This window comes from Rana temporaria, chromosome 10 (genome assembly GCF_905171775.1).
Source record: "Rana temporaria chromosome 10, aRanTem1.1, whole genome shotgun sequence".
NCBI lineage: Eukaryota > Metazoa > Chordata > Amphibia > Anura > Ranidae > Rana > Rana temporaria.
The window spans coordinates 132,754,045-132,826,133 of NC_053498.1; the positions used below are offsets into that span (position 1 = coordinate 132,754,045).

The 72,089-nt window shown below is 42.5% G+C and overlaps 5 protein-coding genes across 5 annotated transcripts; all 5 read right to left on the reverse strand.

Annotated features, from left to right (window-relative positions):
• Window positions 1-3,747: 3,747 nt before the first annotated feature.
• On the reverse strand, window positions 3,748-6,185 carry LOC120915871 (olfactory receptor 6N2-like). The gene is made up of 2 exons (XM_040326681.1): window positions 5,983-6,185; window positions 3,748-4,492 (listed from the first exon to the last, which is right to left on the reverse strand). Exons 1-2 carry the CDS (start codon window positions 6,183-6,185, stop codon window positions 3,748-3,750), a joined length of 948 nt encoding a protein of 315 aa, XP_040182615.1.
• Window positions 6,186-14,451: 8,266 nt separating this feature from the next.
• On the reverse strand, window positions 14,452-15,447 carry LOC120916113 (olfactory receptor 6N2-like). Its single transcript, XM_040326930.1, has one exon. It carries the CDS (start codon window positions 15,384-15,386, stop codon window positions 14,475-14,477), a length of 912 nt encoding a protein of 303 aa, XP_040182864.1. The 5' UTR covers window positions 15,387-15,447; the 3' UTR covers window positions 14,452-14,474.
• A 17,030-nt stretch (window positions 15,448-32,477) lies between these two features.
• On the reverse strand, window positions 32,478-33,425 carry LOC120916114 (olfactory receptor 6N2-like). Its single transcript, XM_040326931.1, has one exon. The coding sequence runs from the start codon at window positions 33,414-33,416 to the stop codon at window positions 32,490-32,492; it is 927 nt and encodes a 308-aa protein (XP_040182865.1). The 5' UTR covers window positions 33,417-33,425; the 3' UTR covers window positions 32,478-32,489.
• Window positions 33,426-46,948: 13,523 nt separating this feature from the next.
• On the reverse strand, window positions 46,949-48,050 carry LOC120915872 (olfactory receptor 6N2-like). The gene has a single exon (XM_040326682.1). It carries the CDS (start codon window positions 47,873-47,875, stop codon window positions 46,949-46,951), a length of 927 nt encoding a protein of 308 aa, XP_040182616.1. The 5' UTR covers window positions 47,876-48,050.
• A 14,963-nt stretch (window positions 48,051-63,013) lies between these two features.
• LOC120916115 (olfactory receptor 6N2-like) lies at window positions 63,014-64,231 on the reverse strand. Its single transcript, XM_040326932.1, has one exon. The coding sequence runs from the start codon at window positions 64,229-64,231 to the stop codon at window positions 63,284-63,286; it is 948 nt and encodes a 315-aa protein (XP_040182866.1). The 3' UTR covers window positions 63,014-63,283.
• Window positions 64,232-72,089: the final 7,858 nt, after the last annotated feature.

Here is a 72,089-nt window from a genome sequence, read left to right on the forward strand (position 1 = left end):
TAAGAAAACAAGCACTAGTCCAAACAAAATATTTATTTTCTAATACAATAAAAGCCAACATGTTTCGAGGGAATCATATGCCCCCTTTATAGGGGCTAACAAAAAAAAGTACTAATTACTTTACATTACAACGTACTTTTAAATAATGTGCTATTATGAATAAAACAAAATTAGATTCAATTTGCATTGATTTTGCAGTTCGTTTATTATGAGGATTGAAATATAACTAGAAACATACATACAGTAGCCTAAAAAAAAAGATTATATTTTTCCTGTTTGAATATTTTATTACATTTTTATAAAGCATAACAAAGGTCATAAGAATAATACCATTCATATTAGTACAATACAATGAAAGGAATAAAATGCAAAAAAGCAGTTATAACTATGCTTCTCTCATGAAGTATATAGAACCAAATGTAAGGGGTATTCCTTAGTGTAACATTTCATTTATCATAACAAATTAGTGATGATATTCTAGCTACCATCAATAACAATCATATATAATCAAGATAGGAGAATATAAAAGGTAATACATGTATTTAGTTATAGCGAAAATGGAAGAAGATAGCTTTTGCTCGATATAGAGGGTCATTGAAAGGTAATATTTAGTTATATCGAAAAGATTCTATTTTTATATATAAAGTTGATATGTGATATTCAATCATAATATATCATTCCTGAAATGAAAAGTACTGGTTTGTGTAGAAGTTTGTATCCTACTCTCTTCGCTCATACAATATCCTTTACAAATAGTTAAAACGTTCAGTTATAAGAACCAATCTTAAGACCTGATTTTGCATTTATGCAATTACTCATGAGAGAAATCATTCAATGTAAAGGCTGATGTTTAACTACTTGCCGACCAGCCGCCGCAGTTATACAGCGGCAGGTCGGCTCCCCTGCGCGAGAGCCCGTAGCTATACATCGGGCTCTCGAAGCGGCCACTAGGAGCGAGTGTGCCCCGCCGGAGGCGCGCGCACGTGCCCCCTGCTCGTCCCTGACTCCTGTGCGTGTGCCCAGCGGGCGCGATCGCCGCCAGACACCCGCGATTGCTCGTTACAGAGTGAGGACCGGGAGCTGTGTGTGTAAACACACAGCTCCCGGTCCTGTCAGGGGAGAAATGCCTACAATGTATGAACAGCAATCAGTCATTTCCCCTAGTGAGGCCACCCCCTACAGTTAGAACACACCCAGGGAACATACTTAACCCCTTCCCCACCCCCTAGTGTTAACCCCTTCACTGTCAGTGGCATTTTTATAGTAATCCAATGCATTTTTATAGCACTGATCGCTATAAAAATTCCAATGGTCCCAAAAATGTGTCAAAGGTGTCTGAAGTGTCCGCCATAATGTCGCAGTACCGAAAAAAAATCGCTGATTGCCGCCATTACTAGTAAAAAAAAAAATATTAATAAAATGCCATAAAACTACCCCCTATTTTGTAAACGCTATAACTTTTGCGCAAACCAATCAAAAAACGTTTATTGCGATTTTTATTACGAAAAATATGTAGAAGAATACGTATCGGCCTAAACTGAGGAAAAAAAAGTATTTTTTATATATTTTTGGGGGATATTTATTATAGCAAAAAGTAAAATATTTTTTTTTTCAAAATTGTTGCTCTATTTTTGTTTTTTTAGTGCAAAAACTAAAAACTGCAGAGGTGATCAAATACCACCAAAAGAAAGCTCTATTTGTGGGGAAAAAAGGACGCCAATTTTGTTTGGGAGCCACGTCGCACGACCGCGCAATTGTCAGTTAAAGCGAAGCAAAGCCCAATTGCAAAAAGTGTTCTGGTCTTTGACCAGCAATATGGTTTCTATACTAATCAAATATAATTTTTATAGTAATGATTACTGAGCTGCAATAATTTGTGTCTTTTATATCTCCCTGGATGGAGTTAAACTTGAATTTTGTGTGTGTAACCAGTTTTTTTTCTATAGCGGAGTATCATATACACAGCAACTGTGGAAATAATTATTACATGATACAATTATGTCTCGCTCAGTAGAGTGGTGCTCCATTCTTCTTTTTTGACTTTAGCTTGTGTATTGAGGCAAGAGTCATCTGAAGTCTGACATTTACCACATTGTTAATTGCCTGACTGCAAACTGCATCCCAAATCTTGACAGCATGCAGCAGGATAAAACAGTGGTGCCTTGTTTACTGTCCTTTTAGCTTTGTTATTTGACCCTGTTATATACAGGACTTGATTTAGTAAAAGAGTAGGCACTAGTCACTTAAGTGCCATACACATGGGCCAAATATCGGGCAGCATCGGCCTGTGTGTACAGCAGCTGGTCCGACTGTTGAAGGGGCATGAGCAAAAAAGGTCTGCCAATCGGCACCCGAGCAGTACTCTCAGCCAATGGCTGAGAGTGCTAACCAGTGTGTTCTGGCAGCGGGGCCATCCCCTTGTCAGAACACAATAGCTCGGCAGGGGAGCTCCTCCCGAGCTCTTCCATTTTTTTCGTTCAGCCCACTGAGTTGAACGGAAAAAAAAAAAAACTTATGTGTTACTAGGCTTTAGCAAAGTTGGTTCTCAATGAGCTTAGTAAAAATTATAAGGTTGTGTTCACTTTAGACAACCAATCATATGCTGGCAAAAATCCTGTTTTGCATACATTTGAGTATACAAGATGAACATGGGACACTTTATTTAATATCTTTTTTTTTTGGCAAATTGAATATACACTTTGCATTCAAAATGCTAAGTAAGCAGCCTTTACATCTTTAGTAAATTGACCACACTGTGTGAGACCATGTGAGACTGTGTGAGGTAAGTCAGGTGACCCCCTGACCTCGTACGCTCAAGCTAATGTCAGACTCAAAGGGTCAGATTTACATAGATCGGCGCATTAATCCGCCGGGCGTAGCGTATCTAAGATACACTACGCCGCCGTAACTTTTTTTTTTTCTCTAATCCTCAAAGAATTTGCGCCGTAAGTTACGGCGGCGTAGTGTATCTTTGGCAGCATAAGGGTGCGGAATTCAAATGGATGTGATGGGGGCGTGTTTTATGTAAATACGTCGTGACCCGACGTAAACAATTTTTTTTTGGAAAGGCGCATGCGCCGTCCGTGGGGGTATCCCAGTGCGCATGCTCGAAAATAAACCGGAACAAGCCAATGCTTCGGACGGTGACGTCATTCTACGCAAATCCCTATTCGCAAACGATTTACGCAAACAACGTAAAAAATTCAAAATTCGGCGCAGGAACGACGGCCATACTTAACATTGAGTACGCTCATAATAGCAGGGGTAACTATACGCCGGAAAAAGCCGAACGCAAACGACGTAAAAAAATGCGCCGGCCGGACGTACGTTCGTGGATCGCCGTAACTAGCTAATTTGCATACTCGACGCGGAATTCGACGGACACCTAGCGGCCGGCGGAAAAAATGCATCTACGATCCGACGGCGTACTAAGACGTACGCCTGTCGGATCGAGCCGAGATGCAGTCGTATCTTGTTTTGTAGATACAAAACAAAGATAAGACGCGGGAAATTTAAAATTACGCGGCATATCAATAGATACACTGGCATAATTCTTTTTGTGGATCTGCCCCAAAGTAATCAAAACTGAAAGAAAAAACATATGGAAACCTTTCTTATGGTAAGCTTGCATAAGTATATTAATGAAGGCCTGAATGTTCACATTTTTCAAACCTTAACAAAACAGATTCTCTTAAAAATAAACATATAAGAACTGGTATTATTTCCTATACAGGTTGATAATATATTTTATTGGAACCGGAACTGCACATTCCCTTTTCGACCCATTCTGCTTTTAACAGCAAGTCTGATCTCTTTGTTCCGAAAGCTGTATATTATAGGGTTCAAAATTGGGGTGACCACTGAATAGAGGACTGAAACAGCACGGTCAAAGTACAAAGAATAGCTCTTGGTAAGCCGAATGTACATAAATAAAATACAGGTAAAGAACATCAATACCACAGTCAGATGAGACACACAAGTAGAGAAAGCCTTCATTCGTCCAGCAGATGTCTTTATTTTCATAACAGCCACAATGATCCTCAAATATGAAGTCATTACCAAAGAAAAGGTGACAACTATACTGAAACAATTTGTTATAAAATCAACAAGGATGTTGATGGAGGTGTCACCACAAGCCATGCTGATCAATGGCGGGATGTCACAAAAGATATGTTCCATTTTGCTGTTACAAAACGACAGTTTAGAAATCATAATAATCTCAGTGAGGGGAAACAGAAAGCCAAGAGTGAAACAGGAACCTGCTAACTTAATGGTCATGGTGGAAGTCATGATGGAGGAATAATGAAGTGGGTGACAGATGGCCAAATACCGATCGTAGGCCATGGCAGTAAGAAGGCAGTTCTCGCAAGATCCAAGAGCATGAAAGCAATATGTCTGAAAGACACAGCTTCTTACAGATATAGTTTTGTTTTCAACTAGGAGATTGGCCAACATCTTCGGAATGGTGACTGCTGTATAAAAGATCTCTAGCCACTTCCTTACTGGGCACTTAAACCCCTTCCTGACCAGAGGACTTTTTGCGATTCGGCACTGCGTCGCTTTAACTGACAATTGCGCGGTCGTGCGACGTGGCTCCCAAACAAAATTAACGTCCTTTTTTCCCCACAAATAGAGCTTTCTTTTGGTGGTATTTGATCACCTCTGCGGTTTTTATTTTTTGCGCTATAAACAAAAATAGAGCGACAATTTTGAAAAAAAATAAAATATTTTTACTTTGTTGCTATAATAAATAGCTCAATTTTTTTTTTTACGTTTATTTTTTTATCCTCAGTCTAGGCCGATACGTATTCTACATATTTTTAGTAAAAAAAAAAAAAATCGCAATAAGCGACTGGTTTGCGCAAAAGTTATAGCGCCTACAAAATAAGGGACAGAATTATTATTATTTTTTTTTTTTTTTTTTTACTAGAAATGGCGGCGATCTGCGATTTTTATTGGGACTGCGACGTTATGGCGGACACATCGGACACTTTTGACACATTTTTGGCGCCATTCACATTTATACTGCAATCAGTGCTATAAATATGCACTAATTACTGTATAAATTTTTTTTTTTACTAGAAATGGCGGCGATCTGCGATTTTTATTGGGACTGCGACGTTATGGCGGACACATCGGACACTTTTGACACATTTTTGGCGCCATTCACATTTATACTGCAATCAGTGCTATAAATATGCACTAATTACTGTATAAATGCTTTTTTTTTACTAGAAATGGCGGCGATCTGCGATTTTTATTGGGACTGCGCCGTTATGGCGGACACATCGGACACTTTTGACACATTTTTGGCGCCATTCACATTTATACTGCAATCAGTGCTATAAATATGCACTAATTACTGTATAAATGCTTTTTTTTTACTAGAAATGGCGGCGATCTGCGATTTTTATTGGGACTGCGCCGTTATGGCGGACACATCGGACACTTTTGACACATTTTTGGCGCCATTCACATTTATACTGCAATCAGTGCTATAAATATGCACTAATTACTGTATAAATGTGACTGGCAGGGAAGGGTTAACACTAGGGGGTGAGGAAGGGGTTAAATGTGTACCCTAATTAGTGTTCTAACTGTGGGGGAGGGGGGGTGACTGGGGGAGGGGTGACCGATCTGTGTCTCTATGTACAAGAGACACAGATCCGTCTCCTCTCTCCCCTGACAGCACCGCTGTCTGCGAGAGCCGGGAATGAGAGATGATCTCATATGTAAACATATGAGATCATCTCTCATTGGCCGCACAGATCGCCTAGGAAACGGCCGCTCCGATTGGCCGTTCACGGCGATCTGTGACTGGCTGTGTCCAAGGGACACGGCCAGTACAGAAGTTCCCCGCCGCGCGCTCGGGAGCGCGCGCGGGGAACGTGTAAAGGAGAGGCCGTAAAAACACGGCCTGTTAGAGATTGGGAGCCGCGCTGAGGCCGTACAAAGTCGTACGGCCGTCAGCAAGTGGCTAGAAAGGATAGAGAACTAATAAATATATACATCGGAGAATGAAGGTGTGAGTCCACCTTCACTAGAACGCATATCGTCACATTACCAGCAATGGTAAGAAGGTAAACAATAAAAAGGCACACAAACAGAAGTGTACCATGATGGTACAAAGTTGGGAATCCGACAATGATGAACTCAGACACGGTGTTGTTACTCAAATAAAACATATCTTCACTTGCAGAAGAAAATATGTCTTTGTGGAGGAGGATTCTTTCTAGACTCTTACAATAAAACCTTTTAATATTTTGATGGTATCTTATTATTTTTAATTTATCGACAGGAAAGGAAAGTGTCTGACTTGTCTGCTGTTACCTAACCAAATCAGATTTGAGCATTGACTTTTCTTTTACATTTTAGAAAAGATGAAGAAGAAAAAGAAGATAAAAGAAGACATTTGATTTGACTGTTATAAAAAAAAAAATATGTCTTCCATTTAAAAAAAATAAAGCAATCGCAATATTTTCACCTACTATTTGTGTTTTTAAAAAAAATACAGAGCAGAAGTTTAGCATAAAATAGTATAGTTTGTAAAGTAGCATAGCAATAATGAAAAGAGATAATTATATGGCGCTAGGTAAACTAGGGGAAAGGGGTAGAGGTATGGAGCATACATTAATAAAGAGGGCCGCTGAAACAAAAATCCCATTAAATTAGTCCAAAAGAGTCAATGGTACGTATTCACTGAAGATCACTATAGCATGGCTGTGGCTCTCTTTGGAGGAATGGGTTTCACTCTGAGATCTTAAAGTATAGCAATAATGACCATGCAAGTTTTTTTTTTCATCCTTACACTTTTTTTCTGACCCAAAGCCATAACAGTTGGGTGGAATAATTTAAGGGTGCCAAGTCCAAAAATAAACCCCGACCAACAGGTTGGCTTACTTACTTTTTGCTCCTTTGTACAATACAATAACTGAAATAGTTTGCTTTGAAAGAACAATGATGTTATGCTTCAGGTAGTTTCATCATAATGTATCATAGGGACCACTGATGTATAGTAAGTATGTGTGCAGCTGAACGAATCTTACCATATTATAGATATACAGTATTTATTGGTTGTTGTTTGAATGCCAGAAACATTATTCCATTACTTAGATTTTTGTAGAAATCTGTCAGCCAGTCTTACACAGTAGGTGCAAGATGTTTTTCAGATTTATAGCTTCATAATAATGTTCCTTCTAAAATGAAGTGCTTTGGCTCTTTCTTCGAGGTTTAAATATCTTCAAACACATTGGGATTGTATCCCCAGTCTATTGACATCACTGCTTATTCAATTTAGGTGTTGTTGTAATTATGACACTTATATGGAAATAATACTTTTATGTTAACTAAAAACAATATCTGCTAACGTTCACAGTTAGTACTAATGAATGCAATATTTATGTATTTATTTATTTATTAGAAATGGCTATCATAATTGTACAATACTAACATGTTAAATCTTTTAGTTTGTTAAAATAAAAGCTGCAATTGTGTTGTCACTAGAAAGAGAGAGTCAATTAAATACATACATGATTAATAGGGATGCATATTACGGTAATTTGTATATAGTGGGGTAGATTCAGGTAGCAATTGTGTCTGCGTAACCATAGTTGCGCCGGCGTATCGAGTGCTCCTGATTCAGAGAGCTCGATACGCCGACTGTAGCCTAAGATATGACTGGCATAAGGCTCTTATGCCATCGTATCGTAGGCTGCATTCTTACGCTGGCCGCTAGGTGGCGTTCCCGTAGTGGTCAGTGTATAGTATGCAAATTGCATACTAACGCCGATTCACAACCCTATGCGAGCCCTGCGTACGCAGTTTATGTCGTTTCCGTTCGTCGGGTTCCGCGTAAGGCTGCTCCTGCTATTAGCAGGGGCAGCCAATGCTACGTATACCCGTCGTTCCTGCGTCGCAAATTTAAAATTTAACGTTGTTTGCGTAAGTGAATCGTGAATGGCGCTGGACGCCATTTACGTTCACTTTGAAGCAAATCACGTCCTTGCGACGTCATTTGCTGCAATGCACATCGGGAAAGTTTCCTGACGGAGCATGCGCACTACGTTCGGCGCGGGAACGCGCCTAATTTAAATGATCCACGCCCCCTACGGGATCATTTAAATTACGCGCCCTTACGCCGGGCAGTTTTAAGGAGCGCCCGCGCAAATTACGTAGCTACTGCTTCATGAATGAAGCGTAGCGCAGATAATTTGCGTAGGCGCAGGGTAAAAACGGTACGCTGCGCCTCCGTAAGAAGTGCGCACCGGTACCTGAATCTACCCCATTGTTTTTAATATCATATATTGAACTGAAAAAAAAACATTAAAAATAATTTCCCTCTTTTTTCTCCCAGGCAAATGTGGATTAATTTTTCATAAGTTCACAGTCTCATTTCTAGCCTGCAAGAGTAGTTAACATTTTTACATGTTTTACCAGGCTATTCTTATGTCCTTTGCATGAAATGGAAAAAAATTTGTTTGCAGAGTTCAATAACTCAACTCCAGCTTTCACCCAATTAATGCACCATCCAACCCCTGCTTCTAGCCATCAGACTGCCAGATGAGCCTGCAGGACAGAGGCAGCCACAGGGCTGATAACACTAAAAGTGTGATTTGCCTTACATCCTGTGTTTTTAACCTTATGGAATAATACTTATGCTTTAATATTACATTTAGGTGCACCTCCCCCCTTCCTTTTCTGGTGCTCTGGACTGATAATTCAAAATCTGAAATATTTGGCTGTAGCGCCTGTAGGCAACTGTAAAGCATGGTGGAGGTTTCTTGCAAGTTTGGGGCTGCATTTCTGCAAATGGAGTTGGAGATTTGGTCAGAATCAATGGTGTGCTTAATGCTGAGAAACCTAGGTAGGTACTTATCCATCATGATCGTTTATGAATAAATTTTAACAGGATTGTCCCAGGATGGATTCCCCGAGGGACCCCACTTTCCAGACCTGACCATTCCAAGTACTAGAATTAAGATCATGCATTGTTTAAGAAACTAGGCCTCCCCTATTGATCTGCAAATTAACTTGTTGGACTGGTTCATTAGTTCAGCACAGGAAATTATGTACAGAAAGTGGGGGGGAGGGGAAAGGACTTGAACAAGCCATGTGTTGGAAGACAAAGGAAGAAAGAGTTGTTTGCAGGACTTTGGAGAAGCAAGAGGCAGTCTGGAAGACCCTGAATCCTGGAAGATGACTCCATCTTAAAGACTGACAATAGGAACTTTACCTGGGAATTACACTAAGGGGGTGTAGTTGTGCATAATAACTAATCATCTTCCAGGTTATATTGTTAAAGCTTAATTGAACAAGCTGAAGTTAGAAGCTGATTACTATGCACAGCTGCTCCAGATTCTGTGTGCACCAATTTTAGAAAATCTCCCCCTAAATCTGCAACCCAAGTTAAGTAATTTTTAGTGTATGCCTCTTGCACACATTAACCATGCTAATTTGCTGGGAAAGATAGATATCGTGTGTATATTGTATGCATATTTTGTGATATTTTGCATGTAGTGAATTGTTTTTCCTACAGTTGTATGTGCGGCATTTTTGTTTAGTAAAAGCACATTAATACACTACAGAGTTCTAAGCTTCCTTGCCTCTAACGTATATATAGAAACAAACATATGTTTCTAAGTCCTTGGGGGCCTGTTATCCCATGAATTCTAACTATAAACATCGGCCCGGATTCACATACATCGGCGCATATTTATGCCGCCGTAGGGTATCTAATATACGCTACGCCGACGCAGCGCAGAGAGGCAAGCACAGAATTCACAAAGCACTTGCCTCCCAAACTGCGCTGGGTTTCCTCTGCGTAATCCGGCGTAGGTGGAAGTGGGAGTGAGCCATGCTAATCAGGCGTGACCCCATGCAAATGATGGGCCGAGCGCCAGACAGATACGAATAACGAACAGTGCATGCGCCGTCCCGTGGACGCATCCCAGTGCGCATGCTCAGAATCACGTCGAAACAACTGTCTAAGATACGTCTAATCACTGCCTATGGCGTGAACGTAACCTACGCCCAGCCATATTCACGTACAGCGTAAACTATGTAAAATACAACGGCTTGTGTTCCCTGGTCCATACCTTTGCATGGGTTGCGCCTCATATATGGGGAATAACTTTACGCCGGACGTACGACTTACGCAAACCGCGTATATTATGCGCCGGGCGCAAGTACGTTCGTGAATCGCCGTATTTGCCTCATTTGCATATTTGAATCGAAAATCAATGGGAGCGCCAGCGTAAATATGCGCCCACGATACGCCGGCATAGGGAAGTTACGTCGGTCGGAATGAAGCCTATTTTTAGGCGTATCTCAGATTGTGGGCACGGCGCATAGATACGACGGCGCATAGTTACACTTACGCCGCGTATCTCGAGATACGTCGGCGTAAGTGCTTTGTGAATCCGGGCCATCATTTTTAATTGTCAGTTTATAAAGTGTAAGTCCAGCCCCAATTTTTTTAAAAATATTCGAGAGAGTGGGAAAGGATTAGAACACCTATCTGGCTGTCCTGTCTGTCTATGGCTATCCAAGGCACTTCCTTTCCTCCCGATAATGGTTTTATAAAACAAGAAGGGAGGGAGAATCTGGAAAAGAATAACCTGCGGAAATTAAAATCTGAGGAATTTAAAATTGTAATAGTAAATTTCAAATAAAAGGTTATTCCAAAGACAAATTGTTTGCAAAGCCAATGAATTTCAGGGGCTGTACCTCAGCCCCCCATTACTCCCTTCATTTGTGCTTGGAAAATGTGAAAGGGTTAAACAACGTACTATATGTGGACTCGATGATCAATTTTTAGTTTGGAGCTTAAAACAGCTGCTGACTGACTGCTGTGTGGTTTTGCCAGGGCCAACGTTAGAGATCATAGGGCCCCGTACAACATACCTGATAGCCCCCCCCACTTGACAGGGCTAGGGCCTGACCCCAACCACTCTCCCCTTAACCTGCAGACAGTGTGCATCATGGACAAATTTGGGTGGGGGGAGGGTTAAAACTTGTACAGAGCACAGGAGTCAAAAGTATGTAGGAGAAATAAAGAAAAGAGGGCGCAACGGCTTTGTGTATTATCCTTATGTAGCACTACCCACGGAGGAGCTGTTGGTTTGTTTTGGGTGGCACATTTACCTCGTGGCACTTCCGAATTCCTAGGGGTAAAAGGTGCATAAAGCAATAGTAAAGGAATGTCCGCAACAAGTGTCTTTTCTGTGCTCTTTATTACCCAGCCGAGTAAAAACAATGAACCGGTGATGATAGGATAGAGTTTGGAAGAAGAAGGAGGACAGCAGATTCAGGCGTAGTATTTGGAACTGTCCCATACGTAACACTTTCTGCACCACTCCTACCTAAGTGGGCTTAGCATACCCGGACAGGGCTCTCTCACTGACCTGGCAGCTGGAGTATCACTCAAACCTTTTGAGGAAAAGTCTCTGCCACAGACCCTCCTTGAAATGAACTTGGATTTGAGGAAAAGTCTCTGCCACAGACCCTTCTTGGAATGAACTTCAGAGAGACACCTCTGCCACAGGCCCTCTCTGATTGAAAATGCGGAGGCAATCCTTCTCGGAAGAATTACACCTGGATCGCCTGCTTAACGTCACCCAGGTACCGAATGACAGGTGATCAATCCTTCAGTGTCCGGCTACCTTGATCCCCGGTGGTTTGTCGAAATCCTTTTGGATCGCCAGCCTCTCATTGGCGCTCCTCAGACAGACTCCCCACCGAACAGCTCTACCGCTTAGGATCTTCAAAAGTGGGAACCCAGTCGATCACTGGGTCCCCGCCGTTACTCAAACATTCTGGACCAACATGGTCCCGGAACCAGGAACACCATGTGGCAAGCGCGCCCCAGCCAGGTAGGCCATAACGCCGGGGTGCCGTGATGTGGTCACCCTAAAGGTGGGTGCCACACTGGAAGAAGACCCAGACTCAATGGCGTCTGTCCCATAAATACCCTCTCCCAGCATGCCCAGCGAGGAAACTCCCTCCTGATTGGCTGCTGGAAAAGAACACCCAAGTCTCGACTCTGCTGCTGCCACCTGTCGCCCTGGGGTGGGATAGCACCCCAGTAACAACAGAATGAGCCCACAGCACAGCCAAGCTGAAACAGAGACCCTATTTGAACATTGTAATTTGGATCAGTCATTAGTAACTGATCGCCCTCTAAATTTGAATAGCACCGGTACTTGGAAGTAACCAGGCGCTACACACTCCCCCCACCTGAATAGACACTGTCCTCAGTGACTCAACAAAAAGGTATTCAAGCCTGAATACCAGACCTGAATCTGCATTTCATTACAAAGAATAGTAGGAAAGAAAATAGAAAATTACAAATATTTTAAAACATCAATTTTTGCACTTATGTACAGTGATACATAGTGCATTTTTCACACTCCTAACTATCTATCCTGCCCCATTCTCTGAAGGTTTTTTTTGATAGTTGGTCAACCACCTGCAAAACGAAAATTGGAAAAGAAAAACATATACAATATACATTAATTATGCATATACAGTCACTGAGGTTGGAACTGAAGCTGCACCCTCCCCAGTAAAGGCAAAACCTCTTTTCCTTCCAAAGAGACACATTCAAAGTAAGTGCTGAAATATATACTTTATTTATATACTTTTTTTCTGAACTGCTAAGGAGAAATAACTATATGCAATTGTCTCTCTGTGCTGGTAGAAGCTGCAGAACACTGCCCCTAGTGGTCAGTGCGCTGGTACTACCAGGATAAGGCAGTTCATGCTCAATTAAAGCAAACAAGAGAAGAAAAAAAAAAAACTTTACTTTCTTTTCTTTTTCTTCTTGCTGATGATGAAGCCGGCGGGACCCTATCCCAGTTTTTCCAGTTTTAGTAAACCACTCCCAGTGTGTCAAGTAACTGACCTGCAAACACTGGAAAGGGCAAGTTAAAAAAGAAAGAAGGAAAGAAAATGTTGGTAGGGCCTCTAGGGCACAGATGGGAGAGGGGCCTATAGGACACAATGGGAGAAGAGAGCCTTGACCCTATTGTTTAACTGTTGCCATAACCAAATCCTTACAACCCCTAAAGAGACCCTTCTCTCTTTAGCCTCGTACACACGATAGGTTAACGGTCTGTGTGTGTGGGCCCCATAGGTTATTTAACCATAGGTTAAAAAAAAGACAACTTTAAAATTAACCTATGGATTGGTAACCGATAGGTCAAAACCGATCGTTAGTAGGCACAACCATCGGTTAAAAATCCACGCATGCTCAGAATCAAGTCGACGCATGCTTGGAAGCATTGAACTTCGTTTTTTTCAGCACATCGTTGTGTTTTACGTCACCGCGTTCTGACACAATCGGTTATTTAACTTATGGTGTGTAGGCGTGACGGACCATCAGTCAGCTTCATCGGTTAACCTAGGACAACGGTCCTTCAGACCGTTGTCCTCTGGTTAACCTATAGTGTGTATGAGGCTTTAAAGTGTATGAATAAACAAAACTTTTTTCTGTAATGTTTTTGATAGAGAAGGTAAGAGTTGGAATCTCAGTAAAATTTTCAAGGCTTTCTGTGCCCCCACAAGATAGATTCATCATTGTGATCTACCACAACACCCGTCAAATAATGGCCAGAAATACAGAATGTTGGGGGAAGCATTTTATAGCTGTTTTCAGAACAAAGATGGAGCTTATCCTTCAATGAGGACATTTGTTATGATGAGTAAGACAGGTACACACTACAGTTTCTTTTCGAACAACCCCATGGGTTGCACAGAAAACGGACAGCTTCGGTCGAGAGCTGCTGTACTAACCATGCAAGGTTAGTCCAGCGATCTCCCCCACTGAGTTGTTGTGCAGACAGTGGGACGCCCCCACCAGAACACTCTGATCAGCACTCTACAGCCATTGGCTGAGAGCACGGATCGGGAGAAGGTTGGCTGCTGGTTTACATACATACAGCCTGCAAACCCGTAAGGAAGACCGGGTGAAGATAAGAGCCCTGTCAGAGGGTACAGAGTGGCGCTGGAGGGCTTCATTCTAAGCCCTTTACAAGGGATTTTAATTTTTTTTTGCCAGCCACGATTTTCTACAGCTTTAATGAGGTTTTCTAAAGCGAGCACAGCAGAAGCAGCTGTGCTTTCAGAATCTCTGATCGAAACTTCAGAGGGCCCATCTAAACAAGGAGAACGAGTATGAAAAAAGAGTGCAATCATTCCTATATATTCATTTTATAAATAGATAAACTCAATTAATAGATATTATAAAGTAGAACGTTTTTTGAAAAGCCTACATAATATCCAGAAGCATTTGCATTGGTAGAAGAAGTGCAAATTGAAGAAGAAGAGCATTATTCAACTTTTATTGGCTACAAACTTGTCAAGCTGGCAAAACTGGTGGTTATACTAAAATAGATAGAATTCAATACAAAGAAGATGGATCTTGATATTTTAATGTTGATGTTATTTTACGCACATTAAGGAAAGCATATATATTTTTAAATAGATTTTTTAATTTCTTGATTTCTTAAACCATATATGACAGGGTTGGCTAATGGAGTGAATACAGCATAGGTGAGGCTAACAGTCCTATCGAAGTCTACAAAGGAACTTTCTGAAACTCGTACATAAATGAAAGCAGCACTGCCAAAAAACAGTGTAACTACCATAAGATGGGCTCCGCAGGTGGAAAATGCCTTTCTGCGCCCAATTTTGGATTTCATCTTTAGAATAACATGGATTATGCTGATGTAAGAAAAGAGGATTAAAGGGAGTGATATTATCAACAGTATGAAGAGGGCGATGCAAAATTCAACCATTATATAGAACTTTGTATCTGTGCATGCTAAGGAGAGCAAGGGAAGGAAGTCACAGAAGACATTTTCAATACGGTTTGGACCACAAAATGGAAGAGGAGATATTAAAACAACTTCAATTAATGGGATTAAAAATCCTCCAACAAAACAGTCAACGACCAAAAAAAAAATACAAATCCTGGTAGTCATGATAGATGAGTATTGTAACGGTTTACAGATGGCCAAATAACGATCATAGCCCATAATTGTGAGGATGTAACACTCAGAAGCTCCTAATGAATGTACCACGTAAGCCTGTAGGATGCATCCAGGGAAGGAGATCTTCTTCTCTTCATCCAGAAGATCAGCCAACATTTTTGGAATGGTTACGGACGTATAACAAATATCCAAGCATGATAACACCGCGATGAAAAAGTTCATGGGATTGTGTAGTGAGGGTTGTCGCTGGATTACAAAGAAGATAATAATGTTGGCAGCAATGATGAATAAGTAGATGCAAAGGAGCGACAGAAAGAGAAACATACTGAATTGCTGCAAGTTTGGGAAACCAACTAAAACAATTTCATAAATGTTACTGCTGTTTGAAAAGCCCATATTTCTTGGAGGATGTAGTATTTCACAATCAACCACATCCGTTTAACAATTTCTTATTTATGATTGGTGGAAATGAGAGCATATTTCAGAGAAGTCAAATCCCAATATTATTTTGAGTAAAATAGTCAAAAGTTCTGATCCTGAGCTCCCGTGCCCTAAGGCATAGGCAAAGGCATATGCCTATCAGCAGCATTGCACATTATTAGGGACCCAAGGCAGTGTGTTTTCAGTAAATCTAACCCTGTCTGAGAAAAGTTCAATAATATAAGAATATTAGCACAACCGGGATGTACAGACTGCATACATAATTAGCACATATGGCAGCCACTATGGACATATATAATCCAAAATATTTATATGAACATGCATTCTTCTTAGCATATGGTGGCAAGATTATTTGCATTTAAATCATTGTCAAATGTAAATATAATGCAAAATGTTTGGTAAAGGATAGGTTCACCTTTGGGAATATGTTACATCTTTCACCTGTTTTTAGGGTGGAACATGTAACATGTTTTAAATGCTGCAGCCGCTGCTCATACCTGCACTCCTTGTGACAGTACTACAGGGAGAAGTTCCCAGTACTAGCTGTCACTTTTTGAAAACAGTGCGGCTGTGCAGGGCTCAGCTCTGTGTGTGAAGGAACTACAAGCCCCGACATCCTTTGCGGCTCTCGGCTTGTAGTTCTCAAAGTACTATCACAGCGCTGTGGAGTGCTGTGGTAGTTAATTACATAATTCATAATTACATAGTTACATAGTAGGTGAGGTTGAAAAAAGACACAAGTCCATCAAGTCCAACCTATGTGTGTGATTATATGTCAGTATTACATTGTATATCCCTGTATGTTGTGGACGTTCAGGTGCTTATTTAATCGTTTTTTTAATCTATCGATGCCCTTGCTGACACCACTGTCTGTGGAAGGGAATTCCACATCCTGGCCGCTCTTAGAGTAAAGAACTCTCTACATAGTTTATGGTTAAACCTCTTTTCTTATAATTTTAATGAATGGCCACGTGTCTTGTTAAACTCCCTTCTGCGAAAAAGTTTTATACCTATTGTGGGGTCACCAGTACCGTATTTGTAAATTGAAATCATATCCCCTCTCAAGTGTCTCTTCTCCAGAGAGAATAAGTTCAGTGCTCGCAACCTTTCTTCATAACTAATATCCTCCAGACCCTTGATTAGCTTTGTTGCCCTTCTTTGTACTCGCTCCATTTCCAGTACATCCTTCTTGAGGACTGGTGCCCAGAACTGGACGGCATAATCCTGGCGAGGCCAGATCAAAGTCTTGTAGAGTGGAAGAATTATTGCTTTATCTCTGGAGTTAATCCCTTTTTTTAATGCATGCCAATATTCTGTTTGCTTTGTTGGCAGCAGCTTGGCATTGCATTCCATTGCTAAGCCTGTCATCTACTAGGACCCCCAGGTCCCTCTCCATCCTAGATTCCCCCAGAGGTTCTCCCCCCAGTGTATAGATTGCATTCACATTTTTGCCACCCAAATGCATTATTTTACATTTTTCTACATTAAACCTCATTTGCCATGTAGTTGCCCATCCCATTTATTTGTTCAGATCTTCTTGCAAGGTTTCCACATCCTGCGGATAAGTTATTGCCCTGCTTAGCATAGTATCCGCAAATACGGAGATTGAACTGTTTACCCCATACTCCATGTCGGTTATGAATATATTAAATAATATATCAAATAGGATTGGTCCCAGCACAGAACCCTGTGGGACCCCACTACCCACCCCTGACCATTCAGAGTACTCCCCATTTATCACCACCCTCTGAACTCGCCCTTGTAGCCAAGTTTCAATCCATGTACTCGCCCCATGGTCTATGCCAATGGACCTTATTTTGTACAGTAAACATTTATGGGAACTGTGTCAAATGCTTTTGCAAAATCCAGATACACCACGTCTACGGGCCTTCCTTTATCTAGATGGCAACTCATTTCCTCATAGAAGGTTAATAGTTTGGTTTGACAAGAACGACTCTTAATGAATCCATGCTGATTAATGCTAATGATACAGTTTTCATTACTAAAATTTTGTATAAAGTCCCTTATCCTCCCCTCCAAGAGCTTGCATACTATTGATGTTAGGCCAACTGGTCTGTAAATCCCAGGGATGTATTTTGGGCTCTTTTTAAATAATGGTGCTACATTGGCTTTTTTTCAATCCACTGGTACCATTCCAGTCAGTAGACTGCCAGTAAAAATTAGGAACACTGGTCTGGCAATCACTTGACTGAGTTCCCTAAGTACCCTCAGGTGCAAGCCCTCCGGTCCTGGTGATTTATTAATGTTAAGTTTCTCAAGTCTAATTCTCATTCTGTCCTTTGTTAGCCATGAGGGTGCTTCCTGTGATGTGTCATGAGGATACGCACAGTTTTGGTTACTAAAGCCCCTCGATTCCCTCGTGAAGGAGAAGAACAAATTAAATATCTTCGCCAAGATGTCCTTCCTCATTCTTTATGGGGCTAATATGGTCTGTCCTCTCTTTTTTACTGTTTGCATAGGCACTTAAAGGGTCGCTAAAGGATTTTTTTTTAGCTAAATAGCTTCCTTTACCTTTACTGCAGTCCTGGTTTCATGTCCTCATTGCTCGTTTTTGCTCTGATGTTGCTGTAAAACTGCTCTGTTCTGGACACTTCCTGGTTGTCTGGCTCCTTATGAAAAAAGTCATGGGAGAGTTTAGTTTCGTTTTCCTAGACATGACTCTCTATGGCACTGTCCAGCACAGAGGCATAAAATAACATGCAAAGACTAAACTAGTTTCAGTTTCGTTTTTGCATCTAGGAGGCACATTATATGATTGATTTTTATCTATTTTTAATCGTTTTTAAAAGGAATCAGTTAACTATTATGTCTCTATACCCTGTAAACAGTAATTTCAGCAAAAATTGTTTTTCCTTTAGTGATCCTTTAAAGAATTTATTGGGATATATTTTGCTGTCCTCCGCTATGTGTCTTTCGTGATCTATCTTAGCTGCCCTAATTGCACCCTTACCTATCTTACTGCATTCTTTATAAAGTCTAAATGCTAGTGATGATCTTCCCTGTCAAATTGTATCTGCTTGCCCATACAAGTGAACTTGTCTTTTAAGTAATTCAAGTTGCAAGGTTTTGGGAAACATCCAGTCTCCTTTTTAAGCTTTATACAATTCAGAAAAATTCTAAAACCTGTTTATGTAAGTTACATGAAGGAGCATTTTCTCTTGACACATTTAAATAGTAATGGCTGGTGTGAGAAGTTAGGTTATATAGGTAGGAAGCATAAATTAGGAGTCAATATATAAGAGTGCAGCGCTGAATCATGAAATATGAACAAATATAAAAATAATCAATGAATCAAACAACATATAAAGTTCGCAATTAAATGTCCATAAAATAAAGTGCAAAAAAGTTCATATTAAAACAGTGTAAATTCCACAAATGGATGTTGATTGATAACCAACTAAATGTAATTGTGAAATACTATATAAAGCTTCCAGACTACCAACGAATCACCTCACTCGTGCTCCCCCCCAATGAGTGTAACCCCCCAACTAAGCAGGGTCAGAAATGCCTGTGAGCCCCCCCAGGACTCAGTGAGATATCCAACACAGCGGGCTCATGAAGTTCTCTTAAGATCTCCTCCTCAGTATGTCAGCAGCAGAGCATATGCAGAGAAAAAGACTTGATTAAAACACTTTAAAATGCATTTATTAAAATATACTTACAATATGTGGTTGCTTCCAGCGCACCAAACTAATATGGACATATTAGAGCCGCACATAGAGCCGCACATTCAAAATCTCAATCAGCCCCTCAAATTGCTATAGAGCCTGAGTGCCTTTACCATCCTAGCCCCTCCCCTACGGTGAAGGCACTCAGGCTCTATAGCTCTATATATATCAATTGTTTATACACAAAGAATCCCTGAAATGTGATCTGTAAACTCCATAAATAAGCTGAAAAAGAGACAACAATGGCCAAAAATGTGCATAAAACTATTCATTGACTTTGATGGGGCACAACAAAGCCTTCTTCCCCTGCTGGATCAACGGCTCAAAAAGGTGATCTTCTAACGCTTCAACCTCAACATCTCCAAAATATACCCCTTCCCAACCAATGACACCACAAAGCTTCTAATTCACTCCCTTGTCATCTCTCGCCTCGACTATTGCAACTCCTTCTTCATTGGATTACCTTTACATAGGCTACCCCCTTCTCAGTCCATCATGAATGCTGCTGCCAGACTCAACCGCTTAATGTCTACTACTCCTCTCTTCTATTCCTTTCTCTGGCTTCCTCTCACCCAATGAATAAAATTCAACAGCTTACAAAGCCATCCACAACTTGCCCCCCCCCCCAGCTACATTGCTAACCTGGTCTCAAAATACCAACCAAATTGTTCTCTTCATTTCTCGCAAGACCTCCTGCTCTCTAGCTCCCTTGTCACCTCGTCCCATGCTCACCTACAGGAGTTCTCCTGAGCCTCTTACGTCCTATGGAACTCCCTAGCCTGACCTGCCGACTGTATCATCCTCTATCTACTTATAGACGATCCCTGAAAACCCTTCTATTCAGAGAAGCCTATTCTGCTCTAATAACTGTACTTTTATTTTCTCCATCAGCTCATCCCCCACAGTTATTACCTTTTGTATCACTAGACCCTCCCTTTTAGATTTTAAGATCTAAGGCTCCATGCACACTAGAAGCAAAAAAAACGTCAACGTTTTTAGCTTGAAAAACGTGGCATAAAAGACGCAAAATGAAAGCATATTGTACAAAGTTTGGGCGAGTCTATGAGAGTTTAGTTTATAGGCGTTTTTTGCACCACACCCCCCTCTGCACAAGTTTTTACTCCCACAACACACCTAAAAAAACGTTGGCACTTGACGTTCAGAAGAGATAAGAGGAGTTTAGGAGAGACTGACGTTTTTACAGCTCCTAAACTCCTCCAGGAAACGCGATAGAGAAGGTTTTTTTTTCCTGCCTCTGAACGTCCCTGACAGAAAACGCCTGTAGCCTAACAAGCAGGGTCTTCTGAATCCTCCTGTATCGAATTGTGTTGTAACTGTACTGTGTGCTCTCATGTTGTAAAGTGCTGCACAACGATTGGTACTTTATACATCCTGTATAATAACAATAACGCTGAGGGTATCTAATCTGTATCTAATCTGTCTAATTGTATGTGCGTACAACAGGGCTGGACTGGGACAAAAATTTGGCTCTGGACTTCATCCAGACTGGCCCACTTTGACAGGTCTCTCCCATGGCGGCCGGAAAACTCCCGCACCCCCCCCCCCGGCCACCCAAGCCCCCTCTCCCCCTTTCCTAGCCACTAGCCGTTCTACTTTATTAGAGTAGAGTGGCTGGTACTGGTACTTTTTTAGGCAGTACCAGTGGGGAAGCTAGACATTATTTCACCTGGGGAAAAGAATCAGTTTGGTGCCCCCCCCCTTATGGGACAAGATTAGGCAGAATTGAGAAACTCCCATCCCATAGCTGTTGAGTCAGCTGTCTGTCCCCTCCCCCATGCTCCTCTGTCGTCGTCCCTGCTCCTCTAGTCCTCCCCTTGCTCCTCTGTTCCCCCCAGGTGAGCGCTGTGGGGAGGGAGAGGAGGTGAGCGCTGCGGGAAGGGAGAGACAGAGGAGCGGAGGAGAGCGGTCCGCTGTCACTGAAGCCGGCCCACTGAGCCATCGGCCCACCAGGAAACACCCTGTAGTCCCAATGGCCAGTCCATCCCTGGCGTACAACACAACCCTCCCTCTGCAACATAATTGTAACCTAACATGCTTCATCGAGCAACCAAACCTGCCTGAGATCTAGCTTGTATTCTTTTTTGAACAAGACAAAGGGTCTCTATGGGTTAGCATACAAGATCTTGCAGCAGTAGCTGCCTGCCTTTCATCTGACTTTTTCTGACTGCATCCTCAAAGGTTAGGAATGGGTCACTGTGGTGAACCATTCATATGTGTGTAAACTGCAGCTTGAGCTATAGAGCTCTTTGAACAACATACTTTTTCATCAGACTAGGGCAGTCTGCAAATGTAAAAAATATGAGGAACCTGAAATTGTCTCATAATTACTGATTTCATATTTGCTGAAATATCAGAAAAATGTCCCTTTAAAGTGTATGTCTTGCCAATATCAATAAAAATAGGCAGTACAACTCATCAATACATGCACATTTCCCCATGTTCTTCTCTTAAAATGCTTCAAGTACAAAAAAATACTTGTGGATTAGCCAAAAAATCAAGTGAGCTCATAACTTCCTGTTTGAACTGACAACAATGCCTCTGCTGCTGAAACCCAAAGCAGTGTTGTCAGCCCCGGCCAGCTCTCCACTGCTGGATTACAGAACACCTCTCCCTAATGCTATGGAGATGAAGAAAGGGGAAGCTGTGTTCTGGGTCTGTGACTAAAAAGTTCAGAAGACACAGCCAGGCAGCCATTGTTTTTATAAGATCAGCAATGGTAGCAACCATATTTCTTTAATGATCGGTTTCCTTTAAAATATGACAGAAAGGGAGACAATGATGCAGTAAAAACCTAAGAGAACTTGTAGCCCTACCCCAATCTATCTAAAGCCTCATACACACGATCGGACTTCCAACTGACTTTTCCGTGGATTTTTCTCCGAAAGGGCGTTGTCCGTGAACTTGGTATGCATACACACAGCAGGACTTTTTCAGCCAACAAACACAAACGTAGTGACGTAATATACGTACTACGTGTTTTTTTTCTGCTCTTTACCGACACCCTTTGGGCAACTGCTATTGTTGTCTGATCTTTAGCATTTTTTCTGAGCATGCGTGTTTGTACTTTGGACTTAAAGTGGAGGTTCCCCTAAAAATAAACTTTTAACATTGTATTTCCCACATTAATAACAATTAGAATCGGCTGGTTTTATTAAAAAAAAAACGTCCGTACGTACCGTTTGCTATATGCGTTCTCACCGCCGCTTCCGGGTATGATGGTGGGGCTGGGCGTTCCTAATTGATGGACAGGCATCCATACCGACGCATACATCGCGTCACGAGATGCCGAAAGAAGCCGAACGTCGGTGCGCATGCACCGTATAGAGCCGCACCGACGTTCAGTTTTTTTCGGCAACCTGTGACGCGCAGTATGCGCCGTTCGGAAGCCTGTCAATCGCAGGCAGTGCTTGGGAACGCCCACTCCCGCTGGATTGCCGTGAGGTCAAAATCGTGATTAAGAGGTATGTGCTGAGAAAAAAAAAAAACCACCGGCATTCTGTCGGTAGGATGGTGCGGCTCCGTGTGATGTCAGAAATTGTTTTGAGGGTGAACCTCCACTTTAAGTCCGATGAAATTGTGTCGGAATAGCCAACGTAGGACATTTGTTGCCGGAAAGTTTGTCTGTTCTCACAGCGAACATTTGTCCGAAAAAGCAAAAAAGTTTGTCAGATGGAGCGTACACACGGTCGGATTGTCTGCAAAAACAGGTCCGTCGGAGGTTTGTTGTCAAAAAGTCCGATCGTGTGTACGGCCTTAAGAGAAAAGCTTTGGCCGCAGATGGACTTTAATCACCGATGTAGCCCCAGCTTAATACATCAGAGCTAAAAGAGAGATCAGTAAAAAGTTAAGGAAAGGGGAGCGCAATATATAGATGGTTCAATCAAAACATGGGAGAGATGGGGGTAATGAACCTAATGTCATATGAAACAATACCTCACTCTGCTGTGCTTCCAGTTCTTGTAAGGCCATCTCTTTTCTTTTTAAATAATTGTGGCTATTCATGGGATTTATCCTCTGAAGTATAAATAACAAACCCAAGATAAAGCACAGAAATAATTGCTTTTATACTAGTAATTTGGCAGATGGGAATAAATAGAATCATCATTATCAATTTATAGCTGCATGCACTATTTAATTCATATCCCTATGGTATCGCAACACACAAGGCTAACCTCCACTTCAAGAACCTTGAATTGTTTTAAAATCAATTGTGAATCTCTGTAGGGAACAGTGGCGGTTCGTCAATAGAGGGCGCTGGAGCGCCGCCCCCTCTGACTCTCACCGCCACTGAGTCTAATAACATAGATTCATGCATTGCACGAATCTATGTTATTGTCACCGCTGCGCTGTTCTATTTAGATGGCCGGGCATGAGGCGCCGACCAACTGAATAACGGCAGCTGGTTGGCTGTACGGAAGTGCCTATCAGAGCCAGCGGCTCTGATAGGCTTTCCGAGTACAGCCCTCGGGTCCCCGGAAGCTTATCCTCGGAACGCACGGGGTGTGCGTTCCTTGGATAAGACTGACAGGCGTCTCAGCCAATCAGGTTGGCCGGTTATGGCTACCGGTAACCTGATTGGCTGGGGGGGGAAAGGGGCACAGCGGCGACAAAGGGCACAGTGGGGACAATGGGGACAATTGGTACAGCGGCATGAATGAGCACCGTGGCAACAATTAAAGGGCAGAGTGGTAACAATTAAAGGGCACAGTGGCAACAATTAAATGGCACGGTGGCAACAATTAAAGGGCAAAGTGGCAACAATTAAAGGGCACAGTGGTGACAATTGATGTTCGCACAGTGGTAACAATTGATGTGGGCACAGTGGTAACAATTGATGGCATGGCACAGTGGCTGCGTTTGATGGCACAGTGGTGACAATTGATGGGCACAGTGGCTGCGCTTGATGGCGCAGTGGCTGCGTTTGGCATGGCACAGTGGCGACAATTGATGGCACAGTGGCTGCGTTTGATGGCATGGCACAGTGGTGACAATTGATGGGCACAGTGGTGATAAATGATGGCGCAGTGGCTGCGTTGCATGGAACAGTGGCTGCATTTGAAGGCATGGCACAGTGGCGACAATTGATAGCACAGTGGCGACAATTGATGGCATGGCACAGTGGCGACAATTGATGGCATGGCACAGTGGCTGCATTTGATGGGCACAGTGGCTGCATTTGATGGGCACAGTGTGGCTGCAATAGTTTTTTTGTTTTATTTTTTGTTTGTTTGCGCCCCCCCCAAAAATTTTGAGCACCAGCCGCCACTGGTAGGGAAGCTAATTGCTGGATCAGGAGAGTTAAGCCAGTCATAGGCGGTTTGAATCTCGGCCGGTTCAGCAGGAACTGCCCGAGATTCGAACCATGTATGGCCAGGTTGAATGTACCCAAGTTGATTGATAGATCAACTTGGGTACATTCAGCTTGTCGGATGTTGCCGCATGCAATAATCACTGTGTTCTCCCAGCAGGGGCAAGAGTGTTATTTACTGACCAGATTTACCATCACACTCACACTTACCCATAGATACTGCTCTTCGGCTGGATTAGTGGTCCTTGTGTGTGTGGGTGTGCAGCGGGTGCCATCTTTTTCCCTTCCCCTCCTTTTCTTTTTGGCTGTTGAGGGACGGTGGGGTGCATGGAGGCTGGATCTGACAATTTGTCTTTTTGTGCCTCGCAAGTACTGTACAGACATTTTGCAGTTGAAGCTCTGAGAGCATAGCCCACCCTGTTCCATTGTGCCCCTGACACCTCCACTACACCCTAGAAGTGAAAAAATGTATTGCTTCACTTAAAGTACATTCCCGTTTAACCACTTCAGCCCCAGAAGAATTTACCCCCTTCCTGACCAGAGCACTTTTTGCAATTCGGCACTGCGTCGCTTTAACTGATAATTGCGCGGCCGTACGACCTTGCACCCAAACAAAATTGATGTCCTTTTTTCTCCACAAATAAAACTTTCTTTTGAAAAAAAAAAAGCAATATTTTTTACTTTTTGCTATAATAAATATCCCCCCAAAATACATAAAAAAACTATTTTTTTCTGCAGTTTAGGCCGATATGTATTCTTCTACCTCATTTTGGTAAGAAAATCCGCAATAAATGTATATTGATTGGTTTGCGCAAAAGTTTTAGCGTCTACAAAATAAGGGATAGTTCTATAGCATTTTTATTATTATTATTTTTTTATTAGTAGTGGCGTCGATCTGTGATTTTTATCGTGACTGCGACATTATGGCAGACACATCGGACACTTTTGGCGCTGTTTTGGGACCATTCACATTTATACAGCGATCAGTGCTATAAAAATGCAAATGACACTGGCAGTGAAGGGGTTAACCACTAGGGTGTCCTAGGGAGTGATTCTAACTGTAGGGGGCTGGGCTACCAGTGACAAGACACTGATCACTGCTCCCGATGACAGGGAGCAGACGATCAGTGTCCTGTCACTAGGCAGAACAGGGAGATGCCTTGTTTACAAAGGCACCCCCCTCCCCCGTTCTGCCTCTCCGTGACCCGATCGCAGGACATCGACAGACATCAAGTCACAGAGACCACGGTGGGCGTGCGCGCACGCCCACAATGCTGCAATTTAAAGGGGACTTACCTCTACGCCCATTTGCTCAGCCGAGCCATTGTGCTGACGTATATAGTCGTGCGCTGGTTGCCATGCTCTGGTCCCATTGTGCACTTAAAAGTGGGGTATGCCTGTATCTATACTTGTAAGAATTTTGAAGACATTAGACTCTAGACCCTCTGTAAAAACAAATGTTGTTCTTTTGTGTGTTGCATTTGTATTCCTAAGCATATATACCTTGTACATGACTCAGGGACTTGCAGAGTACCGAGGCTCAATTACCTAGAGGTAATTGAGCCTCGTTACTCTGCAAAGCCCAGGAATCCAAATGCAACACCTCCCCCATTCCAAATGACCAGACAACAAAGATATATTTTTGGGGTTCAATGACCACAGTGTCATTTTATTTTAGCACAACAAAACAAAATTAAATACAACATTGGAGATCAATGCAAACAATGCATAAAAAAACAATCAAAGCATTAACAGAACAGCAATTGCTACCACGTTTAAGAACTTTGAAGGCACTTTTAATCCCAGACATACTAATGGCCTGCAGAGTACAAAGGCAGTACACACACCTCGTAGCTTTAGGTGCAAACTGCAGAGCACACGTGCAGTACACACCAAGTAGCTTTAGGTGCAAACTACAGAGCACACGTGCAGTACACACCAAGTAGCTTTAGGTGCAAACTACAGAGCACACATGCAGTACACACCAAGTAGCTTTAGGTGCAAACTACAGAGGACACGGACAGTACACACCAAGTAAGTAGCTTTAGGTGCAAACTACAGAGTACACGTGCAGTACACACCAAGTAGCTTTAGGTGCAAACTACAGAGTACACGTGCAGTACACACCAAGTAGCTTTAGGTGCAAACTACAGAGCACACGTGCAGTACACACCAAGTAGCTTTAGGTGCAAACTACAGAGGACACGGACAGTACACACCAAGTAGCTTTAGGTGCAAACTACAGAGCACATGTGCAGTACACACCAAGTAGCTTTAGGTGCAAACTACAGAGGACACGTGCAGTACACATCAAATAGCTTTAGGTGCAAACTACAGAGCACACGTGCAGTACACACCAAGTAGCTTTAGGTGCAAACTACAGAGTACACGTGCAGTACACACCAAGTAGCTTTAGGTGCAAACTACAGAGTACACGTGCAGTACACACCAAGTAGCTTTAGGTGCAAACTACAGAGGACACGGACAGTACACACCAAGTAGCTTTAGGTGCAAACTACAGAGTACACGTGCAGTACACACCAAGTAGCTTTAGGTGCAAACTACAGAGCACACGTGCAGTACACACCAAGTAGCTTTAGGTGCAAACTACAGAGTACACGTGCAGTACACACCAAGTAGCTTTAGGTGCAAACTACAGAGCACACGTGCAGTACACACCAAGTAGCTTTAGGTGCAAACTACAGAGGACACGGACAGTACACACCAAGTAGCTTTAGGTGCAAACTACAGAGTACACGTGCAGTACACACCAAGTAGCTTTAGGTGCAAACTACAGAGCACACATGCAGTACACACCAAGTAGCTTTAGGTGCAAACTACAGAGCACACGTGCAGTACACACCAAGTAGCTTTAGGTGCAAACTACAGAGGACACGGACAGTACACACCAAGTAGCTTTAGGTGCAAACTACAGAGCACATGTGCAGTACACACCAAGTAGCTTTAGGTGCAAACTACAGAGGACACGTGCAGTACACATCAAATAGCTTTAGGTGCAAACTACAGAGCACACGTGCAGTACACACCAAGTAGCTTTAGGTGCAAACTACAGAGCACGTACACGTGCAGTACACACCAAGTATCTTTAGGTGCAAACTACAAAGTACCCTGAGCCTGGGTGAGAGAGGATGAGGAGGATAAGGACAGCTTGGTCATCCACTCTACCAAGTCTTCGGCATGTTGCGGCTCAACACGGCCAGCTGCCGAAAACAAGGACGAGCGTGTCCAACGGCCACGTGCTGATGAGGATGCACCGTGTCCACGACCAGCACTATTGCCTCTAGACGCATAGCCTGCTTGCCCTCGTGACTCTCTGCCTCTCCTTGTTGTCCTTCCAGACATACTAATGGCCTGCAGAGTACAAAGGCAGTACACATACCTCGTAGCTTTAGGTGCAAACTGCAGAGGACACGGGCAGTACACACCAAGTAGCTTTAGGTGCAAACTACAGAGCACACGTGCAGTACACACCAAGTAGCTTTAGGTGCAAACTACAGAGCACACATGCAGTACACACCAAGTAGCTTTAGGTGCAAACTACAGAGGACACGGACAGTACACACCAAGTAGCTTTAGGTGCAAACTACAGAGTACACGTGCAGTACACACCAAGTAGCTTTAGGTGCAAACTACAGAGCACACGTGCAGTACACACCAAGTAGCTTTAGGTGCAAACTACAGAGGACACGGACAGTACACACCAAGTAGCTTTAGGTGCAAACTACAGAGCACATGTGCAGTACACACCAAGTAGCTTTAGGTGCAAACTACAGAGGACACGTGCAGTACACATCAAATAGCTTTAGGTGCAAACTACAGAGCACACGTGCAGTACACACCAAGTAGCTTTAGGTGCAAACTACAGAGGACACGGACAGTACACACCAAGTAGCTTTAGGTGCAAACTACAGAGCACACGTGCAGTACACACCAAGTAGCTTTAGGTGCAAACTACAGAGCACACATGCAGTACACACCAAGTAGCTTTAGGTGCAAACTACAGAGCACACGTGCAGTACACACCAAGTAGCTTTAGGTGCAAACTACAGAGGACACGGACAGTACACACCAAGTAGCTTTAGGTGCAAACTACAGAGTACACGTGCAGTACACACCAAGTAGCTTTAGGTGCAAACTACAGAGCACACGTGCAGTACACACCAAGTAGCTTTAGGTGCAAACTACAGAGGACACGGACAGTACACACCAAGTAGCTTTAGGTGCAAACTACAGAGCACATGTGCAGTACACACCAAGTAGCTTTAGGTGCAAACTACAGAGGACACGTGCAGTACACATCAAATAGCTTTAGGTGCAAACTACAGAGCACACGTGCAGTACACACCAAGTAGCTTTAGGTGCAAACTACAGAGCACGTACACGTGCAGTACACACCAAGTATCTTTAGGTGCAAACTACAAAGTACCCTGAGCCTGGGTGAGAGAGGATGAGGAGGATAAGGACAGCTTGGTCATCCACTCTACCAAGTCTTCGGCATGTTGCGGCTCAACACGGCCAGCTGCCGAAAACAAGGACGAGCGTGTCCAACGGCCACGTGCTGATGAGGATGCAACGTGTCCACGACCAGCACTATTGCCTCTAGACGCATAGCCTGCTTGCCCTCGTGACTCTCTGCCTCTCCTTGTTGTCCTTCCAGACATACTAATGGCCTGCAGAGTACAAAGGCAGTACACACACCTCGTAGCTTTAGGTGCAAACTGCAGAGGACACGGGCAGTACACACCAAGTAGCTTTAGGTGCAAACTACAAAGGACACATGCAGTACACACCAAGTAGCTTTAGGTGCAAACTACAAAGGACACGTGCAGTACACACCAAGTAGCTTTAGGTGCAAACTACAGAGGACACGGACAGTACACACCAAGTAGATTTAGGTGCAAACTACAGAGCACATGTGCAGTACACACCAAGTAGCTTTAGGTGCAAATTACAGAGCACACGTGCAGTACACACCAAGTAGCTTTAGGTGCAAACTACAGAGCACACATGCAGTACACACCAAGTAGCTTTAGGTGCAAACTACAGAGGACACGGACAGTACACACCAAGTAGCTTTAGGTGCAAACTACAGAGCACACGTGCAGTACACACCAAGTAGCTTTAGGTGCAAACTACAGAGCACACGTGCAGTACACACCAAGTAGCTTTAGGTGCAAATTACAGAGCACACGTGCAGTACACACCAAGTAGCTTTAGGTGCAAACTACAGAGGACACGTGCAGTACACACCAAGTAGCTTTAGGTGCAAACTACAGAGCACACGTGCAGTACACACCGAGTAGCTTTAGGTCCAAATTACAGAGCACACGTGCAGTACACACCAAGTAGATTTAGGTGCAAACTACAGAGGACACGTGCAGTACACACCAAGTAGCTTTAGGTGCAAACTACAGAGCACACGTGCAGTACACACCAAGTAGCTTTAGGTGCAAACTACAGAGCACACAGGCAGTACACACCAAGTAGCTTTAGGTGCAAACTACAGAGGACACAGGCAATACACCACGTGAGAATACTGCAGCTAGCACAATCAACTGCCTGCCAGTAAATTAGGAAGAACTGATCTAGCTAAACTATACAGTGTATAAATATATGTACAACAACTGGGATGTACATATATCCTCTACACACTGTAACTTTAACTGACTAGACTGCCTGCTCTATCTACCTAGAAAAAAAAGACACTCTCTCTCTCTCTCTTTCTTAGACAGATCTCTAACCACCGCAGCAACACACTACACAAGGCCGACCTGCAGGCGGCCTTTTATAGTGTGGGGCGTGTACTAAACCCCCTGAGCCATAATTGGCCAAAGCCACCCTGGCTTTGGCCAATTATGGCTCTCCTTTTTTTGCACGCTGTGATTGGTCAAGCATGCGGGTCATAGTGCATGCTTGACCAATCATCAGCCAGAAACGCCGCAGTGAATTATGGGCCATAACCCGCCACTTGAATTTGGCGCGAACGGCCCGTAATGTTCGTATTTCGACGAACGATCGAACACGAAGCTCATCCCTAGTGATGAGTAGGGAAAAAAAATGTCAGACACCTCCATCTGAAAAAAACATTTCAGTTTTGGAGGTTGTCTCATTGTTGCCCATCTAGTGCACCTGTTGTTAATTTCAATTTACAGCAAAGCAGCTGAAACTGATTAACAACCCCCTCTGTATCCACCCCTCCCCCTCTGCTACTTAGCTGACCAGATCAATATCCCAGGAGTTCTGATTCAAAAGTGTTCCTTTAATTTTTTTGAGCAGTGTATATGCTATATATATATAGTGGGGATCGAAAGTTTGGGCACCCCAGGTAGAAATTTGTATTAATGTGCATAACGAAGCCAAGGAAAGATGGAAAAATCTCCAAAAGGCATCAAATTACAGATTAGACATTTTCTTATAATATGTCAAAAAAAGTTAAATTTTATTTCCATCATTTACACTTTCAAAATTACAGAAAACAAAAAAATGGCATCTGCAAAAGTTTGGGCACCCTGCAGAATTTATAGCATGCACTGCCCCCTTTGCAAAGCTGAGACCTGCCAGTGTCATGGATTGTTCTCAATCATCGTCTGGGAAGATCAGGTGATGTCAATCTCAAAGGTTTTAAATGCCCGGACTCATCTGACCTTGCCCCAACAATCAGCACATGGGTTCTTCTAAGCAGTTGTCTAGAAAACTGAAATTGAAAATAGTTGACGCTCACAAAGCTGGAGAAGGCTATAAGAAGATAGCAAAGCGTTTTCAGATGTCAATATCCTCTGTTCGGAATGTAATTAAGAAATGGCAGTCATCAGGAACAGTGGAAGTTAAAGCAAGATCTGGAAGACCAAGAAAAATATCAGACAGAACAGCTCGCAGGATTGTGAGAAAAGCAATTCAAAACCCACGTGTGACTGCACGATCCCTCCAGAAAGATCTGGCAGACACTGGAGTTGTGGTACAATATTCCACTATAAAGAGATACTTGTACAAATATGGTCTTCATGGAAGAGTCATGAGAAGAAAACCTCTTCTACGTCCTCACCACAAAAATCAGCGTTTGAACTTTGCAAATGAACATATTAACAAGCCTGATGCATTTTGGAAACAAGTTCTGTGGGCCGATGAGGTTAAAATATAACTTTTTGTCCGGAATGAGCAAAGGTACGTTTGGAGAAGAAAGGGCACAGAATTGAATGAAAAAAACCTCTGTCCAACTGTCAAGCATCGGGGTGGATCAATCATGCTTTGGGGTTGTATTGCAGCCAGTGGCACAGGGAACATTTCACGAGTAGAAGGAAAAATGGATTCAATAAAATTTCAGCAAATTTTGGATGGTAACTTGATGCCATCTGTGAAAAAGCTGAAGTTAAAGAGAGGATGGCTTCTACAAATGGATAATGATCCTAAACACACCTCAAAATCCACTGGGGATTACATCAAGAGGCGTAAACTGAAGGTTTTGCCATGGCCTTCACAATCTCCTGACCTCAACATAATTGAAAATCTATGGATAGACCTTAAAAGAGCAGTGCGTGACAGACAGCCCAGAAATCTCAAAGAACTGGAAGACTTTTGTAAAGAAGAATGGGCAAAGATACCTCAAACAAGAATTGAAAGACTCTTGGCTGGCTACAAAAAGCGTTTATAAGCTGTGATGTGAAGGGGGCAGTACAGGGTGCCCAAACTTTGCAGACACCATTTTTTTGTTTTCTGTAATTTTGAAAGTGTAAATGATGGAAATAAAATCTAACTTTTTTGACATATTATAAGAATGTCTAATCTGTAATTTGATGCCTTTTGGAGATTTTTCCATCTTTTCTTGGCTTCGTTATGCACATTAATACACATTTTTACCTGGGGTGCCCAAACTTTCAATCCCCACTGTATATATATATATATATATATATACTGTATATATATATATATATATATATATATATATATATATATATATATATATATATATATATATAGAGAGAGAGAGAGAGAGAGAGAGAGAGAGAGAGAGAGAATTTACAACTAGCAAAGGCATAAATATTTGTGTATTGACTTTTTTATTTTATGATTTTTCAAACCATATATGATAGGGTTAACTAGGGGGGTAAAGATAGCAAAGGTGAGACCAACAGCCCTGTCATACTCTACAGAAGAACTTTTTGAAACTCGTATGTACATAAACGAAGCACTACTAAAAAAGAGAATGACAACAATGAGATGGGCTCCACAAGTGGAGAATGCCTTGCGACGCCCTTCTTTGGATTTCATTTTCAAAATAACATAAACTATCCTGATATAAGAAAGTACAACCAAAGGGAAAGTTGAAAAAATTATAAAAAAGCTGACGAAAAACTCAACTAAAACATAGAATGTGGGATCGGTACATGCTATAGCGATCAAGGGAGGGAAGTCACACAAGACATTTTCAATATGGTTTGGACCACAAAAGGGGAGATGAGAAATTAACACAACTTCAATAATGGGCCATAAAAAGCCAAGAATAAAGGATCCAGTAATCAAACTAACATACAATTTGGTATTCATAATAGACAAGTAGTGTAATGGTTTACAGATGGCCAGATATCGATCAAAGGCCATTACAGCGAGGATGTAGGCTTCAGATGCTCCTAGTACATGTGCAAAATAGGCTTGTAGGAGGCACCCGGTGAGGGAAATCTTCTTCTCGTCATCAAGGAGGTCAGTCAACATCTTTGGAATCAAGATAGCAGTATAACAAATCTCTGTAACCGATAACGCCCCAACAAAAAAGTACATGGGAAAGTGAAGACATGGCTCTCTTCGGATTACAAAGATGATGAGAACATTTCCAGCAATGATAAATATGTAGATGCAAAGAAGAGCTATGAATAATAAAACGCTATATCGCTGTAGGCCTGGGAATCCAACTAACATAATCTCTTTAACCGTACTGTGATTGGGAAACTGCATAGCTTTTTTTTCTTTATATGTCACAATTTTTTTTTTAGAATGAGCAAAGAAACAAGGGAAAGGAGTAAAGAATTAGAATGGTCAATGAAAGACAATGAACAATATGAAATAAATGTATAATAATTTAATTTTTTTGTTACTGCACTGTAGAAAAACATGTGCATTAGCAAATAACACAGTCAGACATATAGCAAAATATACAACTTAGAATTACATTTTGTTAAAAATAAATTGATATAATATTGCTACAGATCTTTTTTTTGTAGCTTAGTTTTAATATAAGTTACTTGTCCAATTCAGCTCTAAGCCCCCTTTCACACTTGTACGACTTTAAAGTCGCGCGATTTTACCGCGATTTCGTGGCCGCGATTTTACCACGATTTTGACGCGATTCGCGGCCGCGATTTCAATGAATGCCTGTGTAAGTGGCATCAACATCAGACCAAAGTAGTGCAAGGACTACTTTGAAGTAGGCACAACTTAAAGTCGTGCCAGTATGAATGGTAGTCATTGAAAATAATAGAGAATGACTTGTCATACGATTTTGCAGTCCAAAATCGTGAGACAAGTCGTATAAGTGTGAAAGGGGACTAAGGCCTCGTACACACGAGAGGTTAAACAGAGGACAACGATCTGATGGACCGTTTTCATCGGTCAAAACCGATCGTTTTGGCCCCATAGGTTATTTTACCATCTGTTAAAGAAAAGCCAACTTGCTTTAAATTTAACCGATGGATTCCTAACCGATGGGAAAAAAACGATCGTTAGTAGGCACAACCATCGGTTAAAAATCCACACATGCTCAGAATCAAGTCGACGCATGCTTGGAAGCATTGAACTTCGTTTTATTCAGACACAATCGTTTTTTTAACCGATGGTGTGTAGGCGCGACGGACCATCAGTCAGCCTCATCGGTTAACCGATGAAAACGGTCCATCGGCCCGTTCTCATCGGATGGACTGATTGTGTGTACGCGGCTTAAAGATTTTATATAACTGTCCAAAAAAAATCAAACTTAGCTTTTTCATATGGTGATGCTTTGTACACTGGAGATCATTTTCAAAAGAAGAGGATGTTCCATTTTCAAAGTAAAATTTCAATTAGCTTTTCGGAATGAGAAGGCTTTATCCAATCACGTGAAAGCAAAAATCTAGTATTTTTATTTTCTCTTCTGCATGATTGGGTATTCTCTATAATCATTTAGTAAATCAATCCTGCTGTGTCTCACCTTCTCCTGTAAAAATAATTTCCTGTTAGGCCCCATTTACACTTAAAGCTCTAAAACACTCGGTAAGGGAAATCCCATTAATTTCCATGTCCCCGTTCAAATCTAAGCATTCTGTCACCTGTAGCAAAATGCCTGTCACTCAAAAAAGTACATGAGCTTCTTTCTGGCAGATTGGAGGCAGATTTGGCCCCATAGACTTCAATTGGGAACCCCTGAAAACATGCAATTGTGTTTTACAAGCTTTTTTTAGCACTTTTTCTGCTGAAACAGCAGCTCTCCTCTCCTAACCTCCTCCACCTCTCTTCCCCATAGTGTTTTCTATTGGCTAAGTAAAAACACCAGAAGCTGAAAACGCTTGTAATTCACTTCTAAATACGCTCAAAACTCTCAAATAAAAATGCCTGAAAATTGCCCCACTCAGGTGTGAATGCAGCCTTATGTGATTGGCTCGCTGCTGTTTCAAAAAATTTTCTCCTACAGTGCCTTGAAAAAGTATTCATACCCCTTGACATTTTCCACATTTTGTTATGTTACAACCAAAAATGTAAATGTATTTTATTGGGATTTTATGTGAAAGACCAAAACAAAGTGGCACATAATTGTGAAGCGGAAGGAATTTTTTTTTTTTTTTTTACAAATAAATATGTGAAAAGTGTGGGGGGTACATTTGTATTCAGCCCCCTGAGTCAATACTTTGAAGAAACCCCTTTCATTGCAATAACAGCTGCAAGTCTTTTTAGGGATGTCTCTACCAGCTTTACACATCTAGAGATTTTTGCCCATTCTTCTTTGCAAAATAGCTCAAGCTTTGTCAGATTGGATGGAGAGTGTGATTGAACGGCAATTTTCAAGTCTTGCCACATATTCTCAATTGGATTTAGGTCTAGACTGTGACTGGGCCATTCTAACTCATAACTAGGCTTTGATCTAAACCATTCCATTGTAGCTCTGGTTGTATGTTTAGGATTGTTGTTCTGCTGGAAGGTGAACCTTCTCCCCATTCTCAAGTCTATTGCAGACTCTTCTTTTTCTTCTAACATTGCCCTGTATTTGGCTCCATCTATCTTCCCATCAACTCTGACCAGCTTCCCTGTCCCTGCTGAAGAAAAGCATCTCCACAACATGATGCTGCCACCACCATGTTTCACGGTGGGGATGGTGTGTTTAGGGTGATAGTTTTCCGCCAAACATAGTATTTTGCTTTTAGGCCAAAAAGTTCAATTTTGGTCTCATCTGACCAGAGCACCTTCTTCCACATGTTTGCTGTGTCCCCCACATGGCTTCTCGCAAACTGCAAACAGGACTTCTTTGGGCTTTCTTTCAACAATGGCTTTCTTATTGCCACTCTTCCATAAAGGCCAGATTTGTGGAGTGCTAGAATAGTTGTCCTGGGGACAGATTCTCCCACCTGCACTGTGGATCTCTGCAGCTCCTCCAGAGTTACCATGGCTGCTTCTCTTACTAATGCTCTCCTTGCCCGGCCTGTCAGTTTAGGTGGACGGCCATGTCTGGTAGGTTTGCAGTTGTGCCATAACCTTTCCATTTTCGGATGATGGATTGAACAAAAGCTCCGTGAGATGTTCAAAGCTTGGGATTTTTTTTAATAACCTAACCCTGCTTTATACTTCTCTACAACTTTATCCCTGACCTGTATGATGTGTTCCTTGACCTTTATGATGCTGTTTTTTTCACAAAGGTTCTCTAACAAACCTCTGAGGGCTTCACAGAACGTTCGGGCATAGGCATCAATGGAAATTCTTTGTAAAAAAAAAAAAAAAAAGGAAACAAATTGCGGCAAAATACGCCGCTTACGCAGCGTTACAATGTGAATGCAGCCTTAATCACAGGATGCTGCTGTAAAGGGAAGGACAGGGGTTTCAGATAATACAGTACCTTGATTTTCTTTTCCATTCACGGAGCCGCAGGTCAGGGGCACTTCTGACTTCCTACTGACACAGATTAACCAGGAAGTTACCCCTGGGGAAAGCACCGCCCATGTGTGGATAGAAAACCCCACAGCAAGGGGAATGCCTGAAAACGGAAGCCTATCGTTGCACTGCTTTGCGCCGCAACACTCAAAAAAACCCTCAAATGGGTCGTCTCATAATGCAATCACATGATTGCATAGGCATCATGCTCCCATATAGTGCACTTGTCCGGCGCCCATACACAGTGCACTTGTGCACTTAAAGAACTTTTTTCTCAAAGAACCATTTTAAAACATTTTTTTTTTAAAGGACCTTTAAAAAAAAAAAAAAAAAAAAAAAAAATTGTGACTAGCACTGGGGGGGGGGGGGACACATATTGATGTGCCATCCTGGAGGAGTTGGACTGCCTGTGCACCCCTTATAGGGTCCAAGTATCGCCTCGTGCTACCCATAGTGACACTGACCCTAGCCAAATGCAAAACCAGTGAAAAACAGTCAGCAAAGATGAGTAGGGAAAAGAAATGTCAGACACCTCCACCTGAAAAAACATTCCGGTTTTGGAGGTCGTCTCATTGTTGCCCATCTAGTGCACCTGTTGTTAATTTCAATTAACAGCAAAGCAGCTGACACTGATTAACAACCCCCTCTGTATACACCCCTCCCCCTCTGCAACTTAACTGACCAGATCAATATCCCAGGAGTTCTGGATCAAAGGTGTTCCTTTATTTTTTTTGAGCAGTGAATATATATATATATATATATATATATATATAAAGGTGTTTTACCTGTCTGGTTCACTCTGTTTTTGTCCTCTTTTTATGTTCTGTCCTATGGTCTATGGTCTTTGGTTATACTAAAACACAGGTGTCAAACACAAGGCCCCGCTGGCCGAATCCGGCCCTCCAGGCTATTTCATGTGGCCCTCGCACCTCTCCTGCAGGTGCAGGAGAGCTCCAGCCCTCCTCTGATCCTCCTCCAGACCTCTACTTTCTGCTTTCAAGCAATGCATCCAGCTTCTTTCCAGCAGCAGCATAAGGAAAGGGGGTGCTCTGTGATGTAAGGTAAAGTAGGGGACTCAACTTCTGATGGTGGGTTGGCTCTTGACATCTAATGTAAGGGGAGGGGATGCGCTGGACATCTAACCTTACAGATACAAGCGGTCCTTTTGAGGACAATCATAATGCTGATGCGGCCCATGATGAAATTAAGTTTGACACCCCTGTACTAAATAAAAAAGGGGGTGAGATAAGCGCTATACACTGTGATGAGACAGATACCACCACAACTACCTAACAATCCAGAAACCGCTAGTAGGTAGGCAATATCTCATAAAAAATCACATAACTTAAATGAATGACTAATAAACACACCATTCAATGAAAAGTGCAACAATAAAAAGTGCAAAACAATGAGCTAACACTGATGATCCAATAGTAACACAGGAGTAACAAAGTCCTAAATGGGAGAAATGTCCTTCAATCGGTGAAACCGACACTGGGCATCAATGGGTACTGACAGGCGATGGCTGTAAAGGGTCACAGTGAATATATCGAGATATCCAATACTAGTCTCCCAAAACTCTCACCTTAATGAGATGAAATACAGGCATGTAGCATGTAACTAGCGGTTTCTGGATTGTTAGGTAGTTGTGGTGGTATCTGTCTCATCACAGTGTATAGCGCTTATCTCACCCCCTTTTTTATTTCCTATTTGTGTTCAGTGACCACTATTAGATATAGCTGCTTTCACATCAAATGTTCATATTTACTTCATTCACTTTATCATTGACCCACTCAAAGTAGCGCATTCGTTTTCACCTTTTACCTTTTACCCCTGTACTAAAACCTTGCAAAGATAAGCAGTTCCACATAGGTACCAGTAAAGTGCAGTGCATTTGAACATTGTACACATTTTTTATTTGTTTAACTCAATTAACATTTTTTTTTTATATGTGTGACTTGTGTCTAAGACTACATGTTAGTACTGATACTATTAACCACTTCCATACCAGGTACTTACGCAGCTTCCCGCCCAAGCCAATTTTCAGCTTTCAGCACTGTCGCACTTTGAATGGCAATTGCGCGGTCATGCTACACTGTACCCAAACAAAATTGGCGTCCTTTTTTCCCCACAAATAGAGCTTTCTTTTGGTGGTATTTGATCACCTCTGCGATTTTTTTTTTTTGCGCAACAACTAAAAAAAGGCTAAAAATTTGGAAAAAAAATTACGTTTTTATTTTTTTCTGTTAATTTTTTTGTAAATAAGTTTTCTCTTTCAATTACGGGCACTGATATGGCGGCACTAATGGGCACCGATGAGATGGCACTGATGGACATCGATGAGGTAGTACTGACGGGCACAGATGAGGTGGCACTGATTGGCGGCGCTGGTATGCGACACTGATGGGCACACATAGGCGGCACTGATGGGCACACATAGGCGGCACTGATGGGCACACATAGGCGGCACTGATGGGCACACATAGGCGGCACTGATGGGCACACATAGGCGGCACTGATGGGCACTCATAGGCAGCACAGATAGGCACTCATGGGCGGCACTGATGTATACTTATGGGTGGCACAGATGGGCACTGCTAGGTGGGCACTGGGCATGGATGGGCACTGTGGGGTGGCACTGATGGACACTGGGGTGGCGCTGATGGACACTGGGGTGGCGCTGATGGACACTGGGGTGGCAGCACTGATTGTTGCCAGTCAGTGCCCATTTGTGGGCACTGACTGGCATCTTTTTTCTTTATGTTTTTTTTTTTATTTATTTTTTAGACTTTTTTTTTTTTTCTGGCTTTTTTTTTTTTTTGCCCACCCTGGTGCTCCAGGGTGGGCATCCCTGGTGGTCAAGTGTGGCGATCCGAGGGGGGGCTGCGCTGATAAACAATCAGCGCAAACCCCCCCTGTCAGGAGAGCCGCCGATCGGCTATCCTCTACTCGCGTCTGTCAGACGCGAGTGAGGAAGAGCCATCGGCGGCTCTTCCTGTTTACATCGTGATCAGCCGTGGTTGGACACGGCTGATCACGTGGTAAAGAGTCTCCGCCGGAGGCTCTTTACCGAGATCGGAGATGCAGGGTGTCAGACTGACACCCCGCATCACCGATCGCCGCGATGCGCGCCCCCACGGGCGCGCGCGGCATGAAATCCTGCAGGACGTTCTAGAACGTCCTGTCAGGATTTCATAACCACTTCCCGGACGTAAATCGGCCATAGGCCGGGCGGGAAGTGGTTAAATAAGCAATAGAACTGATGTTATAATTAAAAAAAAATACATTATTATTATTATAAATAATATTATTTAGAAAATCTAAAAAGCGTGAAATTCAAACAAAATAATTAGAAAGAAATGCTTCAAAATGTCTTCATGTATCATGTAAATAAATTTCAAAATGAACTTAGTTTTGAGTAATATTTATTTGTAACAATACGCATAAATAATTTTTCTGCCCTATTCCAACTTGGAAAAAAAACTCACCTTTTGTTATCATAAGTGCAATAAGTCAAATAAGATTTGGATGTGTCTTAAAGGCTTTTTGGCAGATAGAATGCCTTTCTTTACCTGGACACCAGCTCATTAGATTACACCTGGATTTTATATAGACTGCAGAAATCTTTTAGGAATTATTTCCACAGTATTCCAGTGGGAAAAGCTGAAATCCCCAGCTGATTATAATGTTATTATTGTATACAAGCTCAACAATTATTAAAATCTGTTTCCTCTGACACCATATTTGGCTTCTCAATTGGAGAAATCCTCACTGTATAGAATTTTATTAAATAAATTATTGTTTGTGACTTTGCTGCAAAGATTTGTAGCGGGAGATCCGGCCAGCAATAGCTCTTCCATTTATAAGTTGACAACACCAAGGCCGTGTACACACCATCAGTTCAAAAACCGATCGGGTCAGAACGCAGTGACGTAAAACACACGACGTGCTGAAAAAAACGAAGTTCAATGCTTCCAAGCATGCGTCGACTTGATTCTGAGCATGCGCGGGTTTTGAACTGATGCTTTTGTGTACTAACCATCGGTTCGATTCTAAAGCAAGTTCTCAAATTTTTGTCCAAAGGACAACAGACCGATGGGCCGTACACACGGTCGTTTTGGACCGATGAAACTGGACTTCAGGCCGTTTTCATCGGTTTGGACCGACCGTGTGTAAGCAGCCTAAGCTTCTGCCACATGCCTCGTACACAGCCTTGGGGTTGTATTGCAGCCAGTGGCACAGGGAACATTTCACGAGTAGAAGGAAAAATGCATTCAATAAAATTTCAGCAAATTTTGGATGGTAACTTGATGCCATCTGTGAAAAAGCTGAAGTTAAAGAGAGGATGGCTTCTACAAATGGGTAATGATCCTAAACACACCTCAAAATCCACGGGAGATTACATCAAGAGGCGTAAACTGAAGGTTTTGCCATGGCCTTCACAATCTCCTGACCTCAACATAATTGAAAATCTATGGATAGACCTTAAAATAGCAGTGCGTGACAGACAGCCCAGAAATCTCAAAGAACTGGAAGATTTTTGTAAGGAAGAATGGGCAAAGATACCTCAAACAAGAATTGAAAGACTCTTGGCTGGCTACAAAAAGTGTTTACAAGCTGTGATACTTGCCAAAGGGGGCAGTACAAGATATTAACTCTGCAGGGTGCCCAAACTTTTGCAGATGCCATTTTTTTGTTTTCTGTAATTTTGAAAGTGTAAATGATGGAAATAAAATCGAACTTTTTTTGACATATTATAAGAATGTCTAATCTGTAATTTGATGCCTTTTAGAGATTTTTTCCATCTTTCCTTGGCTTCGTTATGCATATTAATACAAATTTTTACCTGGGGTGCCCAAACTTTCGATCCCCACTGTATATATTGTAAGAAAGTCACTGATCTTTAGACAGAAATGGCGAATAAATGCAGCTTTATTGCGACCAATGAAAAAAAGTAACACAAATAAACAGTCCTACTCCACCTTAGGAGGCTAACTAAACAAGAGCGTCCCTCACTACGCTTTAGCGGCTATTCCGGCTCTAGTATAAACAAACAAAAAAAAGATAGTCCAATATAAGTAATTGTTCTGACAGACCTTGATTCCACGCATACACAGACACTCTCCAGTCTGTGTCCATCCAGCCCAGCCTGGATCTCGCTCTGAGCTCTCACTCTCCCTACACTATCAGGTGCAGGCTAATTAATAGAGGGAGAGAGGAGGTTTACCTGTTGGGCCAGGCTTAACCCTTTCCAAGATAGGGAAAGCTGCCCTTTCCAACCTCTCACTGACATACACAGAGTCGTGTACCCTGTCACACATCCTCCTCCCCAGCTTAACACCTGCGTGGGAAGCGGCCACCTCTGCAAACCCATGTACCCAGGACAGAGCATCTGCATTACTGTGGAGGAGACCTGCCCTATGCCTTACCACAAAAGTAAAGGGCTGTAGGGACAAAAACCATCTTGTGATCCGAGCGTTCTTGTCCCTGTTGGTGTGCATCCACTTTAACGGAGCATGGTCGGTGACCAGGGTAAACCGTCTGCCCAACAAATAGTAGCGGAGTGTTTCTACTGCCCACTTAACCTGCCAAAAACACTCTTTTTCCACTGTGGCATAGCGCTGTTCTCGAGGTAACAACTTCCGACTCGAATATAGAACAGGGTGTTCCTTACCACTCACATATTGGGACAAAACTGCACCCAAACCCACCTCTGAGGCATCGGTCTGGAGAAAGAACTCCTTCCTAAAGTCGGGAGTCACAAGCACAGGTTGGGCACAAAGTGCTGCCCGCAGACCCGCTAAGGCTTCCTCAGCCTCGCTGTTCCACTTTACTGCGTCTGGACTTCTGGCTTTAATAAGGTCAGTGAGTGGAGCAGCCTTTGTAGCAAAGTGAGGAATAAACCTCCGGTAGTAGCCTACGATTCCCAAAAAGGCTCTGATTTGTTTTTTCCTCAGCGGTTTGGGCCAGCTCTGTATAGCTCCTATCTTGTTCATTTGCGGTTTAACAAGCCCTCTGCCAACTAGATAACCCAAGTATCTAGCCTCAGGTAGGCCAACGCCACATTAAGAGGGGTTAGCTGTCAGTCCTGCTCTTCTAAAAGTGTCCAACACTGCCTGCACTTTGTCCAGATGGCCTTCCCAGTCCGGGCTATGAATGATCACATCATTCAAGTATGCGGCTGCATACTTGGTGTGGGGCCTGAGCAGCTTATCCATTAACCTTTGGAAAGTGGCTGGGGCCCCATGGAGGCCAAAAGGCATGATCCTGTACTGGAACAGGCCATCAGGAGTAGCAAAAGCTGTCTTCTCCCAGGCACGCTTTGTCAATGGGATCTGCCAATAACCCTTTGTCAGGTCCAAAGTGGTGAAGAACCTGTCTTTGGCTAGTCGCTCTACTAGTTCATCCACCCTAGGCATGGGGTAAGCATCCAACTTAGACACCTCGTTTAACTTCCTGAAGTCATTACAAAACCTGATGGACCCATCAGGTTTAGGCACTAGAACAAGGGGGCTAGACCACTGGCTGTGAGACTCCTCTATCACTCCAAGTTCAAGCATTTTCTTGACTTCCGCCCTTACGGCTTCCCTCTTGGCCTCCGGAATGCGGTAAGACTTCACCCTTACGATAACCCCTGGTTCTGTAACAATGTCATGGGTAATCTCTCGGGTTTGTCCAGGGTTGGGGGAGAAGACATCGCTATTCCTCTCAACCAAGCCTCTAGCCTCCTCTATTTGCTTAGGTGTCAGCTCTGGAGAGATTGTCACTGAAGGTCTAGGGGCCTGTGCATCAGGTTTGGTGTCACCCACTGTGACCATGCAGTCCTCTCTAGTCCTCCACGGCTTAAGAAGGTTTATGTGGAACACGGCCTCCTTCTTCCGGCGTCCTGGCTGACTAACTTTATAATTTACTGGGCTCACTTTTTCCAAGACCTCATAGGGTCCCTGCCACTGTGCTAGAAGTTTGCTTTCTGCGGTGGGTACTAAAACCATTACTCTGTCCCCCCCCTCAAACTGTCTCACTAGGGCCTTCTGGTCATAGTAGGACTTCTGCCTACTCTGTGCCTGCTCCATATGTTTGCGAACAAGCGGAGCAATCCGAGTCATACGCACCCGCATATCTTCAACATATTGGAGCACATTGGTCCCAGCTACTCTCTGTTCTTCCCAGGTTTCCTTTAGGACATCCAGAATACCCCTGGGATGCCTACCATATAAAAGCCCAAATGGGGAGAAGCCTGTAGAACTTTGGGGAATCTCTCAAACTGCAAACAACAGGTAAGGAAGCAACAAGTCCCAATCCTTCCCATCCCTGCTAACAACTTTTCTCAACATCCCCTTTAGGGTCTGGTTAAACCTTTCTACCAGCCCATCTGTCTGTGGGTGGTACACTGACGTTCTCAGGGACCGTACCTTAAATAGCTGACATAGCTCTTTCATAATACGGGAAACAAACGGTGTCCCCTGATCCGTAAGCAACGTCTTTGGTATTCCCACACGTGTAAAAATCTAAACCAACTCTTTCGCAATATTTTTAGCATTAGCCTTGCATAGTGGGATGGCTTCAGGGTATCTAGTGGCATAGTCGAGGATGACAAGGATGTACTGGTGCCCACGAGCTGTTTTCTCTAAGGGACCACTAGGTCCATGCCAATCCTCTCAAAAGGAACGTCGACTATGGGGAGGGGTATGAGTGGGGCTCTCAACTTTGGTCTTGGAGACGCCAGTTGGCATTCTGGGCAAGAAGTACAATACCTTTTAACCCCCTCATATACGCCAGGCCAAAAGAACCTCCTGAGCACCCGTTCTTGGGTTTTCTCCACCCCCAAGTGTCCCCCCAGAAGATGAGAGTGAGCATAATTCAGCACTTTTCGGGTGTATGATGAAGGCACAACCAGTTGTTCGAGTTCTTGTCCCTCATCGGAGGTTACTCTATGAAGGAGATTGTTTTTTAGGATAAAGTAGGGACAGGCCTTTTCTGTTGCCCCTTCCACTGGTACGCCATTAACCTCTATAACTTTACTCCTGGCTTCCTGCAACAGGGGATCACCTGCCTGGTCTCAGCCAAAGCCACTACCCAATAAATCTAGGATATCTATATCCTCCTCATCACCTTCACTGGTTGCCTCTGGGTCGGGTTCTGGTTGATCAACCTCTGCCTCATCGCCTGTCTGTCGTGTGGCCCCGCCTCTCCTAGACTGCTCCTCACGCTGATTTAACAGGACTTCATTGACAGCCCTATTAAATCTCAGCTTGCTCTCCCTGCGTTCCCGTCTTGTTTTACCTCTTTTTGGACTAGAGATATACAAGTCGGGATGAACAAAGGGAAATATTTCATGAACACCGGTATTTCTCTGCTCCGCTTCAGGTTCCCCTTGTTCTCCCATCACAGGGGGTTGTAAAAGAGTGTGGAAGTTAGGGAAATTCCTTCCTATAATCAAAGGATATGATAGATGAGGAACTACTACTGCTAAGATCCTTACCAGACTGCCCTGTACTAACACCTCTATGTTGGCAGTAGGATACCGCACAGTAGACCCATAATTACACAATACCCCCATGGTTCTATGCTTCTGAACCCGACCAGGTCTTACTAATTTACTGGTCACCAGAGTCAGGCCACTGCCAGAGTCCACCAGAGCCACTGTCTCTTGTTTGTCCAGCAGGACAGGTACTCAGAAGGTATGTCCCCCCTCCACCAGGCCTGCTAGACAGACGAGTCCGCAAAAGTCTGAAGAATCTTCCCCTAGCCCACACTGCATTGGCTCAGGAAGGTTGGGGCATCTCGCCCTGATATGTTCTTTTGCGCCACACTCAAAACAAGTTATGGAGTTTCTCATAGGGTGGTCCTCTTTCCCAGGGTTTTGACTTTTAGCGTCTGTTTTGGAAAAACAGGCTCCTGATCCGAAGTCTGCTTCTAATCCACTCTTCCGGTCTCCCGATCTCTGTATTTTCCCACTTGACCTAGTGAGAGATCGGTCCAAATCTTTGGCAGACAGATACCGCTCCACTTGTGCGACCATGCTATCACAGTCCAGGGGGTTTCCCTGAGTGACCCACTCCCGGAGGCCATCTGGAAGCTCCCTCACGTGACGGTCAAGCACGAGCATTTCTATGATCTGTGCAGGGGTTTGAGTCTCTGGTTTGAGCCACTTCCGAGCCAGATGAATTAAGTCAAACATCTGGGATCTGGGAGCTTTTCCTTCCTTGAACCTCCAGTTATAGAAACGCTGGGCTCTCACTGTGGCGGTCACCCCTAACCGAGCCAGGATCTCTGCTTTCAGTTTGGGATAGTCTGCAGCCGCCTCCTCGTCCAGGTCAAAATAGGCTTTCTGTGCTTCTCCCAGGAGAAAGGGTGCAATGATTCCAGCCCACTGTTCTGAAGGCCAGCCTTCTCGGGTGGCGGTTTGTTCAAACGCCAGCAGATAGGTCTCCACATCATCATCTGAGTTTATTTTCTGCACGTATTTGGCTTACCTCCCCTGCTGGTGGGTTAGGAGATCTTTGGGCAGTCATCTGTTCCAGGGTTACTTTGAGAACCGCATGATCTGCCTTGTGTGCTTCAGTTAAAACCTCAAGATGCAAAGCCAGGAGCCTGTTGGTCTCTTGTTGCGCTGCAGCTGAGACAGCTACCTGTCTATTAGTCTCTTTTTGCGCTGCAGCTACCTGTCTATTAGTCTCTTGTTGCGCTGCAGCTGAGGCAGCTGCCTGTCTATTAATCTCTTGCTGCACAGAGGCAGCTTGTATCAGGGCTTTCACAATATCTTCCATTCTCTGGGTCCTGTACCTTTAAGGCCACTGTGAGAAATTGGCCGATACAACAACGATATCCCACTTCTGACACCACTTGTGAGAAAGTCACTGATCTTTATACAGAAATGGCAAATAAATGCAGCTTTATTGCGAGCAATGAAAAAAAGTAACACAAATAAACAGGCCTACTTCACCTTAGGAGGCTAACTAAACAAGAGTGTCCCTCACCACGCTTTACTAGAGCGGCTATTCCGGCTCTAGTATAAACAAAACAAAAAAAGATAGTCCAATATAAGTAATTGTTCCGACAGACCTTGATTCCACGCATACACAGACACTCTCCAGTCTGTGTTCATCCAGCCCAGCCTGGATCTCGCTCTGAGCTCTCACTCTCCCTACACTATCAGGTGCAGGCTAATTAATAGAGGGAGAGAGGAGGTTTACCTGTTGGGCCAGGCTTAACCCTTTCCAAGATAGGGAAAGCTGCCCTTTCCAACCTCTCACTGACATACACAGAGTCGTGTACCCTGTCACAATATATATATATATATATATATATATATATATATATATATATATATATATACAGAGAGAGAGAGAGGGAGAGAGAGAGAAAATTTACAACTAGCAAAGGCATACATATTTGTGTATTGACTTTTTTATTTTATGATTTTTTAAACCATATATGATAGGGTTAACTAGGGGGGTAAAGATAGCATAGGTGAGATCAACAGTCCTGTCATAGTCTACAGAAGAACTTTTTGAAACTCGTATGTACATAAACGAAGCACTACTAAAAAAGAGAACGACAACAATGAGATGGGCTCCACAAGTGGAGAATGCCTTGCGACGCCCTTCTTTGGTTTTAATTTTCAAAATAACATAAACTATCCTGATATAAGAAAGTACAACCAAAGGGAAAGTTGTAGAAATTATAAAAAGGCTGACGAAAAACTCAACCAAAACATAGAATGTGGGATCGGTACATGCTATAGCGATCAAGGGAGGGAAGTCACACAAGACATTTTCAATATGGTTTGGACCACAAAAGGGGAGATGAGAAATTAACACAACTTCAATAATGGGCCATAAAAAGCCAAGAATAAAGGATCCAGTAATCAAACTAACATACAATTTGGTATTCATAATAGAAAAGTAGTGTAATGGTTTACAGATGGCCAGATATCGATCAAAGGCCATTACAGCGAGGATGTAGGCTTCAGATGCTCCCAGTACATGTGCAAAATAGGCTTGTAGGAGGCACCCGGTGAGGGAAATCTTCTTCTCGTCATCAAGGAGGTCAGTCAACATCTTTGGAATCAAGATAGCAGTATAACAAATCTCTGCAACCGATAACGTCCCAATAAAAAAGTACATGGGAAAGTGAAGACATGGCTCTCTTCGGATTACAAAGATGATGAGAAAATTTCCAGCAATGATAAATATGTAGATGCAAAGAAGAGCTATGAATAATAAAACGCTATATCGCTGTAGGCCTGGGAATCCAACTAACATAATCTCATTAACTGTACTGTGATTGGGGAACTGCATAGCTTTTTGATCTTTATATGTCACAAAGTTTCTTTTAGAATGAGCAAAGAAACAAGGGAAAGGAGTAAAGAATTACAATGGCCAAGGAAAGAAAATGAACAATATGAAATAAATGTATAATAATTTAATTTTTTTGTTACTGCACTGTAGAAAAACATGTGCATTAGCAAATAACACAGTCAGACATATAGCAAAATATACAACTTAGAATTACATTTTGTTAAAAATAAATTGATATAATATTGCTACAGATCTTTTTTTTTTGTAGCTTAGTTTTAATATAAGTTACTTGTCCAATTCAGCTCTAAAGATTTTATAAAACTGTCCAAAAAAAATCAAACTTAGCTTTTTCATATGGTGATGCTTTGTACACTGGAGATAGCTTTTCGGAATGAGAAGGCTTTATCCAATCACGTGAAAGCAAAAATCTAGTATTTTTATTTTCTCTTCTGCATGATTGGGTGTTCTTTACAAATTGAACAGGCTATACTCATTTAGTAAATCAATCCTGCTGTGTCTCACCTTCTCCTGTAAAAATAATTTCCTGTTAGGCCCCATTTACACTTGAAGCTCTAAAACACTTGTCAAGGGAAATCCCATTCATTTCCATGTCCCTGTTCACATCTAAGCATTCTGTCACCTGTAGCAAAATGCCTGTCACTCAAAAAAGTACATAAGCTTCTTTTTGGCAGATTGGAGGCAGCTTTGGCCCCATAGACTTCAATTGGGAACACCTGAAAACATGCAATTGTTTTTTACAAGCTTTTTTTTTAGCACTTTTTCTGCTCAAACAGCAGCTCTCTACCCCTGAATAATGGGGGGAACTAATGCGCAAAACCACACTAACTAGAGCAATATGACTAAAATTAGTTAATATAATAACTAAAAACTAGGCAGCAGCCACAACAAAATAGTGCTCACACACTGGTAAGATATTGATAAAGGGGAGGGTAATGGCGCTTGCTTATAAAAATTATAAAAATTAATATTAAAAAATGAACCGTAAGTATAGATCAAAATCCAAACTAAATCCGACAATCCCTATGGGCCAAAAAAGATGTATCACTCCTAAACAAAAAATTGCCCACCACCATCAATGGAAGGATGAGGGAGGTGGGGGGCTGAGCTGAGTGATTTTTAATGAAAACGTGAATGATAGTAGTAAAATGATACCACCAATCTAATAATACAAAATAATAATGAAATAAATATGTCACATGAGAGTATTATTTTAGTGATAAACAATACACTTAATAAGAATATGATGTGAAAACGCAAATATCAACCATAAGCCACTGACAAAATAAATAATAAAAGGTGAATAAATAAATGCAAGTGTCAAAACCATACATATTAATAGGTGAAGAAAAATAAATAAATAAAGCGCGAGTCTCTGTGCACACTTATCACTCCACAGCTAAGTGTAAAAGATTTTTAGATCAAGTGTTCAAAATAAATCTTGTTGCAGTGTTTCAATCAGCACTAAATTCCAAGGCGCAGAGGTGCTCCAAACAGAAAAAAACAAAGAATCCTTAAATCCACACAGGATCCCACAGTGCAGACGTGCAGAAAAAAGCTCTGTTTCCCCAAGCCTCTCACCTCAAAAGAGGCTATAATAAGCCTATAAAGATTTCCACTCCTACTGGCTTGCTAACACAGCAGATTCCGCTGATCAATTTCTCCAGGCCAGCCTGTTAATCCACGTCACTTTAGTCTCCCAGGTATAAGTTTCCCAGGTCCCAGCGGTAAAGCTCTCAGGGTGGATGGCTCTCAATAGAAGGACAATAAAAGCTTCATAGTGTAAAAACGAATATCAATTTTAATGAAAATAATGTACTTACAGTAAAATTGTAGACCGACAGCGTGCATCATATATACAGGGTTATCCCCGCTCTCGGCCGCGAGCGGAGATGACGTCACCACCGGCTCTCTTCCTCACGCGTTACGTGGCTGTACACGCCACTTAATCATAGAATCTTTATAGGCTTTTTATAGCCTCTTTTGAGGTGAGAGGCTTGGGGAAACTGAGCTTTTTTCTGCACGTCTGCACTGTGGGATCCTGTGTGGATTTAAGGATTCTTTGTTTTGTTCTGTTTGGAGCACCTCTGCACCTTGGAATTTAGTGCTGATTGAAACACTGCAACAAGATTTCTTTTGAACGCTTGATCTAAAAATCGTTTAGGCCTCGTACACACGACCGAACATGTCTGCTGAAACTGGTCCGCGGACCAGTTTCCGCGGACATGTTCGGTCGTCTGTACGGCCGACCAGACAGGTTTCCAGCGGACAAATGTTTCTTAGCATGCTAAGAAACATGTCCGCTAGAAGCCTGTCCGTCGGACATGTTCGGTCATCTGTACGACTCACCGGACATGTCCGCTCGGCCAAAAGCCCTCGCATGCGTCAAAGTGATTCGACGCATGCGTGGAAGCATTGACCTTCCAGGGTCGCGCACGTCACCGCGTCATCGTCGCGGCGACGGCGTGGCCACGTCACCGCGTTCGCTGTCCGCGGGAAATTTGGTCTGATGGTGTGTACAGCCATCAGACCAAAATCCGCCAGCGGACATGTCCGATAAAAACGGTCCGCGGACCGTTTTCATCGGACATGTCCCGTCGTGTGTACGAGGCCTAACACTTAGCTGTGGAGTGATAAGTGTGCACAGAGACTCACACTTTATTTATTTATTTTTCTTCACCTATTAATATGCATGGTTTTGACACTTGCATTTATTTATTCACCTTTTATTATTTATTTTGTCAGTGGATTATGGTTGATATTTGCGTTTTCACATCATATTTTTATTAAGTGTATTGTTTATCACTAAAATTATTACTCTCATGTGACATATTTATTTAATTATTATTTTGTATTATTAGATTGGTGGTATCATTTTACTACTATCATTCATGTTTTTATTAAAAATCACTCAGCTCACCCCCCCCCCCCCCCACCTCCCTCATCCTTCCGTTGATGGTTGGTGGGCAATTTTTTGATTAGGAGTGATACATCTTTTTTGGCCCATAGGGATTGTCGGATTTAGTTTGGATTTTGATCTATACTTACGGTTCATTTTTTAATATTAATTTTAATATTTTTTATAAGCAAGCGCCATTACCCTCCCCTTTATCAAGCTCTCCACCTCTAACCTCCTCCACCTCTCTTCCCCATAGTGTTTTCTATTGGCTAAGTAAAAACACCAGAAGCTGAAAACGCTTGTAATTCACTTCTAAATACGCTCAAAACTCTCAAATAAAAATGCCTGAAAATTGCTCCACTCAGGTGTGAATGCAGCCTTATGTGATTGGCTCGCTGCTGTTTCAAAACATTTTCTCCTACAGTTCCTTGAAAAAGTATTCATACCCCTTGAAATTTTCCACATTTTGTTATGTTACAACCAAAAATGTATTTTATTGGGATTTTATGTGAAAGACCAAAACAAAGTGGCACATAATTGTGAAGCGGAAGGAATTTTTATTTTTTTTTACAAATAAATATGTGAAAAGTGTGGGGTACATTTGTATTCAGCCCCCTGAGTCAATACTTTGAAGAAACCCCTTTCATTGCAATAACAGCTGCAAGTCTTTTTAGGGATGTCTCTACCAGCTTTGCACATCTAGAGATTTTTGCCCATTCTTCTTTGCAAAATAGCTCAAGCTTTGTCAGATTGGATGGAGAGCGTCTTTGAACGGCAATTTTCAAGTCCTGCCACAGATTCTCAATTGGATTTAGGTCTGGACTTTGACTGGGCCATTCTAACTCATAACTAAGCTTTGATCTAAACCATTCCATTGTAGCTCTGGCTGTATGTTTAGGATTGCTGTCCTGCTGGAAGGTGAACTTCCCCCCAAGTCTCAAGTCTTTTGCAGACTCTTCATTTTCTTCTAACATTGCCCTGTATTTGGCTCCATCCATCTTCCCATCAACTCTGACCAGCTTCCCTGTCCCTGCTGAAGAAAAACATCTCCACAACATGATGCTGCCACCACCATGTTTCACGGTGGGGATGGTGTGTTTAGGGTGATAGTTTTCCACCAAACATAGTATTTTGCTTTTAGGCCAAAAAGTTAAATTTTGGTCTCATCTGAACAGAGCACCTTCTTCCACATGTTTTCGGTGTCCCCCACATGGCTTCTCGCAAACTGCAAACGGGACTTCTTATGGCTTTCTTTCAACAATGGCTTTCTTATTGCCACTCTTCCATAAAGGTCTGATTTGTGGAGTGCTAGAATAATTGTCCTGTGGACAGATTCTCCCACCTGCGCTGTGGATCTCTGCAGCTCCTCCAGAGTTACCATGGGCCTCTTGGCTGCTTCTCTCACTAATGCTGTCATTGCCTGGCCTGTCATTTTAGGTGGACGGCCATGTCTTGGTAGGTTTGCAGTTGTGCCATACTCTTTCCATTTTGGGATGATGGATTGAACAGAGCTCTGTGAGATGTTCAAAGCTTGTTTTTTTTTTTAATAACCAAACCCTGCTTTATACTTCTCTACAACTTTATCCCTGACCTGTATGGTGTGTTCCTTGACCTTCATGATGCTGTTTTTCACAAAGGTTCTCTAACAAACCTCTGAGGGCTTCACAGAACAGCTGTATTTATACTAAGATTAATTTACACACAGGTGGACTCTATTTACTAATTAGGTGACTTCTGAAGGAAATTGGTTCTACTAGATTTTAGTTAGGGGTATCAGAGAGGGGGCTGAATACAAATTCCCCCCCTCATCAACTTGCTAAATAAATAAATATTTTCCATTTTCATTACATACCTTATATGGTCTTCATTGGGTCTCTGTGCTTTTCAATGCAATGCTGGCAAAGAAGGCTTGTAGGAGGGGGCCAGCCGGATGCTGTACACAGTAAAAAAAAAACATCACAACACCCTGCCTTACCTTATAGTGTGCAGTAAAATCAGGGTAACCAATTTCCGTAGAGGAGAGAAGCCTGTACAACTGTGTAAAACTAAACTTAAGTCTGGTTCACATTAGCCCCCTACAGTAAAACAAAGCATTTTACGTGCGGGCACTTTCAGTGTGAGCTTCTGCAGGAAGCAGTGCACCAATTTTTTTTTACTTTTTTCTTGCTTGATTTTTATTTGATATTTTTTTATTTGAAGTGTGGTGCAATAGTGCAGCGACAAGCAATGCCATCCAGTGCACTGTATAAAAATGCAGATATGCTGCATTTTTCCACTCTGCATAGCACCACACATCACATCTGCATTGTGGTGTGAATGGGGCAGTGTGGGGAAAAAGCAGGTCACCACATGTAGTGTCAATGAGTCCTATGGGTGGAGTTCAGCTTTAAATTGCAGGGCTTTGTAAACTATTTGCATGCCTACACTATACTCCTCATAGACTCCACTTGATGGGCCTGAGATCGGATTCTACTTGCACGCCCAGAGGCGATTCAGTTCGCATGTGTTGCGCTATATAAGTTTCTCACTCACGAGGTGTAAGTAACAGGGACCATGGTGACCTAATACACCTTTTGTGGCTGAGTCCAAAACTAAATACCTACTGGGCAGGGGTGGTACACAGGATCAGTTCTGTGTTTTAGGTGGACCTTCCCATAGATCCAAAAACCTCCTTACTGGGTGTATTGGAAGAGTATAATTGGGATGTGAGCACTAGGTAGGCCATCCTCAGTGTTTTGTTCCAGGCACGCAAACAGATTATGTTTCACTGGAAGTCGGAGGCTGCCCCTACTGTGAGGGAGTGGGTTAAAAATATTGGTGAACTGTTAAGAATGAAAAAGCTTATATACTAACATAGGGGAAGAAAGCATACATTTGAGAGGCAATGGGCACCGTGGTTGGATGTTCCAGGGCTAGCTCTGGTGGATTTGATCATGAATAGGCTACTTTGGCTCAATGTTGGCTAATTAGGAGTGTTTCTGCATGGTATATTGTTAGAATGCTCGAAAGGGGATATCTTGTCTTTTAGTAGGATATACAACTTATTGCACTTTGGATACTCTGGTTAGGCATCTTGCACTGTTTATTGTATTACCAGGTTTAATTATTTGTCAGCATGGACCTCGGAGAGGGCTGTGTCTTCTATGGGCTTTATACTTATTTGTATCAATGGCAATATATGACGATGTATCTTCAATAAAACCTTTTGTTGGATAAAAAAAAAAAAAAAAAGGCGCCTACACTATTTTGGTGCGACATTTGATGCACATTTGATCCATAGAATATGAAGTTGGATCAAAATCGCACCAAAAGTCGCAAACCCCCTGCGCAATGGGGTTTTCACTGTCAGAGCAGTAAAGATGAGGAACTCAGTTCCACAATCAGTGGTGTCCGCAGAAAGTATGGATGGGTTCAACCTCCCTGGCGGTATGATTCTGCACAATTCTGCAAGTGATTATAATTTATTATCACTGTTTTCTAGCTGCTCTAAAACCATTTTTGACATAAAAATACACTTTTGGTTGCTATGGACAATCTACAGTTTGAAGGGAGAAAGAACAGTTTTTATTATACAAAAGTGCATGTAGGACACTGGGCAGACCACTAGGGACAAGGGGGGTGTGTAATTTTTACATACAGTACTGTAATCTATAAGATTACAGTATACTGTATGTAATGTGTTTGTTTACGTTTTTGAATTTGGCGCCGTTCTCCGCTCCCGTGCGTCGTAACGTCGCAGGGAACGGAGATCGGCGGCACAGGAGGACACTGTGTGAATCGAGCGAGGTCCCACTCGCTTACACAGCGCGGTGGCATCGCTGGATCCAGGCATAAGGTAAGAAAACACTGCCTGTGGATCCAGCGAGGCGAGCCCGAGTCTGACTCGGGGTTACCGATCCTAGCACAAAAATCTAACCCCGAGTCAGACTCGGGAATACCGCCAGGGGGGTTAAAAGACTCTTGGATGTGCATCTTAGCGAAAACAATATACAGGGATATGGGAAATGATTTTCTACACATACACACCTACACAGGTTAAACTGGATGGACTGTTGTCCTTATTCAGCCTTACCAAATATGTAACTACTGTATATTTAAAGACACGCTAATGTGAATGTAGACTTACTCACAGTATTAGTCATACCTGTCCAAGGTGAATATTGTTGAGGACCACCTTAATCATGCAGTAGGCTTTTTTTGAATGCACTCAAAACAATAGAGAGGTGTGAATGCAGCCTAAAGCTATCCATACACTAGTAGATGTTCTTAAACACCTAAAATCGCTATCAGTGTGGTCAATTGCCACCAACTAAAGAATTTCTAACAGTGTGTGTGGTTTTTGTTTGGTAAAGTCCCTTTATTCCAAAATCAAATGTTAAGAGCAAATTAAATTTCAAAGTACTTCCGAACAACATTTGTCAAAGCTTCAAATGTACTGAGAATGTATGTTTTTCTAAGCTACTGTGTAAGTGATTTTTTTGTTTTATTTTCTATGTATAAAACCAAATAAAGATTACATAAAAGAAAAAAATGTACTGAGAATGTATGTTTTTATAAGCTACCATATAAGTACAGCAGACGATCCCTCGAATTTGTGATGACTGGCAGAACTTAGCGTCTATGCTTGCTATACAGATTTTTTTTGTTTTGTTTTCTATGTATAAGACCAAATAAAGATTACATAAAAAAAAAAAAAAATGTACTGAGAATTTTGGTATGAATTTTCATACAAATATTCAAGTTCAAAAATCTGCTATTGTAAGGCCAGTTTTGTAAACCAGCACTGTTGTGTTGTGTTAAGAACAAATCTGTACATTTGCTTTGCCATGTAGTTTGCTAGAATAAAAAATCCATAAAAAAAAGGAAAAAATGTAAAAAAAATCATAAAAAGAAAATGTATATAATGTGACTGTATGCTAAAGTGGCAATCTCAGATGTCATGTGGTATCGTGTTGCTCCGTTTAGTTAGGCTGTGTCAATGTATTTTCATTCCTTTAAATAGACTGAACGGTGTTGGGAATTGACTTCCTCTGGTACAAATTTAATGAAAATACATGTGCAATGTTATTCCCATGATATGATTTATGCCAAAGAGAAAAATTAAAATGGGAATAACAATTATTGTATGATTCACCTCACGATGCAATCATTTGTATAAATATACAGTGCCTTGAAAAAGTATTCACACCCCTTGAAATTTTACACATTTTGTCATGTTACAACCAAAAATGTAAATGTGTTTTATTGGGATTTTATGTGATAGACCAACACAAAGTGAGTGAGTGAGTGAGTGAGTGAGTGAGTAACTTGTATAGCGCTGACAAATGCGAACCGAATCGCCTCAAGGCGCTTGTATCCAGAGTCGTGCTGATCCTTCAGAAGAGATGGGTCTTAATTTTTTTCCTAAAAGCCCGATGGTTTTCTTCCATGCGAATGGTTGTGGGCAGAGCATTCCAAAGCCGAGGTCCTTGGACTGAAAATCTACGTTCTCCCTTAGATTTGTAGCGGGCTGTGGGGATTTCGAGAAGGTTTTGGTTAGTTGATCGTAGCACCCAACTGGTGATATAGGGTTTAATTTTCTCGTTTAAGTATTGCGGAGCGGTTCCTTGTGCGCATTTGTGGGTGAGGCAGAGTGTCTTGAATGTGATCCGATCCTTTACGGCTAGCCAGTGGAGGGACCTCAAGACCGGGGTGATAGAAGTTTTTTTACCTGTTACCAGTCTGGCTGCCGTGTTCTGGATGACTTGTAGACGCAAAATCTGGTATTTGGGTAGTCCTAAGTAGAGGGAGTTTGCGTAGTGGAGTCGGGAATTGATGATTGTGCCAACCACTACTTCTTTATCCTCTTCCGGGATGAAGGGAATGAGTCTACGTAGCAGACGTAGCAAAGTGGCACATAATTGAGAAGTGGAAGGAAAATGATAAATGGTTTTCATTTTTTTTTACAAATAAATAAATAAAATAAATAAATAAAAGTGTGGGGTACATTTGTATTCAGCTCCCTTTACTCTAATAACTAAAATCTGGTGGAACCAATTGCCTTCAGAAGTCAACTAATTAGTAAATAGAGTCCACCTGTGTGTAATTTAATCTCTGTATAAATACAGCTGTTCTGTAAAGTCCTCAGAGGTTTGTTAGAGAACTTTAGTGAACTTACAGCATCATGAAGGCCAAGGAACAACCCAGACAGGTCAGTGATAAAGTTGTGGAGAAGTATAAAGCAGGGTTTGGTTATAAAGAAATATCCCAAGCTTTGAACATCTCACAGAGCTCTGTTCAATCCCTCATCCTAAAATGGAAAGAGTATGGCACAACTGCAAACCTACCAAGACATGGCCGTCCACCTAAACGGACAGGCCGGGCAAGGAGAGCATTCATCAGAAAAGCAGTCAAGAGGCCCATGGTAACTCTGGAGGAGCTGCAGAGATCCACAGCTCAGGGGGGAGAATCTGTCCACAGGACAACTATTAGTTGTGCACTCCACAAATCTGCCCTTTATGGAAGAGTGGCAAGAAGAAAGCTATTGTTGAAAGAAAGACATACGAAGTCCTGTTTGCAGTTTGTGAGAAGTCATGTGGGGGACACAGCAAACATGTGGAAGAAGGTGCTCTGGTCAGATGAGACCAAAATGTAACATTTTGGCCTAAAAGCAAAACGCTATGTGTGATGGAAAACTAACACTGCACATCACCCTTAACACACCATCTGTGAAACATGGTGGTGGGTAGGATCATGTTGTGGGGATGCTTTTTTTCAGCAGAGACAGTGAAGCTGGTCAGAGTTGATGGGAAGATGGATGGAGCCAAATACAGGAAACTCTTCAAAGAAAATATGTTATGCCATGTACACACGATCGGAAATTTCGTCAAGAAAACCATGTATTTTTTCTGACGGAATGTGGGCTCAAATTTGTGTTGCATACACACGGTCACACAAATCTTGTCTGAAATCCCGACAGTCGAGAACGCGGTGAAGTACAAGACGTACTACTAGCCGAGATCAATGTTCAATAGGCAGTTCAGCTCTGACAGAAAATGTTGGATGGAGCATTTCCGACCAAAAGCTCACATGCAACTTTTTTTGGATGGAAAATCTGATCGTGTGTACAGGGCATTAAAGTCTGCAAAAGACTTGAGACTGGGGCGGAATTCACCTTCCAGCAGGAAAACAACCCTAAACATACAGCCAGAGTTACGATGGAATGGTTTAGATCAAAGCATATTCATGTGTTAGAATGGCCCAGTCAAAGTCCAGACCTAAATTCCAATTAAGAATATGTGACAAGACTTGAAAATTGCTGTTCACAGACGCTCTTCATCTTAGCTTGAGCTATTTTGCATAGAAGAATGGGCAAAAAGCCGGTAGAGACATCCCCAAAAAGACCTGCAGCTGTAATTGCAGTGAAAGGAGGCTCTACAAAGTATTGACTCCGGGGGGCGCTATACAAATGTACACCACACTTTTCACATATTTATTTTTGAAACATTTTGAAAACCATTTATCATTTTCCTTTCACTTCACAATTATGTGCCACTTTGTGTTGGTCTATCACATAAAATCTCAATAAAATACATTTACTTTTTTTGGTTGTAATATGACAAATTGCGGCAAATTTCAAGGGGTATGAATTATTTTTCCTTAAACAAAAAAAATTCTGAAAATTTCAAACAAGTACTGCTTTGTAAAGTATACAAAACACACAAAATATCAACTAAACAAACATAAGCACATTTTGAAATCTCATAACTTTTGACTAGAGATGAGCTCAGCTCAGGCATCCTCTGAACTCATCTCTATTGCCGCGTACACACGACCGTTTTTCGTGTTCTAAAAAATTAATTTTTTAATGGTCTAGAAAAAACAAATTTTTTTTCAACCCGATCGTTAAAACGGCCTAGCCTACACACGATCATGACAAAAAAATGCTCTAGCAAAGCGCAGTGACGTACAACACGTACGACGGCACTATAAAGGGGACGTTCCATTCGGATGACGCCACCCTTGGGGCTGCTTTTGCTGATTTTGTGTTAGTAAAAGACGATTTGCGCTTTTCAGTCTGTTACAGCGTGATGAATGTGCTTACTCCATTACGAACGCTAGTTTTACCAGAACGAGCGCTTCTGTCTCATAACCTGCTTCTGAGCATGCACGTTTTTTTTTCACGTCGTTAAAGCCCACACACGACCATTTTTTACGACGTTAAAAACGACAACGTTAAAAACGTTGTGAAAAATTAGAGCATGTTCGAATTTTTTAATGGCCATTTTTTACAACCCGAAAAAAGGTCGTGTGTACGCGGCATTTCACTTTTTTCGAGTCCAATCAGCTGCAGACCAGGTCACTCACCACATGTAAATAAAGGGGCACAAAACCGATGATGTTCGTTCCCTTATATAAATAGATTGTCATTATCTAAAAAAAGGCATGTGTCCATATAAGAGCACTAACATCGCCAGCTTCCTGCCCCTTTGTCTACATGTGCTGAAAAAGTATATATATATTTATTTAATTTTTTCTTAATTTGACCATGTAAACGTTAACATTGGTTGAACCTTTTTATTTTTATGTATAGGGAGTCTTATCTCTATATTTATTACATATAATTATCTACTTGCCGACCAGCCGCCACAGTTAGCAGCACAGTGGTGCAGTGAGTAGCACTTTCGCCTAGCAGCAAAAGGGTCGCTGTTTCGAATCCCGACCACGACACCATCTGCCTGGAGTTTGCATGTTCTCCCTGTGCATGCGTGGGTTTCCTCTGGGTACTCCGGTTACCTTCCACACTCCAAAGACATGCTGGTAGGTAAATTAGATCTTGTCCAAATTGGCCCAGTATATTATATGTATATCTGTGTGTATGACTGTGTGTCCCAAGCGTGTCACGATCCTACAGGGTATAATGACCGCACCAGCCAAGCAGACTCTGGCTGGAAAAAGCGCCCAGAGGCGATTCAGTTCGCATGAGTTGCGCTATACAAGTCATTCATTCATTCAGTTATACGGCGGCAGGTCGGCTCGACTGCGCAAGATCGCGTAGCTATATGTCATCTCGCGATTCAGCCAATAGGGGCGCGTGCGCCCTCCGCTGGTGTTGACGCGCGTGCCTGGCGGGCACGATCATCGTAGGGGACCCGCGATCGCTCGTTACAGAGCGAGGACCAGGAGCTGTGTGTGTAAACACACAGCTCCCGGTCCTGTCAGGGGGAGAAATGTATGAACAGCGATCAGTCATTTCCCCTAGTCAGTCCTACCCCCCTACAGTTAGAACACACCCAGAGAACATAATTAACCCCTTCCTCGCCCCCTAGTGTTGACCCCTTTCCTGCCAGTGGCATTTTTATAATAATCAATGCATTTTTATAGCACTGATCGCTAAAAAAATGCCAATGGTCCCAAAAATGTGTCAAAAGTGTCCGAAGTGTCCACCATAAGGTCGCAGTACCGATAAAAATCACTAATCACCGCCATTACTAGTAAAAAAAAAATATTAATAAAAATGCCATAAAACTATGCCCTATTTTGTAGACGCTATAACATTTGCGCAAACCAATCAATAAACCCTTATTGCATTTTCTTTTTATGAAAAATATGTAGAAGAATACGTATCGACCTAAACTGAGGAAAAAAATATTTTTTTTATATATTTTTGGGGATATTTATTACAGCAAAAAGTAAAAAATATTATTTTTTTTTCAAAATTGTCGCTCTATTTTTGTTTATAGCGCAAAAAATAAAAACCGCAGAGGTGATCAAATACCACCCAAAAGAAAGCTCTATTTGTGGGGAAAAAAAGAACGCCAATTTTGTTTGGGAGCCACGTCGCACGACCGCACAATTGTCAGTTAAAGCGACGCAGTGCCGAATCGCAAAAAGTGGCCCGGTCATTGACCAGCAATATGGTCTGGGGCTGAAGTGGTTAAATATACAATTATAGAAGTGTATTTATAGAAATAAAAATGTATTATTTTCATTTGTGTGAAGTTTATTTTTCTTTGCTCAACATACCTAAATATCCCTGAAACTAAAAATTGTGGGTGTACTAGTATTAAAATCTCTTATTTTTTTAATAAGAAAAGTGAGACCAAGGTTGGGGTCACTCATACTCCAGCCATGATGTTATTCAGTCACTTCGCTTCCCCAGGGCCGTCTTAATAGCATCATGGGCCCCTGGGCAAAGTAATACTCTGGGGCCCCTACAATGATGACAGTGCAGGTAAACAGACATTAAGTTGGTAGGAGGCAGACTGCCTCCTCTTTGCATCTATCACTCTCAGTGCCATCATGGGGCCCCCAATTTTAGGGCAGTGTGGGCTCAAGGACGTCCTCCCATTTTTGCCAGGCATGTGTGCCCCCCGGGGAGCACTGTGTGGCGATCGGTGGTGAGCTGTCTCCCTAGGACACAGGTCATTACCGATTAGGATAAAAAGCCAATGACAGCGACTCTTTACCACACGATCAGCTGTGTCCAATCACAGCTGATCACAATGTAAACACACTTGCCGATTATCAGCATTCCTTTTCTCACGCTGTCACAGCATGAAGAGAGGAGAGAGATGGTAACTGGCCAGTGTGAAAGGGGACATCTGCACTGATAATCAGGGCATTAAACATCAGTGTCCTGATTATGCCAGTGCCAACCAGTGCTCATCATTTCTCCCAATCTGTGCCCATCGGTGTTATCAATCAGTGTTGCCAATCAGTGCCTCCTCATCAGTGCTGTCAATCAGTGCCCTTCAGTGCTGCCTCTCAGTGTCGCCTACCAGTGCCCATCAGTGCCCATTATTTCCACATATCAGTGCAGCCTCATATGTGCCTCTTCATCGGTGCCACCTCATCAGTGCCCATCAATGCTGCCTCAATAGTGCCCATCAGTGTAACCTATCAGTGCTGGCTATTAGTGCCCATTAGTGCAGCATCATCAGTGCATACCAGTAAAGGAGACAAATTACCTTTTTGCAAAATTTTATAACAGAAACTAAGAAAAACTGGGTTTTTTTTGGTCTTTATTCATTTGTTTAGTAAAAAAAAAAACAATGGTGATCAAATACCACCAAAAGAAAGCTCTATTTGTGTGGGAAAAAAATGAAAAAATTTCATACGGGTACAGTGTTGCATGATGGCTGGCAATGTAAGGAGCCCTTCCCCCTCAAGACGACATTGTGACGTCACTGCACGCCCTACCAGGCGCGTTTTGTTCTCATTGGGGAATATGCCCAGTATGCAAGTGGTTAATGTCCATTTTAGAAAAGTGCAATCATCAAACTGTCTATATTGTCTAACAGAGGTATCTGGGTCAGAAAAAAAAATGAAAATCTTTTGATGAGTATCACAGTTCCTATGAGAAAAAAGATAAACTGCGCCAATAATAAAGAGAGAGTCCTCAACAGTCCTCTGATGACATAAGGAATGTATGCGAGCAAATGAATAACATCCAGGACATGCACCAGTGATTATGCAGCTATAAATTAACCAGCTCAAAAAAAGTCCATAAACACAATGAATGCTCATTCGGCTATAACCCAGCCGCGGCCTTTAACTTGCAGGAGAGTGATGGTACCAGAAAGCAGACTCTCAACCGGAATGTACCTCAGCATTACTTAGGGTCCTTCAACATAACATGCGGTCCGTGGAATCATTCACATAGCATGCAAGGAAGAAGAGGGACTATAGCATAATACCGAAGAAACTGATTTCTTCATTAAAAAAGAAGTGTACTTACAAACAACAAGAATAAAATCGCATGTAAAACTTGCAGGCCGGCAATGTAAGGACCCCTTCCTCTTCAAGACGACGTGGTGACGTCACTGCATGCCCTATCAGATGCGTTTCGTCATACACTGACGTTCTCATTGGGGATGGGCTGAAAATTGGCCTGGGCAGGAAGGGGGGAGGTGTCCAGTATGCAAGTGGTTAACTTGCAGGAGAGTGATGGTACCAGGAAGCAGACTCTCACCCGGAATGTACCTCATCGTTACTTATGGTCCTTCAACATAACATGCGGTCCGTGGAATCATTCACATAGCATGCAAGGAAGAAGAGGGACCATAGCATAATACCGTAGAAACTGATTTCTTTATTAAAAAATAAATGTACTTACAAACAACAAGAATAAAATGTAAAACTTGCGGGCCGGCAATGTAAGGAGCCCTTCCCCCTCAAGACGACGTGGTGACGTCACTGCGCGCCCTACCAGACACGTTTTGTCATACACTGACGCTCTCATTGGGTATTGGCTTGGGCAGGAAGGGGGTAAAGGTGCCCAGTATGCAAGTGGTTAATGTCCATTTGAGAAAAGTGCAATCATCAAACTGTCTATATTGTCTAACAGAGGTATCTGGATCAGAAAAAAAAAATGAGTATCACGGTTCCTATATATGAATTTCAAAATGGAATTTAGCTATTAGCCTGCAATTTAACAGTCCCCAGAGTGAGCTTTTTTTGTTTTTTGTTTTTTTGTCAGAACTGGCTAAAATTAGCCGCCAATCTGTTCTTTATTTGGAGCTATCATGTCTTCTGGAGCACAGTTTACGTTTGAAAGACACTCTGATCTCTTTGTTCCGTAGGCTGTATATAATAGGGTTCAGGATAGGGGTTAGCACAGAATAAATGACTGCCAATACACGATCATAGTACAAAGAGTAACTTGTGGTAAGCCGCACATACATAAACACAATACAGGTAAAAAATAACAATACTACAGTCAGGTGAGATATGCAGGTAGAGAAAGCCTTCACTCGTCCAACCGATGTCTTTATTTGGAAGACCGCAAAAATGATCCTAATATATGAAATCATTATGAAGAGGAACGTCACCAGGATAATAAAACTATTGATGATGAAATCAGCCAGGACGTTGATGGAGGTGTCTGTGCAAGCCAAGCTGAGCAGTGGTGGAAAGTCACAGAAGATATGTTGGATTTCATTGCTCCCACAAAAAGGAAGCTTAGATATTAGGATTACTTCAGTGATCGGACATAAAAACCCGATAGTAAAACAGAGGGCTACTAACTTTACAGTCAACTCAGAGGTCATGATAGAAGTGTAATGCAGTGGTTGGCAAATAGCTAAGTATCTATCATAGGCCATAGTCGTCAGAAGATAGCACTCGCTGGCTCCAAGAGAATGGAAAAAATAAGTCTGTAAGAGGCAGCCCTTAAAAGATATGCTTTTTCTCGGCACTAGAAGGTTGATCAACATCTTTGGAATTGTAACTGCAGTGTACCAAATCTCCAGGAAAGACAAGACGCTAATGAAGAAGAACATTGGGCTATGGAGCTGTGAGTCCAGCTGTACAGTAGAGAAAATAATCACGTTTCCAGAAATAGTAAGAAGGTAAATGAGAAGAAGACATACAAAAAGGTATGGACCATATTTATGCAGAGTTGGAAACCCAACGAGGATGAACTCAGAGACACTAGTTTTATTCCAGGGTTCCATCATTTAATCTGCAAAGGTAAAAACTTCATAGAAGGTTGATATTTTTTTAGAGCCTCTAAAATGCAATTAGTTACATGGAAATGTATGTAAAGCCAAAACCTTTTTTTCAGGTTTGGATAGAGTGGACTCATAAGTTTTCATTGATGTATTGACCACGTCCCCTTTGAGACGAAACGTTGGGCAAGCAACGTTCTGACGTCACCGCGTTACCAGCCGAACCCAGGAAGACACGGGCAGGCAGATCGAGGAGCCGGCCGGCTCGATTTATTTATGCTTCTAACATTGGAAATCATTGTAAGTGCGCATTTTTAAGTTCTACAATAAATGTATTTTGGATTTTATACTATGCAAGTTCTTTTCTCTTATATGGCACTTCTCAATATACACTGAATGAGATTACCTGCAATAAGGCTTTTTCCTGGTGAAGATGCTTTTGGAAGCTATCAGCTTACATGTGATTTTGATCTCCTTAAAGGCGAGGTTCACCCTAAAAACGACTTTCCCTTATTACACTGCCCCCCCACATTACAATGCGATTATGCCTATTACTTTTTTTTGAGGCTGTACATACCTTCGTACAGCTATTCACCCGTGGCTTCCGGGTTGCGAGTCCCGCGGGAGTGGGCGTTCCTAACATGGTGGTGATTGACGTTTTGACAAAAAACGAGCTCCCCCGTCACGTAAGCCGCGTCACGATTGGCGAAAGGAGCCGAATGGCGATGCGCAGGCGCAGTATAGCGCCGACTCGCCGTTCGGCTCCTTTCGCCAATCGTGACGCGGCTTACGCGAAGGGGGGAGCTAGTTTTTTGTCAAAACGTCAATCACCACCATGTTAGGAACGCCCACTCCCGCGGGACTCGCAACCCGGAAGACACGGGTGAATAGCTGTACGAAGGTATGTACAGCATCAAAAAAAAGTAATAGGCATAATCGTATTGTAATGTGGGGGGGCAGTGTAATAAGGGAAAGTCGTTTTTAGGGTGAACCTCCCCTTTAACAAGAGATCTTTCTAGCTGGTAAGAGGCAGTAATTACTTAAGGTGGAGGTGCTTTTCTATCTTCACGTTTCCGGATGCTGTGGATTTTTTTACTTGGAGATTGCAGTTTGAACATATTCATTTGGACTATACATACATGGATTGTTCATTATTTGGACTTTGAATGACTTCACTTGTCACTGGGTTATCTTATATTTCACATATGTTTATATAGTCACTCTCTCTTTATATGGAGAGTGTCTTATTATATGTTCAGCACTTATTATTCAATGTATCTTTTATTTATATATAGGTTATCTTTATATGAATTTTCACGTTACTGAAAAGACACCTAGGGCTAGATTCACAGACATCTCGTCGCTAGTCGGCTTTTCCCGTCGTAAAGTTACGAGTCCTATTTCATGGCTTATATTTAGACCAGCCATGTTTTTTTTTTGCGTAAGACGTCCGGGAATACGAAAGGACGTAATGCACGTCGCCGTTCAAAAAACACGTCGGGGCGCCGTAATTTCGCGCAAAGCACAGCGGGAAATTTCCTAACGGAGCATGCGCAGAACGTTCGGTGCGGGAGCGCGCCTAATTTAAATGATACACGCCCCATTTGAATTAGGCGGGCTTGCGCCGGATGGCTTTACGTTACACTGCCGCAAGTTTACACGCAAGTGCTTTGTGAATCAGGCACTTGCGCTGAAAACTTGCGGCGGTGTAACGTAAAGGAGATACGTTACGCCGCTGCAGATGTCTGTGAATCTAGCCCCCTGTGTCTATTTATTCCATTGTAGCTCTGGCTGTATGTTTAGGGTGGTTGTCCTGTATGGAAGGTTAACCTCCGCCCCGGTCTCAAGTCTTTTGCAGACTCTAACAGGTTTTCTTCTAAGATTGTCCTGTATTTGGCTCCATCCATCTTCCCATCAACTCCGACCAGCTTCCCTGCCCCCCTTTGCTTAACAAATTCAAAAGCAATGTGCCTCCCGTGAAAACAGGAAGGGCGTGTTTTTGGAGAATGCGGGCAATGATCCCGCTACCTCTTGCATGCTAAGCGAGCGCTCTACCACTTGAGCTAACCCCACTTTGTCCCTGCTGAAGAAAGGTATCCTCACAACATGATGCTGCCACCACCATGTTTCACGGTGGGGATGATGTGTTCAGGGTGATTTGCAGTGTTAGTTTTCCGGCACATTTAGTGTTTTGCTTTTAGGGCAAAAAGTTCAATTTTGGAATCTGACCAGAGCATCTTCTATCACATTTCCTCCACATGGCTTCTCACAAACTGCAAACGGGACTTCTTATGGATTTCTTTTAACGATGGCTTTCTTCTTGCTACTCTTCCAAAAAAAGCAAGATTTGTGGTGTCCCCTGGACAGATTCTCCCACCTGAGTTGTGGATCTCTGCTTTAAAGTTCTCCACATCTTTATCCCTGACCTGTCTGGTGTGTTCCTTGGCCTTCATGATGCTGTTTGTTCACTAAAGTTCTCTAACAAACCTCCGAGGGCTTCACAGAACAGCTTTTATTTATACTGAGATTAAATTACACACAGGTGGACTCTATTTACAAATTAGGTGATTTCTGAAGACAATTGGTTCCCTTAAATTTTAGTTACATACAAAAACACGCCACACTTTTCACATATTTATTTGTAAAAAAAATGAAAAACCATTCATCATTTTCCTTCCACTTCACAATTATGTGCCACTTTGTGTTGATCTAACACATAAAATTCCAATAAAATAGATTTACGTTTTTTGCGTTTATTTTAAACTGGCATTAAACTCAAAAGCAAACATTTATTGCATTGCAGCTTACCAATGCTTAGATGTGATGGCTGCATTCGTTTTCTTCTTTAGGCTTTCTTTCTTCTATTTTCATCTGGTGAGTCAGCCAGCAAAGTTCAAGCTCTCCAGCAGAATGTATCAGTTTACATAGATGGGACAATCGATTTGCCACTGACAGGGGTGAATAAAATGACCAGCTGTTATTCTGTATATGCTGTATTCAAATTTGCTAATACATTTATTGCCCCCCCCCCCCCCCCACAAGGAAAACATAGGAAAAAATCCTAAACATGGAAAACATATGCAGTCACCACCTCTAATGATTGGTTTTGGTACTTTCAGCATGCAATCTTATAGCCAGATTCACGTAGGCGGGCGCAACATTAGGCAGGCATAGCGTATGGCATATACGCTACGCCGCCATAAGTTAGAGAGGCAAGTGCTGTATTCACAAAGCACATGCCTCCTAAGTTACGGCGCCGTAGCGTAAATGGGGCCGGCGTAAGCGCGCCTAATTCAAATGAGGATGAGGGGGGTGTGTTTTATGTAAATAGGTCGTGACCCGACGTGATTGACGTTTTTTACGAATGGCGCATGCGCCGTCCGTGTACATATCCCAGTGTGCATTGCTCCAAAGTATCCTGCAAGGACGTATTGATTTCGACGTGAACGTAAATTTCGTCAAGCCCTATTCACGAACGACTTACGCAAACGACGTAAAATTTTCAAATTTCGACGCGGGAACGACGGCCATACTCAACATTGACTAGGCCAGCTATTTGTTCGACTAACTTTACCCCGGGAATCGCCTTACGCAAACAGCATATTTTTACTGCGACGAGCGCACGTACATTCGTGAATCGGCGTATCTTGCTGATTTGCGCATTCTAGGCGTAATTCAGCGTTCACGCCCCTAGCGGCCGGCGGAACTAGACAGCTAAGATACGACGGCGTAGGCCGTCATATCTTAGCTAGGTTTAAGTGTATCTCAGTTTGAGCATACACTTAAACATACGACGGCTTAGATTCCGAGTTACGACGGTGTATCTACTGATACGCCGGTGTAACTCTTTGTGAATCTGGCTAATAGTCTCCATTCACAGCAGCATACCGGGATACCGGTCCTGCTGATGGGCTAAGGACCTTCTGCGGCTCTGTCCAGCTCTCCTCGAGTAACTGCCTGTCTCCTGAAATCTCCTCCATGCTCTTGAGACTGTGCTGGGAGACAAGGCAAACCTTCTGGCAATGACACGTATTGATGTGCCATCCTGGAGGAGTTGGACTGCCTGTGCAACCTTTATAGGGTCCAAGTATCGCCTTGTGCTACCGGTAGTGACACTGACCCTAGCCAAATGCAAAACCAGTGAAAAACAGTCAGAAAAGATGAGTAGGGAAAAAAAAATCCAGACACCTCCACCTGAAAAACCCTTCCTGTTTTGGAGGTCGTCTCATTGTTGCCCATCTAGTGCACCTGTTGTTAATTTCAATTAACAGCAAACTGATTAACAACCCCCTCTGTATACACCCCTCCCCCTCTGCAACTTAACTGACCAGATCAATATCCCAGGAGTTCTGAATCAAAGGTGTTCCTTAAATTTTTTTGAGCAGTGAATATATATATATATATATATATATATATATATAGGTGTTTACCTGTCTGGTTCACTCTGTTTGTGTCCTCTTTTTATGTTCTGTCCTATGGTCTATGGTCTTTGGTTATACTAAAACACAGGTGTCAAACACAAGGCCCGCAAGCCGAATCCGGCCCTCCAGGCCTTTTCATGTGGCCCTCGCACCTCTTCTGCAGCTACAGGAGAGCTCCAGCCCTCCTCTGGTCCTCCTCCAGACACCTTCTTTCTGCTTTCAAGCAATGCATCCAGCTTCTTCTCAGCAGCAGCATAAGGAAAGGGGGGTGCTCTGTGATGTAAGGGAAAGTAGGGGACTCAACTTCTGATTGGGGGGGGTGGCTCTTGACATCTAATGTAAGGGGATACGCTGGACATCTAACCTTACAGATACAACCGACCCTTTTGAGGACAACCATAATGCTGATGCGGCCCACGATGAAATTGAATTTGACACCCCTGTACTAAAACCTTGCAAGGATAAGCAGTTCCACATAGGTACCAGTAAAGTGCAGTACATTTGAACATTGTACACATTTTTTATTTGTTTAACTCAATTAACATTTTTTTTTTATATGTGTGACTTGTGTCTAAGACTACATGTTAGTACTGATACTATTAAATAAGCAATAGAACTGATGTTATAATAAAGAAAAAATACATTATTATTATTATTATAAATATTATTTGGAAAATCTAAAACGCGTGAAATTCAGACAAAATAATTAGAAAGAAATGCTTCAAAATGTCTTCGTGTATCATGTAAATGAATTTCAAAATGAACTTAGTTTTGAGTAATATTTATTTGTAACAATATGCATAAATCATTTTTCTGCCCTATTCCAACTTGGAAAAAAAACTCACCTTTTGTTATCATAAGTCCAATAAGTCAAATCAGACTTGTATGTGTCTTAAAGGCTTTTTGGCACATAGAATGCCTTTCTTTACCTGGACACCAGCTCATTAGATTACACCTGGATTTTATATAGACTGCAGAAATCTTTTAGGAATTATTTCCACAGTATTCCAGTGGGAAAAGCTGAAATCCCCAGCTGATTATAATGTTATTATTGTATACAAGCTCAACAATTATTAAAATCTGTTTCCTCTGACACCATATTTGGCTTCTCAATTGGAGAAATCCTCACTGTATAGAATTGTATTAAATAAATTATTGTTTGTGACTTTGCTGCAAAGATTTGTAGCGGGAGATCCGGCCAGCAATAGTTCTTCCATTTATAAGCTGACAACACTAAGCTTCTGCCTCATGCCTCGTACACAAGACCGTTTTTCCCGACGGGAAAACTGCTATGAGAGGTTTATCGTCCTGAATTCCGGCCGTGTGTATGCTCCATTGCAGTTTTTCCGACGGGAAATCTGACGGACATCTTTTTTTTCCATCAGGCCAAAAATCTGAGCAGGAAAACCGTTCGTCTGTATGGTTTTCCGATGGGAAGAAAACCAGGCATGCTCAGAATCAAAGTATGGGAAGGGGAGCGCTCTTTCTGGTAAAACTAGTCTGTAACAGACTGAAAAGCACGAAGACTGAAAAGCGCAAATCATCTCTCACCAAACTTTTACTAAAAAATAAGAGAAAGATGGATAGCCGCACTCCAAAGACCGTTGAGGTTGTCTTTATTAAACGAGCAGCAAATACATCACAGGGTTACAGCAATAGAAACAAGGGAACAGCCGACGCGTTTCGCACTGGGTTAGTAAAATTTGAAAATTCGAACTGGGGACAACCTATCTCTGGCTATAAGGAACCTTCTAACCAGGGGATCCAGGGATAGGCGTCTATCCAAAAAGTACGACAAGGCTGCCACTTGGACTTTAAGAGTCCTTGTGGCTAGCCCCTGATCCACTCCGTCCTGGAGAAAATCTAGGATGGCCGAAGTCTCCTGTTGGGATACTTGTGTCACCGAACACCAGCGAGAGAAGATGTCCCAGGTCTTGGCATAAATACGCCTAGTGACAACCTTCCTGCTGGCCAGAAGCATGTCAATTACTTTCTCGGAGCAGCCCCTTTCCCTCAGGGTCCGCCTCTCAAGCACCAGGCCGTCAGCTTGAAGAAACCGGGGTCTGGGTGATAGACTGGATCCTGCCGAAGAAGGACCGCCCGAACAGTGAGAAGGAGGGGAGGAGGCAACTGCAGGCTCTGTGGAAGAGGCCACCAACCCAGTGAAAGCTTCACTGGGACCGGGACACTGACCCTGACATCTAGGGACTCTCTTTTTCCGTACCAGGAGAAATGGAGGAAGAACTGGAGGGGTCTGGAGTGGGGCTACGCCCACGGGACCGCTGGGGTACAAGAAGTCATTAGTCCCAGCACCTTCATGATGTCTCTGCAGGAGGACTCTGCTCCCTCCATCATCGCCCTGACCACTGTCATGAGACCCCGGAACTTGCCTTCGGGCAAAAAGAACTTCCTCTCTGGAAGGAGCGAGGATTTCTCCTTGATGATAATCCAACCCAAGGACTCCAGGGTAGTCATGACTGTGGCCAGGACCGAAAGAAGGAGATCTCGACTCTGATTGTACAGTAACAGGTCGTCGAGATATGGGACTATCGCTATCCCCTGCAAGTGCAGGAAAGCGATCGCCTCCGCCAGGACCTTGGTAAAGCCCCTTGGACTGGAGGCCAGTCCGAAAGAGAGGGCAGCAAAACCTGCTGACTTGAGGGGGTCTCTGGGTAAGAGAGTTAGAATAAATTTTGGAGGGGGAAGCTGACGGAACTCTAGCTTGTAACCTTCCCTTACAATCTGGAGGATATGGGAGTTCTGAGTAATACTCTCCCACCTGGGAAGGAATTGGGAGAGTCTTCCCCCGAACTTCCCGTCATTTGGGATCCTTGTCGCTGGGTTTTTTTTTTTTTTTTTTTTTTTTTTTTTCTGTGTGAATTTCTTTATAATGATAACATTGAACCATGCATACATAATGTGTGTTAAAAAGGCCATTTGTGCATTTAAAGTCCATATTATAGGACAAAAACACAGGAGCACAACAGGGAGATTGGAACAGAGAATTGTCACCCTATAAAAGAGGGTGTCTGAACAAGGATTAGCATAGCAGGATCATTGGGTAGGTGGTATAAAAAGTTAGTTTTTCTTTTCTTTCCCTTTCATTTTTTTTTTTAGAATTTTTCACATAGTGTTTTTGAAAGTAAAATGTTTATTAACATTTAACATAAGGTTCATGAGTGCTGTTGAGAATAGGCAAATCATAGGAAAATAGGCACATCATTGAGAATCTGGTAGTTTTGACATCACAGGGTTGATTTACTAGAGGCAAATAGGGTGTGGTAATTTTGATGTCCACCCCTTGTATGTATGCCCCCTGTTTGTGAGGCTCCCTTGGGAGATGTCCCAGATGTGTCCTACTGGGGTGTACCAACGCAAGTACAGCCTATTCGTCTTTAGTAAATCAAACCCCTTGCATGGATGCTCCTTGTGAGGCTTCCTTAGGA

Bases quoted from the DNA above. Each gene is read 5' to 3' on its own strand.
- LOC120915871 (XM_040326681.1), bottom strand. From the start codon at position 6,185: ATGTTTTATTTGAGTAACAACACCGTGTCTGAGTTCATCATTGTCGGA. The intron at 4,493-5,982 runs TCTAGCCACTTG...AGTAAGGAAGTG, and splicing joins TTTATTAGTTCTCTATCCTT to GCTAGAGATCTTTTATACAG.
- LOC120916113 (XM_040326930.1), bottom strand. From the start codon at position 15,386: ATGGGCTTTTCAAACAGCAGTAACATTTATGAAATTGTTTTAGTTGGT.
- LOC120916114 (XM_040326931.1), bottom strand. From the start codon at position 33,416: ATGCAGTTTCCCAATCACAGTACGGTTAAAGAGATTATGTTAGTTGGA.
- LOC120915872 (XM_040326682.1), bottom strand. From the start codon at position 47,875: ATGCAGTTCCCCAATCACAGTACAGTTAATGAGATTATGTTAGTTGGA.
- LOC120916115 (XM_040326932.1), bottom strand. From the start codon at position 64,231: ATGATGGAACCCTGGAATAAAACTAGTGTCTCTGAGTTCATCCTCGTT.